At 37.9% G+C, this 72089-nt stretch overlaps 3 protein-coding genes, 1 long non-coding RNA gene and 1 pseudogene across 9 annotated transcripts in view; 2 read left to right on the top strand and 3 right to left on the bottom strand.

Moving 5' to 3' along the window:
* LOC110738436 overlaps positions 1 to 4920 on the bottom strand; it is a 15129-nt gene extending 10209 nt beyond the window's left edge. For both annotated transcript variants that reach the window (XR_002514609.1, XR_002514610.1), the window contains exons 1-2: positions 4736 to 4920; positions 3662 to 3742 (exon numbers count right to left, since the gene is read on the bottom strand). This is a non-coding gene — a long non-coding RNA (uncharacterized LOC110738436). The remainder of the gene's footprint in view (positions 1 to 3661; positions 3743 to 4735) is intronic.
* Positions 4921 to 23242: 18322 nt separating this feature from the next.
* On the top strand, positions 23243 to 34955 carry LOC110738434 (FAD synthase-like). 3 transcript variants are annotated; one of them, XM_021918845.1, is made up of 18 exons: positions 23243 to 23341; positions 23454 to 23496; positions 23620 to 23727; positions 23845 to 23890; positions 23972 to 24141; positions 24231 to 24348; positions 24509 to 24591; positions 24785 to 24844; positions 25037 to 25288; positions 27812 to 27908; positions 29754 to 29804; positions 29930 to 30010; positions 30091 to 30162; positions 31333 to 31395; positions 32810 to 32962; positions 34139 to 34196; positions 34276 to 34328; positions 34425 to 34955. In XM_021918845.1, the coding sequence occupies exons 3-18, from the start codon at positions 23627 to 23629 to the stop codon at positions 34500 to 34502; spliced, it is 1536 nt and encodes a 511-aa protein (XP_021774537.1). In that variant the 5' UTR covers positions 23243 to 23341; positions 23454 to 23496; positions 23620 to 23626; the 3' UTR covers positions 34503 to 34955. The 3 variants fall into 3 exon arrangements, with proteins under 3 accessions (XP_021774537.1, XP_021774538.1, XP_021774535.1); XM_021918846.1 differs by lacking the exon at positions 23243 to 23341 and having other exon boundaries at positions 23348 to 23496; positions 34425 to 34533; positions 34629 to 34955; XM_021918843.1 differs by lacking the exon at positions 23243 to 23341 and having other exon boundaries at positions 23348 to 23496.
* A 274-nt stretch (positions 34956 to 35229) lies between these two features.
* On the bottom strand, positions 35230 to 38334 carry LOC110738435 (annotated as a pseudogene).
* A 520-nt stretch (positions 38335 to 38854) lies between these two features.
* LOC110738497 (mediator of RNA polymerase II transcription subunit 1.1-like) lies at positions 38855 to 41475 on the top strand. The gene is made up of 3 exons (XM_021918908.1): positions 38855 to 39124; positions 40432 to 40603; positions 41102 to 41475. The coding sequence occupies exons 1-3, from the start codon at positions 38855 to 38857 to the stop codon at positions 41473 to 41475; spliced, it is 816 nt and encodes a 271-aa protein (XP_021774600.1).
* A 9123-nt stretch (positions 41476 to 50598) lies between these two features.
* On the bottom strand, positions 50599 to 59417 carry LOC110738433. 3 transcript variants are annotated; one of them, XM_021918841.1, is made up of 12 exons: positions 58865 to 59417; positions 58656 to 58775; positions 55905 to 56053; positions 55607 to 55816; positions 55047 to 55224; positions 53543 to 53606; positions 53393 to 53443; positions 53168 to 53221; positions 52793 to 52912; positions 52381 to 52505; positions 51116 to 51167; positions 50599 to 50989 (listed from the first exon to the last, which is right to left on the bottom strand). In XM_021918841.1, exons 1-12 carry the CDS (start codon positions 59059 to 59061, stop codon positions 50891 to 50893), a joined length of 1419 nt encoding a protein of 472 aa, XP_021774533.1. In that variant the 5' UTR covers positions 59062 to 59417; the 3' UTR covers positions 50599 to 50890. The 3 variants fall into 3 exon arrangements, with proteins under 3 accessions (XP_021774533.1, XP_021774532.1, XP_021774534.1); XM_021918840.1 differs by having other exon boundaries at positions 55047 to 55248; positions 58865 to 59415; XM_021918842.1 differs by lacking the exons at positions 58656 to 58775; positions 58865 to 59417 and adding an exon at positions 56186 to 56319 and having other exon boundaries at positions 55047 to 55248.
* Between the last annotated feature and the right edge of the window lie 12672 nt (positions 59418 to 72089).

Raw genomic sequence — 72089 nt, 5'->3', positions numbered from 1 at the left:
TATTACATATGCTCCATTCTGTTACCTATCTATAGGTACTTAGATTTTGATTATATTTGTAGGTTAGCATTAGTTTGAGACTGATGGTGTTGGTGATTTGGTTGTATTTTTAGGCTAGGAGAGTTGTATAATAGAAAATGGAACTAGATAAGGGTGCTTCAGTGGATGATATACGAAAGAAGATTGCCAAAGGAGAGATAAAAACTAAGGTTGCAAAACAGCTGGAGAAAAAAAGCTATGTTTCTGCTGAAAGGATTCGGTGTCAGAATAGGGATCTGATGCAGATTACTAATAAATATGCTGCTGAACCATTGAAAAAAGTATCCACAAAAGCGACAGAACCGAAAACCTTATCTACAGTTGAGCTTTTTGTTGAGGCAAAGGAAGCTCAAGATGGTAGTCTTAATATAAAAAAAAAAAAATTAAAAAAAAAAAAACAAGCGAGTGAATGGTTTTATCTCCAAAATTTCCAAGGAACTTACTTCTGTGGGAAATTAATGACACTGACAAATTCTTTTTCATTCTAAGGTACTTGTGACTAAACTTGTGATAAGACAAATATGTCTAGTGAAATATTTCAGGGAGCCCGAACTACGAACTGGTATCGGAGTCTGAATCAACCCCATCGGAGTTACACAGCTAGCTAGCAGTAAGGTCAGTAACACCAGGGAGATCACCTTTTTAGGCACTAAAAAATAGATACTGAAAAGGTGGAAATTATGCTTCTCTGAAAAAAATTGTGTGCTTCTCTGATTGTAGTGTTTGAGATTTTTGCTTAAAAGAAAACACTGAACAAAAGTAGGTGTAACTATAGCTTTGTGTTTAAGGTTATGTGCTGTTGTGCTAGTAATCTTATCAATCATTGTTAAAAACCAAAAGAAATTTTGATCTATTTCCAGTTCCAGAATATACACAATAGTAAATTAAATTGGCCATGAATAAGCAAACAAAATTTCTTTTTAAAGTAAACTATATATCCTCAAGAGTAAACGAAATTTCTCCCAAAGTAGATAATTTTTTTTACTGGAAGCTTAGAAATTGCCAACTAGAGTTCAGGGGATGTAGCGCTGTATAATACATAGGTTTGACAGGGGTAGTTGCTGGTTATGCTGTTGATTGTGCAATTGTAGCCATTTGCATGTGTGGAAAATTTGTGCTCGTAGCCGCTTTTTGAATGTGTGTTTGTGCCAAATACTTTCTGAATGTAGTGGGTATAGCGGTATAGCCATATAAAACCTATAAGCTCAAGTGATAGAAAACTATGCGAATGCATAGAGGTGTAAGTTCAAGTCCTTATAGGTTGTATCTTAAAGTAAATAGGAAACACTCTAAAGTAAATAGAAAAATCTTTAAAGTAGTTGAACAAATTTATAATGTAGTATGAACATTTGTGACAGCTTTTAAGATGTTTTTGTTTATTTTATGATTTTTGTTTTACTTTTGAGATGTTTTACTTCTGTTTACTTTAAGTATTTTTTATTTACTTTTGTCAAAAATGATCATACTACATTATAAAATAAAAATAAAAATAAAATTAAAAAAAACCTTAATGTAAACCTATTAACTCAAGTGGTAGAGCACTATACATGTGCATAGAGGTGTAGGTTCGACTCCAACATAGGTTAACTCTACATTCGAATGTTCTTCAAAATTCCTTAAAAGTAAATCAAAATTACACAAAAAGTAAATCAAATTAGCTCTAAGGTATAACCGTATAAGAACAATTAATTGGCTTTAATGATTAATGAATAATGACTATGAAAATTTTGTTATAACATAAGAACTTTGAGTCATTGATGTTTTATATCCTACAAGATGGGTCAAGTTATGAGATAGAAGTACATGTAGCTCAATGTAAAGGTTTTCATGCTAAAAGTAACTAAAAAACAACACCAAAAGTAAATAAAAAAGGAAGTTAAAAAATTCAAGAGTATGTATAATGAGATCATTAAAAGTTATAAATGAGCATAGAAATAGAAGTAAATGAAGCAAACCAAATAACAAAGAAGTATATAGGTTGAGGTTAAACTATTAAAGAATTTCAAATTAAAAGTAAATAGCATTGTATAAAAAGTAAATAGCATTGTACGAAAAGTAAATAGTTTCAGCTAATAAGAGTATATTTTTTCTTGTCTTAGCACTCTAATAAACGATACATATATACTTTGCTAGTTGCATTATCCAATTTTATTTCTCACACGCGTGGGACAGCTGACCAAGATAGTGGCAGCATGCTTTCTTTAATTTGAGGGAGTTTTGCATTGCCTTATATACATTTGAGGGAAATCTAAGTTTCTAACACTCTTCTGTGGCAGCATGCTATCAGCAAGAGGCCTATCTCCACTTAGTGAAAAATCACGCGTAAGAAGACACCCATACAAGTAGGGGTGAACACCGGTCCAGATCCGGACCGGAACCGGGTTGGACCTGAATCGGATTGGACCGGTTTACGCGGACCGGCAATGGACCTGTATCTTCCGGTCCGGTCCGGGTATTTTATGTACACACCTAGCTAGGAGTGACCACCGGTCTAGATCCGGACCGGACCTGAACCGGATTGGATCGTTTTATGCGGACCGGTAATGGACCTAAATCTTCCGGTCCGGTTATTTTATGTACACCTCTACATACAAGTAACAAAGTTAGAACTTGTCAACTTTGCATATTCGAATGATCTCTTAGATGTCAATTAGACCAAGAACAACAGATATGATTATAGAAGCAAGTATGGAATTTGGGATATACTTGAACAAAGGTGTAATCACCATAAGAGTGAATAGTACTACGAAGCACATCACAATGTTGGAGGCTGATGTCTGACAACCAGCCATGTAATTAAAAGCAGAGCTGACAAATCCTTCTTCATATGAGCAAATCTAGCTAGGTGCTATTAAAAGAGGGGATAAATAGCAACAAGTGATAATAAACATGACATTTTGTAGTTAATAATGTTGATATATCCAAAACCTTCACCTGTTCATTTTGATGAACTGGCGTGATGTTTGTTGATCAAAACTCATTTTGAACTGAAAATTACGAAGAATTTCACTAAATCAATTTTGACCTATGTCAAGGAGTCATCTACATTTGTGGCTCTTAGCTACCATTTCTTGGTTTCCATCCACCTCATAGCCTCTTATATCTGCAAATTTCTCCCAAATGCTAGTGCTTCCTAAAAAGGCTGGAAGACATGCTAACTATACAAAAATTAATTTGTATTATGAAAACTCTTCTACTTTTATAGGACCTAAGATATAGTATATATGGGTATAGGCTAATTGGAGAAGCTTACTGCTAGTGCAGTTACACATATAATAGCACCAACTTTGAACCTTTATGTACCTTCAACATGTGGGTAAATCAAAATATCTGTAAAGTAAATCAAAATAACTCAAATCGAAATGAACCTACGTGGGATTCGAACCCACATCTTTGTGTATTTGCCCAATGCTCTACCTATTGAGCTAGTAGGCTATCATGATAAGACTAATTAGCCAACACAATTGATCATTTTCAGTTTCTTTATAAAATTAAATAAAATATTTTAAAGTAAAGAAAGAAAATACCAAAGTAAACAATAAATACTCAAAAGTAAACTAATCTATAGCATTTGTTAAAGCATTCAAATTCTTTTGCAGTTGAAGAAGTTTAGAAGCCATACCCCCACTTTGACAAGTAAGACTAAGACCTGATAATTTCTTCTTCTGAAGCATCTCCGCAAGCTCTCCTTTATATTCACTACCTGTCCCATGGAGTAAGAACCAATAAAAAAAAATGTATGCTCATTCTAATAATGCACCATCGCATAGTTGAGAGTCTTGAGACACAACAGAAAATATCAAAATAAATCTTTGGAATATTGTTGCTGCAGTATACCTCATACCTGTGTGATAAGCACAATATTTCGGCCAAGTAAAGGCCTAACATTGCTATCATAGAATGACAAACACACCACTGGCACACCACTTATCTTCTTTCATACACACGCAACTACAACCAATTCAATGGCACACAACAGCACTCTTGCTCCCAGACTGCAGATAGTCACACCAATCACACAACGCTCAAGCCATAACAAAACTTCGTAATACCCCAACTACTTTTGATCAACCCAAAAACAGCCCCACATAGTTACTCCCCACGCAGCTTAAACAAAACCAAATCACCCTCACCTCAATACCTCATTACAACCTCACACACCCCCAACCCTTTAAACCCTCTACTCTTCTAACCCACGGCAACCCAACAATAAAACAACAACACATATTCACATATTAAGTAAAAAAAACAAAACAAAACATAGAAAAAAAAAAAACAAGAACAAAAAACCAAGACAAAACTAGAAAAGAGAAATGGCTAATCAAGTAAAAACCGCAATTAAAATTAAAGCACATGCAACAATCAAAATTCACAAATCAATCAAACAAAACATAGCAAAAAAAACCCCAATTTTTCGACTATTTAATCTGTTTAAAAAATGCAAAAACACAAATTAATCAAACAAAAAATAGCAAAAAACCCTAAATTCAAACTCGAATTAATTGTAACCAAATCGAGCAAACTTAAACTGAATTGAGAAAATTCAACATACTAATAAATTGAAATTTTCATACCTTAACAGAAAAACGCGAGAAATTGATGAACAAAAGAGAAGAAATCGAACAGCGAAGAAAAAATATCAAAACTTAAAAACGCACAACTAATTAAATCAAAAAGAAAAAAATCCATAACTTACTTGTTCAGATTTAATAGAAGACGAAGATCCAAGAACAAATCAAGGGAATTTGATTTGCGAAGAACAAGAAAAAAATTTGCATCAGAGAATTCAAAGGAAGAGAGAGAAAGCATGAACAAGAGAGAGAAAGCGAAAAAGACACGGTAAAAATGTCTGGGTAGTCATTCGAAGAGACTAATTTCCTATTATTTACCAAAATGTCATTACTAAGTTAAAAACGCGGACAACATCTCGATCGTTGGATCAAATGAATCAAGGGCTCAAATTAGTTTCTAGTTCTTATTAGGAAAAATTGGTAAAAATAATCTCAACTTTCACATATTCGCTTTAAATAATCTCAACTTTAGATTATTACTAGACGGAAGCACGATTTTTTCATCTATTTTTAATTATTTGATTTATTGTATTTAATAATTTAGAAAACAAAAGTTTAATATTTTTTTTTACTATAATTTATAATGAATTTATTAAAAATAAATAAATTGTAAATATGATATTTTTTTCCGTTATATAAAATCTTTAATGTGAAATGATAAATTATTAATAATTTAAATCCTAAATCATTATTCAGTGTTGTACCATATCTTTTATTTCGATAGAATCATCAACCTCGTCCACAACCAACCTACTACATCAATGTATAAAAATGTTAGCCAAACTGAAATTAATATAAATTAAATCTTCACATTTATATAAAATAAATCAATATATTTACTAATAAATGAAAAATTGTTGCGATATAAAATCAAATCTATGCATTGGAATTTTTTCATCATCTTTAAAAATAACCAAAGTCATACATATATTAAGTATATAACATATAATTGTATGCCGTTACATAAACAAATAATTTTTCAGTATCCTAAATAAATACAATGTAACTAATAATAACAAATATAAATTTAAACATAAAAATTTAAAAATTACCCGGACATTGATGACCTAAAACTAACACAAAATTCGCTTGATGGGGTTTTTTATTGATACAAAATTTTGTTTGTGTCGTATGATGTGTCAATTTATAATGGTAGGTGATTAGGGGATTTTTATCCACCAATCACCGTCTGACAAGTGGACCAACCAGGTTCCGCCACGTGTCCTTCACGTAGGCCAATAGGAGCATGCCACGTGTCAATCACAGATACGTCCTCTACGGACCAATCGAGGCACGCCACGTGTCCACCCATGCCAAATGGGAAAACCGGCCAACAAGGCCCAATCCTGTCTAGAGGCCCGGTCAGCCCTAGGTTTACCCTAAACCTAGAGAGTGGCACGCTTCTCAAGACTATAAATACTTAATTAATCCTCATTAAAGAGGAGGGCAAGCAATTAAGAGAGCAATTGATCAAGCAACTAATCTCACCTGAAGAACGGAACAGAACAGAAACATTACGGAACACTAATAACCGGCTAATCTCGCTAACCAAGCAGATTATCTACATTAAACACTCTCACCTAGAGAGATCTTATTACTTTAATTTCCGTATTAATTACTCCTTAATCAGGTACTAACTTGACCGTTGGAGGCGGAGCTCTCAGGAGTCTCCGTTATTTTGCAGGTACAGGCGTCCGGTTCCAGTCTCGGAATTGTAACTCTCCCGCAGGACATCAGAAAACCCCGAAACATTTGGCGCCGTCTGTGGGGAGAGTACTTCAGAGATGGCATCCAAGTCTGTACCGACTCCTGAAGAGAGGCGTCCCCTAAACGACCCTCAAGTTCAGTCGGACCATGACACCGAAAGTGAATTTGAAGTTGAAACTCATACAGCTCCAGACGGGACCATAAGGGCCCGACGTACCCGTCATACCGAAAGGAGGGAACGGGAGCATCTTCAAACAGGAAGCGAGCCAGCAGGCGCACCGCCTGCTCGGCAACAGCCGACTGATGGGTCTGCTCCCATCACAAGGAACGAACTCATGACCTTCATGAGGAACTTCAAGGGAGAGATCCAAGAGTTGATCAACAAGAAGTCGCCTGCTTCAGTCAAGGAGCAGTCGGCCAAGAAGCCTTCCACTTCACAGAAGAGGAAGCCAGTTCAAGGGCGAGAGGCGACTCCTCATCCTAAATCTAGGAAGCGGGAGCCACCTGCCCTTGATTTCACAAAATTCCGTTATCCTACGGGAAATAGGAAACCGGTCCGTCATATTCAGGCGGACGGGTCAAAGCAAACGTTCACAGATGCTCGGCTACTGCTAGAGCAGAAGAAGAGTGACCGATTGTCAGAGTCGGCTTCTACTTCAAATTTTCAAGACAGTTTGCAAAATGCCTCGATGAGGCATACTCAGTCGTACCATGAGAGTCAGTCAGGCGGCACCTCCCGTCAGTCCGGCTTTCATAGTGCCCAGGCGGTACCAAACTTACCGTTTGTGCCGCAACAACAGTATTTTATGCAGCCACCTCCATTTGGTGGACCTGCAGCAAAAAACGTCCAACCTATGGACTGGCAGCTACGGTTGCTTAGACTTGGTGAACAGCCGTCGGCCTTCTCCAAGGAAATTACTGAAGCCGCTCAGCCGGCCAAAGTAAAAAATGTACTAGTAGGCGCCTATGACGGCACTACTAACCCAGAAGACCATCTGATGGCATTCACCAACCTGATGTACCTTCAAGGGTTGGATGATCCCACTTGGTGCAAGTGTTTCCCAGCGACTCTCAAGGGAATCGCACAGCAATGGTTTGGCAACCTGCCGACTGGTTGTGTAAACAGCTTCAGGACGCTTGCTTACTTATTTGCCTCCAACTTCGCCATGAACATCCCTGCGAAGAAAACGACCCTTGATTTGGGAACAATTCAGCAGGGCGAGAAGGAGGGGCTTCGTTCTTACATCAGGCGGTTCAACCTGATGAGAATACAGATTCAAGGGTTACCGGATGAGGTAGCTTATACTGACTTTTTTAGAGGTCTCAAAGACGGGTCTACCTTCAAATTTGATTTAGTTCGAAAAAGGGTGGCGACTCTTCAAGAGGCCTTGATTGAAGCAGAAGCCTATATACAGGCGACTGATCTGTGTACAATAAAACAGTCGAATGGGAAAAGGTTCGACAAAAGAGAAGGACGACAGAAACAGTCGTCTAACAAAGATGAGAAAAGAAAAGAGGTCTGGGCGGCTGATTCCTCTAAACAGCCGGCCCAGAAAAAGAAAAAAGAATTCAAACCATACTCCCCAAAGTATGTGTTTAACAAGGATAACCAGTTTATCCTAAAAGAAATAAAGGAACGGTTCGCAATTGAGAAGCCGGTCCCCATGAAGGGTTCTGCAACAACCGGAACCAAGATAAAATCTGTGCTTATCATGATGACGTTGGTCATCACACCAATGACTGCATCAGTCTCATGCGGTACCTGGACCGCTTGGCTGAGCAAGGTGATCTTGACACTTATGTCAAGAAATCTACGGGGAACACTTCCTCAAAAAAAGCAGTCGGCCAAAAAGAATCAACAGGCCGACAATTCCGATACAGATGATGCAGTCGTCTACACCATTGCAGGCGGCTTCTCAGGAGGCGGCCCCACTATTAGGGGCAACAAAGATAATATAAGGCGGTTAGATGTAAATTCCGTTCACCAAGAACGGCCGTCCAAATATACATTTCCTGAGATTGTCATCACTGAAGAGGATCTAGGAGGGGTAAGGTGGCCGCATGACGACCCTCTCGTTATTGAATGTAAAGTGGCCAACCAGAGAGTTGGCCGAATCCTCATAGATACCGGGAGCTCCTCAGATCTCATCAGCAGCAAATGTCTGTCAAAACTGAAATATCAGACGGACTGCATACATCCGGCCTCCCACCCTTTAATAGGGTTTGGAGGAGGAGTCGTCCACCCACTGGGACGAGTAGATTTACCCATTCGCCTGGGCGAAAAAGGGGAAGGACGACACATGGTAGTCCGGTTCCTAGTAGTAGAGGAACTCTCGGCCTACAACATGATTCTGGGTCGACCAACCCTGAATAATTCCAAGGCTGTTATAATCCCGTCTCTTATGCTGCTTAAGTTTGAGAGGGATAATGGAACAGTCGGCTCCCTAAGGGGAGATCAGAGGATGGCCCGAGAGTGCTATCTCTCGGATGTCAAGCCCACTGTTATGGCCACTGGGTCAAGTGGAGAAAAAACAGACCTTGACAATGTCAAGGAGAGTGCGCCTGTTCAAGAAACAGGCGACAAAAAGAGAAAGGCGTCCCAGACAGAGTCCGCAAGAAAAGCAAGAAAATAGCAATCATTGGCAGAGGAGCGGCCGGATGAGTTCCGCCCTCATCCGGCTGGTGAGCATGCGGACCTGATCTTAGACGACTCACGTCCTGACCGAACAGTCAAAGTTGGGACGACTGCTCTGAGAAACCTTGGTGACGACTTTCACAACCTATTGAAAGAATACAAGGACATCTTTGCATTTGAAGTCCATGAAATGCCAGGCATTAGTCCTGATCTGGCAGTACATAAACTTGTTGTGGATCCGAAAAAGAAGCCGGTACGGCAAAAGAAGCGGAACCATGGCGAAGAAAGAAGTCAGGCGGCAGCCGCCGAAGTTAAAAAATTACTTGATGCAGGGTTCATTCGGCAATGTTACTTCCCAGACTGGGTTGCAAATGTGGTGCTTGTTAAAAAGCCGAATGGCACCTGGCGAATGTGTGTAGACTACACAGACTTAAACAAGGCGTGCCCCAAAGACAGTTACCCTCTGCCTAAAATTGATAACCTGGTCGACTCAACAGCCGGCCATGCCTTGATGAGTTTTATGGACGCCTATTCTGGTTTCCATCAAATTCCCTTATGGAAGAAAGATCAGGAGAAGACGGCCTTCGTCACTGATCAGGGGTTATACTGTTACACGGTCATGCCGTTTGGTCTTAAGAATGCCCCGGCTACCTTCCAACGAATGATAAACACTGTGTTCTTTGATCAGATTGGGAGAAACGTCGAGGCATATATTGATGATATGATTGTCAAGACTAAACTTCAGAAAGATCATCTGACGGACCTCCGAGAAACTTTCGCCACACTCAGGCGGCACCATGTCATGCTCAATCCCAAGAAATGTGTATTTGGAGTTGAGTCTGGGAAATTTCTCGGATGAACTACCACATGTTCTCTGGGCCATTAGGACGACTGAAAAAGGGGCGACTGGAGAAACTCCATTCCTCCTAACTTATGGTGCGGAAGCTGTTCTTCCAATAGAACACTACGAGCCGACTCTTCGAGTAATGCTATATGACGAAGAGGCAAACTGGGAAGCCATGCGCCTGGCATTAGACTCACTTCCTGAAAAGAGGGGCAATGCTGTTTTGCGCCATGAGATCTATCGCCTGAGAATGACTAGATCATACAACAAAAAAGTACACAGGCGTCCACTAAAAGTAGGGGACTTTGTACTTAGAAAAATGGAAGCAGTTGGTAGGGCTAATGAGTCTGGCAAACTAACTCCCAACTGGGAAGGACCCTACCGAATCTATGAGGAAGTCAGGGACGGTACCTACCGTCTGGAAACACTAGACGGACAACCGTTGCCTCGAACTTGGAATGTAGATAACCTTAAAAAATATTTCTTCTGAATGATGTAAAGTAAAGAGCTACTTAATAAAGTTTGCACTTACTATTCAATTTTGTATTACGAGGGGCATGCCGTCTGTACCTTTACAGTCGGCTACTCTCCATTGAGTTTTTTTCACTCTTCAGAGGGGCATGCCGTCTGTACCTTTACAGTCGGCTACTCTCCATTGAGTTTTTCACTCTATCTTCAGAGGGGCATGCCGTCTGTTCCTTTACAGTCGGCTACTCTCCATTGAGTATTTTACTCACAATACTTAGCTAAAAAGATTAGGGCCTGGCCGACCCTGTGCCTAACAGGCGGCTACCCTTCTTTTACTTAGCACCTACGTTCACCAAGAACTTACCAAGGCCACCGGCCGAATGATCAGACCAGGCGCCAAGCCACCTGATCAAATCTACAAAACTAATACGACCTGTCCCAACATCATAGCAGGCGTCCGACGGCATCCCTCCGGATGAAATTCGTCGCAGAGAGCAGCTCCCTTTTGGGTGGAACATTGTTATATAAACTAATTACACGGCACCTATACGACTGTCCCCAAGGGCAACCACGTAGCCGTTTTTGAGACAAGGATAACTCTATCACTAACCAAACCAGTGGTAGCAGTTGACATCTGAGTCAGATGACCGCCTGTATTACTTGGGATAAATGCAGGGGGTACCTATTGAGTTAATAGCCAACAAACATTGGCGAATCAAGGGGTCTAGCCGGCCTACGCCGCCTGGTACCTCTACTTCTCAAACAAAAGTGACGGCGACTGCGTAACTCCAACGTTAACTCATAGTCACTCCTTCAAATTTGGTATGGAACCTAAAAGGTTTGAGTCGTCCGCCTGTTTTAAACAAACAAGGGCACTCAAACCCCTATTCCTACTAGGTAACCTATTGAGTTAATAGCCAACAAACATTGGCAAATCAAGAGGATCAGCCGGCCTCCGCCGCCTGGTACCTCTACTATTTAATCTAGAGTGTGACGAAGACTAAGTAACTCCTATGTTAACTTAATAGTCACTCAAACTTAGTATGGAGCCTAAAAGGTATGAGTCGTCCGCCTGTTTTTAACAAACAGGGACTCTCAACCACTACTCTTGCTAGGTTAACAAATTACGAGTTAAAAGCCAACATTGGCAATAAAGGGAAACAACCAGTACCCGCCGCTTGTTATCCTACTTAATTCCTTGGCGACTAGGTAATACTATTTACTTGGTCAGACCGATTGAATAAATAGTTCGAATACCGATTGAATAAATGGCCGACTGATCGTCTAACCTGGAAACAGACAACCAGTCGTCCAGGGGCATAGGCGGCGTACTTACTATTTGTACCTGTCTGCAACGTTCGGCCATGTACAACAGTCGGTCTAGTGAACAATGGGATATTCGATATGGAATACTTAGACAAATTTGAATCAAAACAAAAATTTGATTAAAAATAAGCCGGTCATTAAAGACCAGCAAAATATTCAAAACCCCGGCCCCCTGGCCGGGTAAATACAAAGCAAACGGCACGCAGGCCGTGGAAAAAATACTTTAAGCTTAAGAAGGGGGCAGTTCAGTATTAGCAGCTGCCGCCTGGTCAGCACTCTTCTTGCTGGACTCGGCTTCAGCTGCACCCTCTTTTGATGCCTTACCCCCAAGTGGCACAAGCGCCACAACCGGCTCTTCCTCCTCCTCCAACGTATCTCCCAACGCCTCTTCTTCAGCAGCCACCAGGATCTCTTGATTATATGTTTCCGAACACTGGCGGTACGTTCTTTCCCACGAGGCAAAGTCGGCATTGGGGAACAGGCGGCCCCAGGTCATGCGCTGGATTTGAGCGGAGTCTTCCACCATATCCCGGACGAGCTCTTTCTTCTCTTGCTCGGCCTTTTCCGAGAGCTCTTGGGTAAGACTCTTCTCTTGGCTCACCAGGCGTTCTTTTACGTTGGCCAAAGATTTCTCCATGGCTTCGTAAGAGTGCATTTTTTGGCGAAGAGGTTTCAGCTCGGCCTTAAGATTTGTGACGGTCGCCTCCAGCTCGTCATTCTTCTTCTGGGCCGCCTCTAACTGAGCCCGAACAGCGGCGGTAGCCTGCGCCTGATAATAAAGAATATCAATGGTCAGTACTTCATTTTGGGCAATTTGAAACATTGCCTTATCACAGTTGGAGGCGGCCATAGCTTTTGCGGCCTTTACCTCTTTGTTTTTCCGATCAATCGGCTTGCGAAGGCTGTTAACTCGGAGCAGGGCCTAAGTATAAAAAGAAAACAGGCGTCAGTTTCCAAAAAAAAAAAAGATAACAGGCGTCCTGGAATTCAAATACTCAAAAAAGTATACCTCAGCAAGGACCCCTGCAATCCCATCAAGGTCAAGGGTGCCGGCACCCCTGACCGCCTCCCTTTCAGATGGAGGAACTACTTTGATCATGGACTTGGCTACCTCAACCAAGTCAAGCCCCTGAGGGCCGGCTGCATCAAGCGTAAAAAAGTAAGTTAGATCTAGTCAAGAAGGAAGCAAGTGTAAAAGTTTTTACAAGTAATTGTCCATACTTCTAGGCGGCCCCGCCGGGGTTTTAGAAGAAGTGGCCGGCTGCTTCTCAGCCGCCACTGTTTTCCTGGAAGACCCAGGAGAGCTTGCAACAGTCGTCCTCCGGGCCTTGGGGTCCGGCTGTTGCGAGGAAGAAGCTCTTGGAGTGCCCGACTGAAAATAAAAAGAGTTAGTATATGCATAAGACAACTCCTAAAAGAAGAAGAGTTTTCGAAGCCTACCAAGGGTGCCCCCTTGTTGGGGGAGTCGGTACAAGACTGTTGCATGAGAGAGGCCCGCAACATGGCCGCCGCAGTCTTGGATGCTGTTATTTTACTCATGGCGTCAGCTGCAAAAAATAAACAGCAAAGTTAGTAAAATCCCAAGTAAACAAAGCGTGAAAAAACAGAGTATTTTTCAGGCCGGCTACCTCTAGAGCACCGACTGCTGAGGCCACAGGCGGCCAAAAAGTACTCGTCATAGAGCCACTTGAAGCTCGGGACGCAGTTTAGGGGTACTTGCTCTCGTACCCCTGAAGTAGAGTTCACCCTAGTCTCTACTTTGAAGAGTCCTTTGTCTAGGATCTCTCTTTTAGCCTTTGGGGGAACAGGCGGCATGCTGCGGCCGCCTGCGAGAAGAGGCGGATCCCTATTCCACTTGTTAAAACGTTGGTTCAGCTCCGTGTCTGAACCCTCAATGATAAGGAAGGTGTTCCGCCAATCCTTCCATTTGTTCGCCTTACCTCTCGTCATGAGGTAACCCCTATGGCTTGTTAATTGATACCAGCCGGTACCTCCCGACTTAGGGGTCCGGCTGAGATAGTTCATGTGGGCGAAAGCCTCAAAGCTTGGCTCCACCCCGTACATTTCGCACCCGGCCACATAGCCGAGTACGTTTACCCAAGAGTTGGGGGCTAACTTCCATAACCCCAAATCATACCCATCTAAAATCCGCTAAACAGCCGGATGTAATGGGAAGCGCAGTCCAGCTTTGATGGCCGCCACATAGCAGCCAAAGCAGCCGTCATCATAGCTGGTACCAGCCGGCCAGACGACAATGTCTTCTGGATCCGGCACGAACAGTAAAAATTCCGGGCCCATTCTGTGGTTAGCAATAAAGCTCTCCACTTTGTCTTGCATGGTTGCGATCCGGCCCCGGGGTACCATGCAGTAGTAGGGGGCGTTTTCCTCTCTGTAAGAGGCGGACGGCTCCGCCCAATTGTCCCCCTTCTCAACTGCATGAGAAAGTCTCGCCTCTTGTAGGCGGCTGTTTCTTTCTTCTGAGCCTGGAGAACTGTGGCCAGAAGAGCTGGACTCGGACTCGTCCTCTGACGAGTCCGAAGAGGACGACTTCTCCCCTCTCCCAGAGGGGCCCGCCTCCTCTCCCTTAGAAGGAGCAGGAGGAAAATTAGACATATCAACGGTCAAATGGGAAGGGACCACCTTGACCCCTCTCTCAGAACTGTCGGCTTGGCAGTCGCCTCGTTTCACTTCTACATCTGGCGCCTGGTCAGATGTTTCACTAATGAGCACCCTTTGGGAGGAGCCGTCCGAGTTTGAGATCATAGCAGTCTTTTTTGTTCTGGCCATCACGTTCTGCATAGACACAGATACAGTCGGACTTTGTATAAAGGGCAAAGATGGGTCCAGAAAAGGGCAGGCGGCACTCCTAGTCCTAGATTCAGCCGTCCCCGGTGACCGGCTGATCACTAACTTAGGTCGTGTCGTGTGCTTCCGTGGTGCCATTTCAAAAAATAAAAAGAAAATTAAGAGTAAGAGAACTGAGTTACCTGAACGAGTGACGGTTGATGAAGTTCTTGAAATCCGGTGCAGTCGGCTTGTCAGAACAGGCGGTAGGCAGAAAAGGTCCGAAATGTCAGAGCAAGTTCAGGGGTCCGAATGTTCTCGCAAAGTTCTCAAATGTGAAAATGACCGAAGTCAGCACTTCCTTATATAGGCAAAGTGAGAAGGCGAAGGGTCGCTTCCAAATTCAAAATTTGGGCGGGAAAATCTCTCGGCCGTTTGCAAGGTGACACCTGTAGCAGGCCGTCGCCTGTCACCGTGCGACACCTGTCACAGGCGACACGTGACCAGTCACGTGCCACCTGTGAGGGGCAAATGATTAGGGGATTTTTATCCACCAATCACCGTCTGACAAGTGGACCAACCAGGTTCCGCCACGTGTCCTTCACGTAGGCCAATAGGAGCCTGCCACGTGTCAATCACAGATACGTCCTCTACGGACCAATCGAGGCACGCCACGTGTCCACCCATGCCAAATGGGAAAACCGGCCAACAAGGCCCAATCCTGTCTAGAGGCCCGGTCAGCCCTAGGTTTACCCTAAACCTAGAGAGTGGCACGCTTCTCAAGACTATAAATACTTAATTAATCCTCATTAAAGAGGAGGGCAAGCAATTAAGAGAGCAATTGATCAAGCAACTAATCTCACCTGAAGAACGGAACAGAACAGAAACATTACGGAACACTAATAACCGGCTAATCTCGCTAACCAAGCAGATTATCTACATTAAACACTCTCACCTAGAGAGATCTTATTACTTTAATTTCCGTATTAATTACTCCTTAATCAGGTACTAACTTGACCGTTGGAGGCGGAGCTCTCAGGAGTCTCCGTTATTTTGCAGGTACAGGCGTCCGGTTCCAGTCTCGGAATTGTAACTCTCCCGCAGGACATCAGAAAACCCCGAAACATTTGGCGCCGTCTGTGGGGAGAGTACTTCAGAGATGGCATCCAAGTCTGTACCGACTCCTGAAGAGAGGCGTCCCCTAAACGACCCTCAAGTTCAGTCGGACCATGACACCGAAAGTGAATTTGAAGTTGAAACTCATACAGCTCCAGACGGGACCCTAAGGGCCCGACGTACCCGCCATACCGAAAGGAGGGAACGGGAGCATCTTCAAACAGGAAGCGAGCCAGCAGGCGCACCGCCTGCTCGGCAACAGCCGACTGATGGGTCTGCTCCCATCACAAGGAACGAACTCATGAAATTGATCAATATATTTACCAGGAAGTGAAAAATTGTTGTGAAATTGATCTAAAAATTGTAATTGTACAAAATCAAATCTGTGCATTGGAATTTTTTCATCGTCCCTAATCACCCGAACAATAGTATTTTGGAAAATTGAATCATTATTTGTTGTCACTGACAATGCGTGCAATATTGCTTCTTATTTGTAATGAATGGAAAGTATTTAATTGAGTAAACTTTTCTTTTAATTAATTTTGGACGAATTGTACAAAGTTGGCTTTAATTGAGGTATGAACGTAATCAAAATTAAGTTAATTTGATGACTTGATTAAGCTACCTAAATCACAAAAAATTTGTTCTCATCAAAAAATTAATTAATATTAACTACAAAGGTTTACAAAAAAATTTAATAAATGTTAACAATTTATAAAGATATAATACCTTCTCATCCAATAGGACCATTAGGCGAGAAACTCGTACTTTGATTTTCCAATCATTTTTGCTCGAATCTAATCCTCTGATTAAATCAGATCTGCGTGTAAAAACAAAATTTAGTAAACAAAACATAAACATATAATCGTTAAGTATTCCAATTAAATACAATGTAAGCAATAATCACAAATATACGTTTAAACATGGATTTTAAAAATTAAGCTAAGAATTACTCAGCCATTGATGACTAAAACTGACACAAAATTCGCTTGATTTGGTTTTGTATTGATACGAAATTTTGTTGGTGTTGTAGGATGTGTCTATTATAATGGTATGCATCACAAATTTTAATTTATTTATTAGTAAGGAATAATTTTTATTTCTTATCATAAACACTATCAAGATTTATCTTAGATATACGGTTTTTTCATCTAAGATTTTTAATTATTTGATTTATTGTATTTAATAATTTCAGACAAAATTACAAAAGTTTAATATTTTTTTTTACTATAATTTATAATGAATTTATTAAATATAAATAAATTGTAAATATGATATTTTTTCTGTTATATATAATCTTTAATTTGAAATGATAAATTTTTGATAATTTAAATCCTAAATCATTGTTCATTGTTTTACCATATCTTTTATTTCGATAGAATCACCAACCTCGTCCACAACCAACCAACTACATCAATGGATAAATTGAACCGTGAAATGTTAGCCAAACTGAAATTGATATAAATTAAATCTTTACATTTATATAAAATAAATCAATATATTTACCAATAAATGAAAATTATTGCGATATAAAATCAAATCTATGCATTGGAATTTTTTCATCATCTCCAAAAATAACCAAAGCCATCCATATATTAAGAATACAACATCTAATCGTATGCCATTACATAAACAAATAATCGTTAAGTATCCTAAATAAATACAATGTAACTAATAATTACAAATACATATTTAAACATAAATTTTAAAAATTACCCGGACATTGATGACCTAAAACTAACACAAAATTACTAACACAAAATTCGCTTGATGAGGTTTTGTATTGATACGAAATTTTATTTGTGTCGTATGATGTGTTAGATCTGCATGTAAAAAAACATTTAGTAAATAAAACATAAACATATGATCGTTGAGTATCCCAAATTAATACAATGTAAGTAATAATTAGAAATACTAATTTAAACATAGGATTTTAAAAATTAAGCTAAAAATTACCCAGCCATTGATGACCAAAAATTAACACAAAATTCGCTTGATGGGGTTTTTATTTTAGATATATCAAATCTAATTCGTTATTTTTATCTAGGTGGCGACATAATTTTTTAATTCAAAAATAAAATACAAATCTTTCTTCTTATTGGTCGAAATAAGTATATTTCTTACGTGGCGCTCCGCATGCTCTCGAAAAATGCCTACTTTATTTATATATATTAGATTATTAAATAATCCCAACTTTGGGGTGTATTCGCTTTCTTTGATCCCTAACCGGTAACTAACTTGTTATAATAGGTTAAGTTCACACGTGTCACGTGTCACCATGTGATTTGTTGAAAATTTTAAAAAAAAATTTAAAAAAAACTTACAAAAATTAAAAAAAAAAAAAAAGAAAAACTTAAAAAAATAAAAAATAAAAAAAATTCTCAACCTCCACCCACGAACAACCACCTTCTCTACCTCCAACAAACCACCTTCCCCACCACCATCGCGCCGGCCAAAACCCTCTTCCTCATCCACGCGCCGACCATAACTCCCTCCCCCCGTCCCCCACGTCGATCAGCTACCCTTCCCGGCGCCACTTCCCCCCAAAACCGCCAATCCCGCATCCCAAAACCCCCTTGAAATTTCTAAATTACCTCTTCCACCGCATAAACCCCCAAACGGCCTTCCCCCATCATCGGAACCCTAGCGCTAGGGTTTTGATGGTGGGGGGAAGGCCGTTTGGGGGTTTTTTGCGGCAGGGAGGTTGTTTCAGGGGTTACGGAGGTTTTAGGGTGGGCGGGTTTGGTGGTTTTTGGGGAAGGGGCACCAGGAAGGTGGTGCCGATGCGGGAGAGGGGATCTGGTGGTGGCCGGCGACCTGGCTGGGTTGGGTTGTGGGAGGTGTTGTTGGAACCTGCTGGTGGTTGGGGTTTTGTTATTGGTGGCAGTTGGTTTTTTTCTTTAAGTTTTTTTTTTTACTATTTTTTTATTTTTCAACCAATCACGTGGTGCCACGTGTTAGTTAAACCAAAAAAAAAAATCTACCTATTTAACAGATAACCGGTCACTAGGGACCAAAGAAAGCGAATACACCCCAAAGTTGGGATTATTTAATAATAATCCAAAGTTAGGATTATTTAAAGCGAATACGTAAAAGTTGGGATTATTTTCACCAATTTTTCCTTCTTATTATTCACCTTGGTTCTCACATGATCTCAATTCTATGTGTATATATATATATGTGTATATATATATATATATATGTGTATATATATATATATGTATATATATACATATATATACATATATATATATATACATATACATACATACATTATATATATATATGTATATATACATATACATATACATATACATATACATATACATACATAAATACATACATACATACATACATACATATATATATATATATATATATATATATATATATATATATATATATATATACATGAGAATATTTGCCAACTAAGAGGAATATGTGGTTGTGATATTTAGGAGATCAGATAAATTATTTCGCGTATATACTAGGATGTTATTCTAATTCTATTTATGAAAATTGAAAAATATAGAAAATGTTTCTCATTATCCGAATAATGCATTGTGAAAAGTATATTCGATCACCTAAAATATGATCTTCTAGTTAACGGAATAATTTATTTTCCAAGGACTACAAAACAAAAATACATTTTTAGTTTTGAGTTTGAAGCTTTTTATGCGCATTATGAGAGATTATTTGAAAAGGCTCAAAACAATCCTAGAAACAGCTCATCAATTTATTAACTATTTATTATTATGAGTAACCGTACATTTATGCAAATAAGTCATGATAATTGCATTTGAATAAAAAAAAAAAAAAAAAAAAAAGCAAAACAATAACAGCAGCAGCAACAACAACAATAATATTAAACATTAATGATTAATAATAACAACAAAACAACATAAAAACAAAAATAAACTAATATTCTACCAAAAGACAAAAATAAACGAGAGCTTCACTTGTTTATAATGATCGAAATTATTATTGTCATCAATAAAACTATGAGTGTCATAATTAAAATAAAATATTGTTTTATTTTCCTTAAATCTTCCTCAAAAGTGAAGGAGTGGGTGTGTCGGTTGCCCGCGGGAACCATATTGATTGGGGGGGTGGTAAAGTAGTTAGTGTGGTTTTTTTTTTTTTATAAAAGGTAAGGAGAAGATAAAAGCGAGATTTGTGGTAAATCGGGAGAAAAATCCGCCTTTCATAGAGGTTTATCCGTAACTATTTTGTACAACTGTAAAATATTATATAATATTCTATATACTGGAAAAACTTGTAAGGTTGTAACTGAAATATAATATTTAAAATCCTAAAAATGTACCATACTAAGAATGCAAGTCGTAGTAGTCCGAGAGCCCTTATATCTTATAAAGATTTTGGGGTCGAAAATAGAAAAAAAAATATAAAAAGTACGTAAAAGAAAGAAAAAATAATAAAGGCTACATCTTTTGTTTCAATTGTAATCTACATGCATATAAGGCACATATTGAAACAAATTTATGCAAGTACTAATAATTATAAGTATGTAGCCTGAAATTTATGCATGATATCAATACAAATAGGAAAAAATAAGGGGAATAGCATCAATTTTCCATTATTAAACAAACAAACAAACAAACAAAAAAACTTGTCACCGATATTCTTGTTACCGAATGATATTTGCACAATTTATGTAATTTCTTTTGTAAAATAAGTGTTTGAGTTTCTGGTATAAAGGATCCCAAATATGGACAAGTATAGAGCATACTACTCAAAACATTTTATTAATAGTTGATACTTTCATTTCTAAATTTTGCTATGAGTATAATTGAGTAGGAATTTGGTGCTGATAATGTGTTGAAAAATATGAGAAATTCAACTGCTGAATTGAGAATTTACTTTTACATCGGCTACATATATATAGCCATAAGCAAAAACTATAATAGAACGATTTTCTTATACATATGTACATGCAAGAGCCACAAGGCTTTGTACGCATTTAAGCATAGTGTTATCAGATCAAAGTGGCTACTGGACATTCATATTGGACTTATCGTTTTAGGTGTTTTTGGTCCCTCGGAGAGTTACAATACGGAGTATGCGCACCTGACTTCTGTACCTGCAAAACCACGAAACTCCGGTTGGGTGGAGTTCCGCCTCCGAAGATCAAGTTAGTATGATTCCGGATGGGAAAGCGTGCGGAAAGGAAACAGGTATTTCTCACTGATTCAGAGAGATTGCGCAATTAATATTGCTCGGGTTTTGTGTATGTATTTATGAATAGATCATAAATGAGGATTTTCCCCCTATTTATAGTGGGGGAGGCATGTTCCCTGATTAGGGTTTTGATGACACGTGTCAGCATTCGATTGGATCCCATTAGGCCTCTGGTGGGCTGCCACGTGTCATGATACTACTGGGCCACGTGGCATAGGGTATTTTTACCCTAAACACTTATCTCTCAACAAAAACTTTATTTCCTCACGAGTGGGGGACTAATTTTTGTTCTCTATTATTTCTCCTCATGGGCATTAATTAGTGATAGTGCTCTTAGAGGCGGCAATCAGGTCATTCAGTTTTGTTCAGATTTGAGCCAATTCATCGTACGCTAGATAAATTTTCGATTTATTGCTAATTAACTTATGATCAGAACTAAATCAATCTTAACCATATTTTTTAACGTCACCTTAATTACTTTTCAATCCATCAATAATAACATAACATAATAGTAAAACAGACACCAGGAATGACACGTGTCACTTTTTGGTGCTGTTTCTTCTCTCCAAAACTCCCCCTCCCTGTTTAGAAAAAATATTTTGTTTTTGGAATATTTTATATTTGTATATTAAAACTATAATAATATTATTCCTAATCTTATATATTATCTTTATAATGATTGTATTTCTTTTTATTTCGTGTTCTATTTACTTAAAGTAGTTACATAAGATTTTGAGACCTTTTAATTAAGGGAGAATAAGCTATAATTTAGAAGGTTGAAATATGGTGGAGAATATAAAATAACGGAGCCAAAAATACAATATTAACATTTAAATTACCATTATATATAGTTGTACAATAGTGGGGTTTAATGGAGGGAAAAAAAAGAATAAAAAGAATTTTTTTTTTTTCTATTCATGATGTTAATTTGAAATCTTATGAACCAATCATAATTGAATTAGTTTTCTATTAAATATTTGGACTAATACAGTCTTTTAATCCCAACTTTCACCAATTTACTTTCATTAATCTCAACTTTGGATTATTCCTCAATCCCAACTTTAAGGTGGTCTATCTTTCTTCATACCCAAACCAGTCAACAAAAGTCAATGACCTAATTTTCTAGGTCACATGACACGGTCAAGCTGTAAGTGGTCCAAAAAATAAAAGAAATTAAAGAAAAAATCAATTAACAAAAAAAGGAAAAAAAAAAATATCAAAACCAGCCACCACCAGCCCACAACCACTGGCGGTGGCCCCTTCCTCCACAACCAACCCCGAACCACTGCCTCCCTAGCCTCAACCCCCAAAATCTCCCTAGAAGCCGCCCTAAACCCGCGAAACCGGCCCCCTCTACCTCCCCTCACCCCCTAAACCAGCCATAACCAAATCCTTGCGCTGAAATCGCCACCCACAAAACCCGAAACCACCCTTAACCAAAGCCCACGTCTCTGAAACCGTCCGCGTCCCCTCCCCCCTCCCCCCACCCCTGAAACCACCTGTAAACCCTCGAAATCACCTCCCCACCCTCGAAACCACCTAAAAAAACGCAGCCCGCTTCCTTTCTCTCTCCTCTAATTGCCGGATAACGCAATCAACGAGAGTGATGGGAGGGTTTCCGGTGCAAGGAGGGTTTTCGGCACGTCAGAAAAGTGGGGTTGGGGGATCATAGAGGGTAACGGGTGTGGGTCTTGGCTCGAGGAAGTGCGGCCACCAGTGTTGGGTGGCTGGTGGTCTTAGGTTTTTTTTTTTCCTTGTTTTTTGTTTTTTTAACTTAAATTAATTTTTTTTTATATTTTTGAACCAATTAGAGTGCAACAAGTGTCATATAATTTGTTTTAAAAAAAATTGACCTTTTCTTCAGGTAACCAGTAAACCGGATTGAAGAAAGAAAACGCTAGTGAAAGTTGGGATTATTGCAGAATAATCAAAAGTTGGGATAATTCAAAATAAATCGGCCAAAGTTGGGATTATAAAAGTGTATTTCCTAAATATTTTCGTGATAACTTACCAACTTACAACTTTTTTTTTCCTTCAAAAAATTTATTAACTATTACTAAAACAGGTCATGCTTACATCGATCATTTTGGACATATGTCAAGCTATCATTAAAGAATTCCCGAATACAATATATGACGTCAAAAGTTTTTTTTTTTTTTTTTCCTTAAAAAAATATTGTACTTATCTTATTTTTTAGAAGTATATTGTATAACTTTTTTTCTGAACTAAATTAATTCTTAAAAAGTCATACGACATCCACATTGTATAATTTATTGGGAATAACATGCATCATTAATGTAATATAATATATACTATTTTTAAATATTTTTAACACAACTTATTAACTAATCAACAATTTTTTTTTTCTCAATTGTAGTTTTATAATTTTTACCTTATTATTTCATTTTTCTTATATGCGAAAAAAAATTATTACCGTGCATTACCGTGCATCGTACGTTCATTAATCTAATTTCAAATAATAGCTTAGTTATGCAACAAATTTTTTAAAAAAAAAGAGAGAGAGAGAGAGAAAACGGCCAAAGGTGAATCCCAAAATGCAAATCCAAATGCATTGCAAAAGATAAACAATTTGTGGATTCTGAATGACACATCTTCCATTCCCTTAACCCATTTTGTCCGTTTTTAACCCAGGTTTGCACCCTTTTCTTGGAAATTCTCTTAACTACGAAGTATTATAATACTCTTACATTTTCTTATTCTTTAATCTTTTTCCACCCCTTTGGTTATCTCTGCTTAACATCAGACTTTGAATCTGCTTCTGCTGTGAAATTAGACTCTTCTGTTCTGTGAGTTCTACTAAACTTTTCCAATCCCAATAACTTTTTTTATTGAAATTGAAATTTTTAGTCAAACCCCATTTGATATATCCATTGTTATAATCTAATCTTTCTGGGTTTTTGTTTTTGCAGTGTTTGAATGGAGATCGATAAAGCAATTGGAGATTGCAATGATCAAAGGTTGAAAACTAAGTATAACAACGCTGTCTATGTTATTCAGAGAGCTCTTGCTCTTTACAAGTATGTCCTTTTTTTGATTTCATTTTAGAACTTTTGATTTCTGATTTCATGAAATTATAAATGGTATTTTGTTATGATTTTCTTGTTGTATGAATTCTTAACTTCCCTCCATTACAGCATTGAAGAGGTTGCTTTCAGCTTCAATGGAGGAAAAGATTCAATTGTAGGTTCTGCTCTCATAAACCAGAGAAAAGCACTTATCTCACCTTTCCTTTATTGATGTTAACAATGCTATAAATTGCAGGTTTTGTTGCATCTTCTAAGAGCTGGGTATTATCTCCATAAATTGGAGCAAGTAAAGCATGATGAAGATCTTGGATGTAATCAATCCAAATTTCCAATTAGGACAATATATTTTGAGAGCCCTTGTGCTTTCCCTGAAATAAATTCATTCACATATGAAACAGCTGCTATGTAAGAATACTTTTATCAGTTTATTTTTCTTTCTTTGTAATAATATTGGTGACAAATCTTATTAGTTTTACTACTGATGTTTTGAGCAGCTATAATTTGCAATTGGACATCCTTCGTCAGGATTTTAAATCTGGTCTGGAAGGTTTGTTGAGGACTAAGCCTATAAGAGCCATTTTTCTCGGTGTCCGTATAGGTGATCCTACCGCGGTATGGCATAATAGATTGCTGTTTCTGTAAATAATGTTTGTAATTACGAGAAATAACAATTGCTTCTTTATTGATATTGCTATTTGATACTGAATTTCTACTTAGTAGTTCACATTGAGATGTGAAAATTGATGTTTTATTATGGTATATCATGTTGCAGGTAGGCCAAGAGCAGTTCTCTCCTAGCTCTCCAGGATGGCCACCATTTATGAGAGTGAACCCCATCTTAGATTGGTCTTATAGGTCTGAAAATACTCTATTGTTGTCTTTATATCGAAAGATCGTTTCTTGGATCTTCTGTGAATTTAATGGGAATTAATTTCCACATGCTATTGTCTTGTTGTCAATTTGGAAGAATGTCTTTGGCATGTTTACAATGTCTTTTTTGTTTCATTGGAGTTCTTTTAATCTAATGTTTCTGATAAACCTTTGACAGAGATGTATGGGCGTTCCTACTAACATCCAAGGTACCTTACTGCAGCCTTTATGATCAAGGGTAATATTTCCATCTTATACTGAGCTTTATGCATTTTAGTTGATGCTGTTTGTCAAATATCTATATCTTGATTTTTATTGTAGTTGGAATGTAGGATAAGCATCATCCTGCTTATTTTTGCTATGCCTATGCCTTATTCAGTATGAGTTCTAACGTGCATATATTTACTGTTTCATAAATTTCCTCTGGCAGCTATACTTCCATTGGAAGTGTATATGACACAGTTCCAAATAGTCTTCTGTCTGTTAGTAATCCCACTAGCGGTAAAGTGGAATATAGGCCAGCGTACATGCTTGCAGATGGAAGATCAGAAAGAGCTGGGAGGACAAGGAAATCTAAAGTAGCTGACAGTAGTATTTCTCTTAGCAATGGAACAACTGATGTGGAATCACAACAAACTTGTATTCCAACAGCATCAGTTATTGGTGTCGGGGATGAGATTCTGTGAGTCCTTTGTTTTACGTTGTAAAATTGTAGGTGCTGATTCTGGACTGGTATTTTGCTTGTTTCTATTTTCTTAATATCCTGATTTACTTGCTTACGCTTTGGCAGTGTCTTTTTGTACATTGCTTCTTACTAAGAGATCACCTTTATATTTAATTTTATCTGCTAGTATTTATTTTAAAGCTTAACCTTTGTTAGACTTATTATAACCTTTTGTTTACTTCCTTCTGTGAATTGTTGATTGTTTGTTTTATTTTCTGTTTGCATATCTGGTGTGTTTGTATGTGCCTTTTTATTTTCTGTCATCTTTACGGTCCACTACTATCTGTAATAAGGTTGCTTGGACATAGAAAAGAATACACACTCTCACACATTCGTGCACACGCACAATCATTTGATGAGAATATCATTGTTAAAATGGAACTATTTTACGAAGTTCTTCCATAACAATATTTTCTGGTGATTTTTCAGCATTTAGTTCCTTTGCGTGTAGGATTTTTTAGTTGCACCCTTTCTATCATCCCACTTGCCACCAAATTACTTCTACCATTAATACTTTAAATATCATTAAGTAAAAATAATATAAAAAGTTGATATTTTTGAAAGTATATGCGGAGATGCATCCAACAAGATCTCACATGACTAATATTATTTTTAACTGTAAATTATTAAAGATAGTCAAAGTAGAATGTGTTAATAGCTATGTATGAAGATGTGCACAGGCTATGATGCACTCAGTGCATGGGGTGGAGTGCTAGAGAGGTGCATTCGAATTGACAAACTTGAGGCGCACAATTCACACACTCGTGTATTACTTGAGGTGCACAACTTTCAATATGTAAATTTTTTTCATATGGCCCTAGAGGGCAAGCTAGTTATCAACCAAAAACATCTATTACAAATTAATCCAATTCTTATTAATCCCAAAATTGTGTAAAACTGTTATATATTCTAGCCCCTTAGCCCTAAAGGAAGCCAGTCAAGCTACCATATCAAACATAAAATATTTCATGTTAAGGTGGCTAGCAAAGAGATATGCGAAGTATGTTTTGGCCAACTACACCAAACACCATAAATTCGTGGCACCATAGCAAACCTGTTTTCCTTGCCTCCTCTCCTCCATCCCATATTGCGTATTTGCAAGTAATACAGAAGAACAAGGAGGAAATCTCAAAGAGCCATCTGATAGGGAAGGACGTGTGAACTAGATTCCCTACTGTCTCCTTGTGAATACTAGTATCTCCCAATGGAGCATAATCCTTATCTTAATCCTATTTATTGTGACATGTGCTTAGCGCTCACACAAAAGCTCCCTCCTGAAGGGGGACCTTAGCTTTCCAGATGAAATTGGCAACAAGATGAGCCCAATATGGGGTTTACTCATAGTTGTGTTGCCAAGGCAAGATTAAATAACTCAGAGAATATCTTTTGGAAAGTCCTTCATGAATCACACTCATTTATTTATTGGAGTCTCCTTCCTTCTCATATGATCTGAGAATTAGCACCTTAAGTTGCATATTAAACTTGCTTTTTTTCTTTTTTCTGTCATGGTAAGCTTTCATTCTTAAGTATGTAATCTAGTGTTGAGCAAGATAAAAATGATTGGATTTCATTTTTCTTAAGTACCGAATGCTTTTACTCTAGCAAACTATTTAGCCAACCCAAAGTAGTTGGAATATGGGCTTGATTGGTAAGTTTACTTGCAGTATGATAAATTTAAGTAGGTTTTGTAATTGACCTATCTGTGTTTTATCATAAATTATTGGTTTCTTCTTTCTTTCTTTTTTTTTTTTTTTTTCTCTCTCTCATGTCCTTTCATATTGTTTTGTTGTTTATTGGGACCAGAGAATTGTATGTATGTGATCCTATTTTGTTTGTTCGGCGAAAATTGAGTACTCCCTTTATTTTACCTAGACTTTTCTTGTTGACAAATCATGCATGTTAGGAAATGCTAAATTTAATCAGTTATATCATGTTTGATTGAGTTACACATTGATTGCAAAGAGTAATGGCACCTATCTAGGACAGTCTATTTGAAGCATCCCCAGACAAAAAGGAAATTGTCAAGGCGAAGTGAAAAAGCTGTAGCTCAACTTTTGGACGGATGTTTCTTAGTAAATTTATCCCCCCCTTTCCCCTCACCTGATTTTTACTGATATAACTGATTTTATATAGATAAACCTATGTTTCCTGATTGAAACTGAATTTGTCAATTGAAACTGATTTTCTCTGGTTAGATTAATTTATATTTTTATACTGATACAATTTGTTGTATGCGGTTACTAATATTTTTACTTGATAAAACCGAGATTTACTTAATAGGCCTAATATATTAAAACGGTATGAGGGTGTGACCAGTAGCAGGTAAGCAGAGAGTAAACTTATGACTCAAGCAAGCTGCTATTAAGTGACTTGGCTGTCAATAAAAAAGTGACACTGTAATATATTTCTTATTAACCTCTATGTTCGGGCATCAAAATTTTGTATATTTGAGATTCCAATGTCAATAATTTGATAGTGCAGGCTTGGCAAGGTTGAGGATCTCGTGGGACCATCATTGTGCAAAAAACTTCATTCCATTGGTTGGACAGTGACACAATTCGATGTCCTCCGAAGTGATGTAAGTGACCAATCCCTAATTTATATTTTAATTGGCAAGAACAGATTTCTTGATTTTGGATCTAGAGATTAAGGCCCTGTGTTCTCACCTTATTTCCACTTTTTCAAAGGGAAAATAAGTTCAAATAAGGTTAATAAGTTTAGCTTAGATAAGTTTAAGAAAAATATGTTCAAATAAAGGAACACAAAATAAGCTTTTATAAAGGTTATCCAAGTTCAATTGACAACCGAAATAAGTTTTAAGAAAACATTTTCCCAACATTTTCCTTCCTTTTTGGCGCCTAGTTCCCCCTTCTTTATATTCCTTTCCACTTCCCTCTTTAGATTTGACTTCTCCTCATCTCTCTCCTTTGAGCCCAATTCCTCCATTTTCCTTCTTATTTTGTACAAAGTTTGTGCTTTGAACAATGATTAAATCTTTGGCTGAATCCCAACGCTATGTTTACTTAATTGAACTGTAATTTCCAATTTGCTCACTCTAGCAATTTGTCTTTCCTCTGAAGCCACCTTCCTTTCTCACTCCTTATTCAAATAATGAATGAATGTTCCTCTCCCTCACAAACAAGCCTCAAATATTGGGATTTGAATTTGCAGATCATTACAGTTTGCAAAGAATGAAGTTTAAAGCAAAACCAACAAACAATTCCTCCCAATCTCCAGAAATTTCTACGTTTAGCTTTAGCCCTTAAACAACCCCTGTATACCCAACCCTAGAATCAACCCTTAAGGAGAAGATTTATGAAAAAACCTATGTCAGTAAAAATTAGTGATTGAAGGTCTTTCCATGCTGAAGTCCACCTGATCAAAACCCGATGGTTAAATTAGGTAAAGATGGAGCATTTCGGCAGCATATGAATAAATTATGAAAATTTATCTCTGATAAGAAATAGGGTAATTTTTATTAGAAGGAAAAGAAGAAAGTTTTTTATTTTTTATTTTTTTATTTTTTTAACTCAAGGGGAAAAGGAAGAAAGACCACTTGGGTGAAAATGAATCTTAGATAATTAAGGAATGAATTTCACGATGAATTCAAATTTTGGGTAAAAAAGGAGGGTAAAAAGGCAAAAAAAAAAAAGACCAATTTTGTATATTCTAATCAACGCAGGAAATCTTCTTACAACATAAAGTGTTACATAAGAAAATTTCTTTTGACATTTTGTATGAATATCCTGCTGCTGCTTTTTTTTTCCTTTCTGTACATGGAATGGAGTTTTTTCAGATTTCATAAGAAGAATTGAGTGGGAAGGAGTGGGAGAGAAAAAAGGAAAGGGGAGGAAACCGGGTTATTGACATTTATTTTGGGTGGGAAATGGTGATGATAAAAAATAAAGCATTTCAAAATATATCTGGCAATAAAAACCTTGATAACTTATTAACTTTAACTTCTCATTTAAAGAAAAGGTCTTTTGGAAGAAATTTTTCCTGTCACTTGTTAAAAGTTTGACAAGTGACATAGCAAGGAGGGTATGTATTAATCTGGACGTGCAACGTAAACCATAAACGTTTAAAAATGGTTAATTTGAACGTCTTATGTGCTTTTTTGATGGATAAAAATAGCGCCATTGTGGGCTAAAGCGGCCAGGGCATTCAAGAATTGCTTGAGTGAGGAAATTGATAGGAATCAGGTTCGTTTGTAGTTATGTTTTCAAGTGAGGACTACAAGTCCTCACAAAAAAGTTGAATGGTTGATAGATTTCATCTAGTTCTAATGTTGTTTATAAGCTACAAAGCAATGGTTGCTAATCCTTCATTTTAAATGTTAGTCTGGCTTTTACTTTAATTCTTTTTTGTGTTTCATGTTCACGTAATTGATTTTTTTCAATCTTATTTTTAAATTGACATGCAGATAGATTCTGTTGCTGAAAGTGTTGAACGACAAAAATCTACCAGTGATATGGTAAATATTTTTTGACCTTGGAGTTTTCTAGTGTTGCCCAGTACTGCTACAATTAAATGTGGGTATTGACATCTACTTTAAGAGCCTTATATTGTGTACTAAAAGAAACTGAAAATTTCTTCTAGGTATTTATCTATGGTGGAATTGGTCCGTTACACTCAGATGCTACTCTTTCCGGCATCGCAAAATCATTTGGTGTCCGTTTGGTGAGTTGTGTCACTTGAGTTTAACTTTTGTTGATTGGCAGCTTATTTATCAAACTCTCATTCATTTGTCTTTAATTTAGGCACCTGATGAAGAATTTGAAGAATACCTGACAAGCATAGCGGGCTATCAGTCAACTGGTGACAAGAATGAGGTTAATAATTATGAACATCCTCTCTCTATTTATCTACTCTTGCACACAAACGCATATGTTTGTGTACATACACTTTCAAGGGGGTGTAGACTTTTTAGAAGTTATCATCTATTTTCTATACTATAGCTAAAAGAGTAAGATCTAATATTGGGATTTGAATCTTATTAGAGGCATGGTTTAGGTAAATGTCAGATGGTGTAGAAAGATGGAAGCCTGATAGCTTTCACTTTTGGCGGCACTGATATAACAAGATGAGGTTGCTCTGGTTTGAGCAAGGATCAATATCATTCTAATATATTGCACAATATCATTGTTCTTTAGTAGATGTTAGTCATCAGATAGCTTAGATGAGATGCTCTGTTGTTGGTACCTAATATTCAAGTTTCTTCATTATTCTTTGTAGCTTCCTTAATTTACATATACTACCTCCGTTTCATGTTTTTTGCAACTTTGAGGTATTATTTTTGAGATATAAAATATTCCAAAGTTGCAAAAAATATGAAACGGAGGTAGTACTATGTAGCATTTAAAAGAAGCCATTGGTTAAAACAATTTGTTATAGGTTTACAGAGAGAACAACAGTTTTGAAATGTAAAAATTCTTGCAAATCTCTGTTTTTTTTCAGTGGCTATTTGCACTTCGATGTTTGACTAATTTTGACTATTGCAAACCCTATTTTTCCACCTTAGCTTGTTTTGATTTTATCGCAGAGCACTTGGGGATGGTGGTGCTAATTTGGAGACATAGAGCCTTAATGAATAAGCAGAAATCTTAAAAATAAGTTGGGAATGGAGTTAGTTGATCCAATGACTAAGGTGTATTGCGTAGATCTATTCTAGAAATAAGAATAACTGGTATGAGGGTGGTTGAAGAATTTAAGTCAGGTATCTTTCTGGTTGGTGGCCTGAAAATAGGTCACTCAACAAGATATTATCTGTAGGTCTTTGCTTACAATTGTCTTTTACTGCTGTCTATGGAGAGCTTTTTGCTTTTCGTTACCTGAGATGTTTGAGGGAGGATATCTAGTTTCTATTTCCATTTTTTAAATAGCAGGGGTAGGATGTAGGGGTGTTCAGCGGTTCTGTATGTGCTGCCTTATTAGAAACATATAATATGTGCTGGTTCTGTATGCTTTCGCATCATCTCACATGCATAATTTTATTTCTTCAGATGGCACAACTACCAGAGGGCATCACCGAACTGTTGCATCATGAGAAACTTCCTGTGCCATTGGTATGTGACTGAACACAGTGTTTATTTTCTCACACAGTCCCACAAAGATCCCCAATCTTGCATTCTGCAACAATGAATGATATAATACTCCCTCCGTCCCATAATATAGTTCCTGTTTTCCTATTTTGGAGATCCAAAGTGTTGTTCTTGTTTCTATTTTTGGATGGTATGTAAAGACCATTATACCATCATTTTTTTTTACTTTATTAATTGTACTTCCTAAATTACCCTTGAATTTTCCCCACGCCTTGTACTTTTTTCCAGATCCTCTCTCTAACTTTTGTCTATAATTGTACTTTCCACCTTTTTTTTTATGTACTTCATTCACTTTCTCCTCTCTAACTTTTGTCTATAATTGTACTTTTCACCTTTTTTATGTACTTCATCCACTTTTGCCTCCCGTTTCTTAAATACCATAAAAAAACACAAATAGGAACTATATATTGGGACGGAGGGAGTATTAAATAATAAAAAAAAAAGACTTTCTTCCATTTTCATTTCTTGTCAAATTTGACTGATTGGGAAAAGAATTTCTTGGCATGTCCACAAAAACAAACTTGGATATTCTGAAGTTCTGTACTGATTTTCTAGCTGTTTACGTTTTAATTTGTAGTTGAACTTAGTAATTGTCTAAAGATGGTAAGGATGACGTACCAGACACTACGATCCAACTTGAATTTAACCTAGTGTGTCTGAAATAGGTAACTTGATTTTGTCACAATTCAAGGTTGACTTGATATGAACCAAACCTGACTAAAATGATGATGAATATAATTGCATTTTCACAATAAGCTATTCCATCTGACCCAAATCAGCTGCAACAAATACTAATTACCTAATTGCACTTTGATCCACCATAAAAAGGCTGCCATTTGCTACTTAAATATTACCTGAATTGTGTATAACACTCAGAGAATCTAGTTGCACTGCCTTGTGAATTCGGAAGCTACACTTTGAGCCCTGTCAATTCGAACCTGGGTTCTGCAAGTAAACAAACTTTCATTGGGACTGAGGGAATATTTGACAATGAACTGAAATTTGATACTATCCAGTATATGAATATAATGTACATGAACCAATGCATATAAGCTAGTCAGATTCTTGCCCATATATGATCCTTTTAATCCTCAACCAAAGCTAAGTAATAATCATTGCTAATAAGATACCTTGTGTTTTCCAATTGACATGCAAGTTTCAAATCACCAGAGAGAAGTTAAGGATCCATGGAATTCACTTTTTTTAGCTGAATTCTATCTAGTAATCTCTGTTGGTAATATGTCACTATGTCCTGTGAATATCCTTTTTGGTGTTTCCTGTTGAACTATGTTGTCTGTTTATTTCTTGTTTGCCAAGCTAAAGGTGAGTTAAGGGGGTGTGAACTGTGAAATAAACTTCTGGTGGATTTTATTTGCAGATGAAGTGTCAGAATGTTATAATTCTCATGGCAACAAATCTAGCAGAGCTGGACAAAGAATGGGATTGCTTGATTGAGCTTGCAGCCTCTAGTGGGCTCCTAATGTTGACAAAGCCTTTTTCTTCAAAGTATCTTTCAACTACTCTTTCAGATGTATGTGTAAAGAATTTCTCATTTCCTCTTTACTTTTTGGGAGTAATTTCCTGTGCTAGAAATCTCTTTGCTCTCTGTAGTCAACTTCTTCTGTCCGCACACGCACTACCTCATTTTTTCTTCTTGCTTGTCAGCACCTGCCATTTTAGAAATTATCATAGCTTACCTTAATATTACCCCTCCCTCCCTCATGGGCCTCCCGGCATGGGGCTTGTGTGTGTGTGTGGGGGGGGGGGGGTTTGTGTTGATTTGCATGGTGTTGGTCCTGCAACATATGGAGATTGTTTATGTATTATTGGAAGTGTAGATTGATGTTCCACTGTTTGACTAATAAGAAGCAAATGCACATAATATTGGCCCTGCACTGGAACCACTTTAAGAGAGTGGGATAAGATAACTTAAGCTTCTTTGTGGGCTCAGGTAGCAGGTTTTTTCAAAATTAGTAGGGGAAATTCAGTGGAATTGGGCTTATATTTAATCTTTTTTGCTGTTACAAGGAGCACTTCACTCTGTTAAATTTGTGCTTGCTGCTCATTTAAAAAAATATATTCTTTGTTGAAAAAAAAGGATATTGGCCCTGCAATCCCAAAAACATAAACTGATTTCTCTTCTGTTTGAGAAATGAGTAATAGATGCTCCAGATTTATGTTCTTTTTTTATTACACTTGCATGTCCTTTTATCATATACTTCCATGTTCATGTATGTTGAACTCTAGTCGTTTTGGTATGAACTGTATGCTCTTCCTCTTATATAAACTCTATGGATTTATATGAATGAAGCTGAATACATTCTCTTCTAACTTTATATGCTTTTACTTCTAAGTGTATGTTGAGGGTGCATGATGTGCGTCATGCTCCTGGGTGCATATAATAATTGTTGCGTAGGTTTGAGAATGATATCATTTCTAAATGTTTTACCCGTGCAAAGGATTATTAGATACATATGTGAGGCCTTATGTTAATATGGATAATTGGATTAGTAAATTAGCTTGGCGTCTCAAGCTCTCAAAGTAAAATACTATCAGAAAACAATTTTGACAAGTATGATTAGCACTGATGTTAACTATTTAAGACTGAAGCTGAAGTAAATAGCTCTTCAGAGTTTAACTAGATCCCATTATCTTCAGAAAGTACTTTGAGCTTTGATTCTGACTATTTGCCAAAAAATATATGCAGGTAGAAGTTGCTCAGCCATTATCAGCAATGCGTATTGATTTTCCCGATTTGTTTATTGGTAAAAACTCTATTTTACTATATTGGGAAATCATTGTTTTCTATAACTATCTGAACATTCTTTGTATATTATGTAAAAGGGTGTTATCGGAAGTCCAGGCGTGGGCCTCTTGTGATTACGCTGGAAGGAAAGGTATTTGTATAAGAAACTTTATGATTTTTAGACTTCTGATGAACCATAAAAGTGAAGTGGTTGTATTTGCTATTAACACGCTTTCATTTATGTTAGGACCAAGGGAAAGTGCAATTGGCAACTGAGGCACTCGTGAAGAAGTTTCCTGCAGGGACAATATCTGAAACTATTTAGAGTTAGGATACAAATTATCAAATTCCTCAGGGTCAGAATTCTTTCATTGTTGTTTGCTGTCCGAATATCAAATTTTGGCAGCCGAATTAGCTTCTCATCTTCTAACTACAGTGATTGTGGTAGCAGAATCAATGTTGAGAAAAGCTGAATCCTCTTTCATGACAAGAATAGGGATCAAAGTAGAAGGGCTAAGAAGGTGAAAAGGCTTAAATTATGTTGGGGAAGCCACAAGTATAGAAAATAATGTACCTTACTATATAGTTTTTCAATATTATAATTGTTTTGGGCAGCCAGAAAGGCCCAGAAAGCAGCATCTGATTGATTATTGTGCTATGACGATTATGGGACTGGTAAATTAATTATTCAGTGATTAGAATGCCAACTATAGTGCAGAAACTTTAACTTACATATTTTCAACTGAGAAAGTGGCTTTAATATGAAATTCTTGCAATATTTGTTTGGCGTGGTTTTACTCAAATTACTTCCTCTTTTTCCTTTTCCTTGAATTGTATCATTTATCATGCTTACTAAAGCATAACTTTAACCTTTAACAAATAATACGTACAGAGTAGCATCTTTTATTTCTCAATAGTATAAATCATGAAAAAAGAAGATAAAGTATTATAATATTATTATTTTGTGAGACGATTAAAATGAGATTTCTGATTTTGGCCCTTTTTTTTTTGTTTTTTGGGGGTGGGGGGGGGGGGGGGGAAGGAGATAAGTGTTTTTTTTTTTTTTTTTTTTTTGTAAGTTTAGTCATAGTATAGTTTGTAAATTTTCAATATGATGAATCAAGAAAAAAAGAAGTTACAGTAATATAAATAAGGTCGGAATTGTTCTCTTCAACTTATTTCAGATACTTATTTTAGATTTCGTTTAGATCATAACTAATCAGACCATATTAGAAATATTCAGATTCATTCTCATTTTGGGCGGAACAGATAGACTTGTTAAACAATGACAAGAAGAATTAGACTAGACCTAACCAAATCAGACAATTTTAGATTAGACCAAAAATTTTCAGACTAGACTAGACCAGACCAAATCTTAAAATATTACCTGATCACTTTATTTTAGGTGAAGCGAACAAGTTTAAAGTCCTACTTTATCATATTGAGTGTCAAAATTGTAAATAAATCAAACAAAATGCCCAATTAACATGGTATGTTCGTAATTATATCAACAATTATATGGCCAAATATTTGATAAACTTGTAATTTTTCAATATAAATCACTCCAAGTTTCTTTAAAAAACAAAAAAAAAATAAAAAAAACAAAAAAATTACCCCCAAGAAAATAAGACAAATACATGATGAAATGTTAAATTACCCGTAGTACTTTCTCTAATGTTTGAATTTCAAATTTTGTGACATTATGAGTTTGAATTACACTAAAAATGTGACTATAAGCTCTAGATAGAGAATATTTGTTTAGTAGCTCAAGCCGAGTTGGAGTCCTAAGGCAGCATGGACAAGAAAGAGTGTCATGATCCCACTGCCTAAGATGCCATGAACATTCCTCAGCCCAGGATTTCCCTAACAAAACATTCAAGTGCAGGTATTAATTACATTCGAAAATAAGATGCATTGTACTATCTCATATGATAAATTTCACATCTTCATGGGAGCATAGCACGTGAATTATTAAGTAAATTCAACGCTAGGTGTATACCATAGAAAAAGGTACACCCGAGTGCACAATATATGTGATGAGCAACGAGTACCAATGTATATATTCTATCCGGGTAGCTGAATTAAGACTACATACTAACCTCAAATAGTGTTGGTAAGATAGTTTGTATGGTCAAAAGGGCTAGACCTATAACACCAGTAACAGCATGAGGGCTGCAACAAACCAAACATAGAACAATATTCAGTAACCATTAATCAACAAGACATAAAACAAACAATGGCAAATTGGCAAGCCTTTGATTTGCAAACATTGCTGCAAATGCAAATGACAATGAACACGGACAAAGATGGATGTACCTCTCAAAGATGGGTCTATCTGAGGTTAGCAAAGACGTGACGCCTCCAGTAGCCCCAAGAGCAAAGAAAAAAAAACATTCCTGCCAATAGCTTTGGGTGCAAGTCTTTGGCTTTAGCCTTCTCCTCCTGCAGTAGTGCTTATTACATTATATCTCATCACAGTTATAGAGATCGAGTCAGCTGAGTTACAATATTGATACATAGTATGTTATACTTCAGACATGATATATCAGACAACATTCGGACTAAAAACTTTCCGTAAGAAATAGTGATTGACATACCACATCATCTGAGAAGCGTATGCGGAAACCAAGGTAAGTACCATACCCACCCATTGCGAAAAGCACCACTGCCTATAATTACATCAGTCCACACAACAAATTGATGTGAAATGAAGTTACAAATAAAGGTATCACAATACAGAAGGACAATATTAGTTACCATGTTACCAGGATGACCCCAGTGAACAAGCCAATCTGGAAGGTTCAATGACTTTACAATCTCCACAAATGGTGCAAATGCTGACCTCACTGTTTCAGCTGTGATTCATGGAATAAGTTGTACAAACATCAGACACTAGATTAATGCAAACGACTTTCAATCAATGTGTTACATACTCTTTTTCGGTTCGTATCCATAGCGAGGTACAAAGGGTAAAAAATTTGTCGTAGATGTGATTTAATTCCAAGTCTTAATATCATGCGAATGCGATGCTAATTGGAATCTACAGACAATATATCTAGATTTACATGGTAAACAATGGCTAGCCTTTAGACAGGATTTGATACAGGTCTTGAGTACCACCCCTTAGTCCTTTAACCGGTAAGGTAGTTGATCATTCACTCTTTAAAAATAGTTAAACATTGAATAATTCATTTGAAGTTGGTGACATATCAATATTGATATGAGGTGGGACATAAGACGAGACATACAATCCTACCTATTAAAATAACCCTTTTATCATAAGCAATTCTATTGAAAATGAAGACTTGGAAAAAGAAGTTCACCGTCATCAACATATTACCTCCAGGAAGGGCAGCCAATAGCATCAATGACATAGGATTGAAGGAATAAAGCATAGTTTCATTCTTCAAATCCAATTCTTCGGATTCATAATCTTCAACATCATCAGTACTCATAATTTCTTCATTGTTCCTCTTCTTAACACCAGAGCACATAATGCAATATCTTCTTCTAGTATTAGTAGACAATTTCGACGACATCGAATCCGACGAGCAATGGGTATTGGTATTGGTAGTAACAATAGCAGTAGGAAAGAATGAAGGGTAAGGAGATTTACATGTGTTAGCAACACTTTTCAATGGCAATGTTGCAACGGTATTCAGCATTGCTGCCATTTTTGGTTATTGTTAGTTGTTATTGAAGTTGATTATAATCTTCGTCAAAAAAAAAAGAAGTTGATTATACTCTACTGATATTGTTAGTTAGTGTACACTGATATAATGAGATAGAGAAGAAAGAACGAGAAAATGTGAAAGAATGGCGAAGAAGTGGACACGCCACACGCCCTTTTTGGCCTACCAAAAGTTCTGACAACTATACAACATCACCATATGACATATCATATTGTATTATATTCCTTTGTTATTTTTCTATTGGACAAGATATATACAAAGTATTTAACTTCTGTCTATGTTTTACTGCCTCATTTAACTTTTTATGGTCTTTAAAAAAATTCATTTAAAACATATGTAATTCTATTTCTATACGCGTAAAAAATATATACAAAATAAAAAAAAAAAAAAAACTCATTTTTGAAAAAATATGCAATAAGACAAATTTAACAAGATTCAATAACTGACCCAAATAATGGCAAATTGGCAATGGGCGATGTTTGGGGTCCAAATAACTTGTATTTGGGCCTAGTCCATAAATGAAAACAAACTAAATCCCAAAAGGCAAGGTTCAACCTTCAAGCCCATGTGCCAAGTCAAGTCAACAAGGCCCAGTCAAATGGCAGCTCATTTGACTCCTCAAGCCCACTCCATTCAATTGGAGCAAGGTATAAAAGCTCACACTTATGCAAACTTACATTCATTCGCAAATATTGCCTCAAGCAACAAACTCTCTTGCATAGCCTTTTCTCTCATTATTTGACAATTGTACTACTTCGGCATTGGAGGGGTCTTCCTCGGCACAACCCCCGAGGCCAGTTTACGTTTGCTCCGCTGTGCAGGAAATCCCTAATTCGGTCATCATTCGAATTGGGCTTCATCTCCACTCATCCGAAGGACCTGCCGAAGGTCCCACTGTTTTTACTGAAACAATTTGGCGCCGTCTGTGGGGATACTTACAAAAATTCAGCTAAAAATCTCATACCAATCTTAGCCAACGCAAAAAATGGCTAAGAGTGGCAAAAACTCCAAAAAAGCGAAAAAGATGGGCCTAATCACGGTGAGAACCGGTAGGACACCCTCACCGTCGCCTGAACCATATGCCTCTAACTCTCCGATGAGAGAAAATCTACACGAGGGATCATCCTTCCGACGGGTTCACCAAACGGGGAACTCGCCGAAAGATAGCGGCGCTCATGAAGATAGCTCGCCGCAGAGCATGCATTCAACCCCTCCCACCGTTCCTTCAACGGAAGAGGTGGCGAGGGCAGTGGCTGTCTGCATGGAATTTATGAAGGCCCTGGGCGGACGCTTCCTATCCGTGCATACTACTCCTCCTTCACCCCCGCCGAAGCCGGAAAGTCGAAAAAGGAAATTGGCCTCGGGAGGGTAAGGATGGATTCCACTCTCTAAGGGAGAGGGAAGCGGAGGAGCTGAAAGCCTGGCCAAGACAGGACGGGAACGACGAGGAGACTCCGGTCACTTTGAAAATTCCCAAGTCCGAAACTCAAAGGACGTCCCAAGCAGCCACAACGCTTCTCGCCGAAGCGTTTAAGAGCGCCTAGGGGAAAGGGAGAAGGACATTCACAGTCGTTTCACCTATCCCGAAGGCTCTCGCCCAGAACTGTCACGCGAAGGGACACCCCTCATTTCCACCTCTCTAAGAGGGAGAAGTGAGGTTCCTTCGGAAAGGCAGAAGGGAAAAGCTGTGATGGTTCCTACCAGTTCACCTTTCTAGAGGTGGATATTGGAGGAACACGTGCCGACGGTCAAAATTCCGGCACACATCACTTACGACGGTACTTCGGATCCGAAGGATCACATAGCCTCTTACGAGGGGCATATGTACCTTAACCCCAGGTCCGAAGCTACCTGGTACAAATACTTCCCCACAACCCTTAAAGGTGTTGCACAGTCGTGCATCATTAAAGGGCTGAAGGAAGGCTCCGTAACGGGTTGGAATGATCTCTCCAACAAATTCAAAAGCAAGTTTTCTACGGCTAACCGCCGAGAGAAAACAACTGCAGAACTTATGAGTCTGCAATAAGTGGAAGACGAAAGTCTCCGAGATTACTTGACTCGCTTCAGCAACGAGTCGTCCAGAATCACAAGTCTAGACCGGAGCCTAGCCGTATTCGCACTACGGAATGACTTGCAAGCTGGAAAATTTCTGGATTTCATGGTCATGCATCCCCTGCAGACCTTGGAAGAAGCCCTCGATGCTTCGTATAAATTCATCCGAGCCGAGTAATGGAACAAGGCAAAGTCGCAGTCCCAATTAGGGGCTGCGAAGTCAAAAGGCCAACCAGCCGAAGTTCCAGGGTCGAGGAAAGGGAAGGGAAAAGCCTTAGAACCTCCCTCGACCAGAGAGCCGAAGAAGGACAAGGCTCCCTATCTGGGAAAGTTTGAATCTTACACCCCTCTCACCTTACCACGTACTAAGATCTTTAGTGCGACGAGGGAGGAGGGAAGATTCAAAAAACCGAAGCCGCCTCCTTCTCGGCATTAGAAGAAAGGGAAGGATCATTGGTGCGAGTTCCGATCCATGAATCTTGTGGACATTGCACTGAGGATTGCCTTCAGCTGAAGGACCAGATTGAAGAACTGGTCCAGAAAGGGTACTTAAAGAAATATGTCGCGAAGCGCCGCGAAGAAAAGAAAGCTGAAAGAGATTCTCGGCAGGATCTGGATTACCACCGGAAAAGGGACAAACCTCCCGAGGGAGGAAATCATGACATCCTAACCATTTCCGGGGGTATTTCTCGGAATGCGCTGAAGCGCCATCTGAGGGGGCTGACCCATCAGATTCATCTCGCCGAATTCTGAAAGTCACAGTCTTCGGTGCCGAACATGATGTTCACATCCGAGGACTGTAAGGGGGTGGTGTACCCCCATGATGACCCATTGGTTATCATGACGAGCATCGCAAACCACAACGTCTATCGGACACTGGTAGACGGTGGCAGCGGGGCGAACATACTTTTCCGAAAGGCGTTTGACTAACTGAAGTTGGAAAGCAGACACCTAACTCCAGTTCCCTACCCGGTAACTGGATTCAACGGCTCTTCTTCATATCCAGATGGGAAATTTTTTCTTCCCATTAGCCTCGGCTAAGACCGAGCAAGGCGGAGCATCATGGCTGAGTTCTTGGTCATTGATGCCCCATCAGTATACGTCATTATGGGGAGACCCCTCATCCATGAAGTTCAAGGAGTTGTCTCGACATATCATTAAGCAATGATTTACGTTTCAGACGAAGGACGCTCCGAAAAAATCTTGGGCAGCCAAAGGGAGGCCCGAGAATGCAATTTCCTTAAACCATCCAAGAGTCGCCGCAATGACAAGGATGATGAGGAAGAAAAAGAGAAAGAAAAAGAGCGAGGTACCAAAAGACCAAAGGGCCTAAGTGCCTCGGCTCAGGGATCCCCATCCAAAAGAACATCTATGGGGACCGGAAAGTCTAGTTATTCGGCTGGTCCGAAAGACTCAGAGGAAGATCAGCCGAAGTTAGTAAAGTTTGCTGACATCGACAGTAGGCCCGAATCTGAAGAATCTGGCTTCAAGTCTATGGAGCTAGATGAACAAACTGAATCAATATCATTGACTGAAGAAGATACTGAAAAATGAGTTAGTATCAGACAAGGACTCGATCCGAGTTTTCGGGTTGAACTAATCCAACTCCTTCGGGACAACCGAGATGTGTTCGCATTCTCAGCAGCTGACATGCCTGGGATTGATCCGAACCTCATCTCTCACAAGCTTAATGTCGACCCCACATGTCGGCCGGTTAAGCAAAAGAAGCGGAATTACTCTGCTCAAAAGAACCAAGACATCGCAGCCGAAGTCAAAAAACTTCTGGACGCAGGGTTCATCGAGCCTTGCCAATATCCTGAATGGCTGGCGAATGTGGTGATGGTTCAGAAGGCTAATGGCACCTGGAGAATGTGCGTTGACTTCACGGACCTATATAGGGCCTGTCCGAAGGACTTCTATCCCTTGTCGAGAATCGATCAGTTAGTCGACTCGACAAGTGGCCATATGCTCTGCTTAGTTTCATGGACGCATTTTCTGGGTACCATCAAATCTTCATGCACCCCAATGACAGAGCAAAAACGGCATTCATTACAAGTGCCGGGGGTGTATAACTACAAGATGATTCCCTTCGGCTTGAAAAATGCCGGAGCGACGTATCAGAGGTTGGTGGACCAAGTGTTCGCCGAGCAAAAAGGTCGCAATATGGAAGTCTATGTTGACGATTCCATCGTCAAAAGCAAAGAAGCAAAAGACCATGTTGCGGATCTAGCCGAAACGTTCGCCACTCTGAGAAAGCATCAAATGAAGTTGAATCCGAAAAAGTGTGTCTTCGACGTGAAGTCGGGAAAATTCCTCGGCTTCATGGTCAGCAAAAGGGGGATTGATGTCAATCCCGCCAAAGTTCAAGCAGCCCTGGATCTTCCCGAGCCGAAGACAAAGAGGGACGTTCAGCGTCTAGCGGGGAGGATGGCTGCCCTGTCCAGGTTCATCTCAAAAGCCTCAGACAAAGGGTTTCCCTTCTTCAAAGCCCTCAAACTTCCAAAATCTAAAGAGCTCGTATGGGAAGAAGAGCAAAAGATAGCCTTTCAGCAGCTCCGAGAGCACTTGGCTAACCTCCCAACGCTGGCAAGACCAGCCGAAGGAGAAGCTTTGTATTTGTACGTGGCAGTTAGCCCCGCCACAGTAAGTGCGGTGATGATGAGGGAAGCAGAAAAAGGTTCAGCAACCTATCTACTTCGTCAGTCATACTTTGACCGACGCCGAAACACGCTACCCCTTGCTCGAAAAAGTTGCATATGCAGTGGTAGTAGCGGTTCGGAAGTTAAGGCCCTATTTTGACTCACATCAGATAGTGGTCTTGACAGATCAACCGCTGGAAAAAGTCCTCGGCAAGGTGGAAAAGTCAGGAGGACTAACAAAGTGGGCCTTCGAGCTCACTGAGTTCAGTATAAGCTTCCAGCCGAGGGCAGTCATCAAGGCCCAAGCCTTGGCAGATTTCCTAGCCGAGTGCTCCTATCAAGAGACACTCGACGAGGAAAAGAAAATTTGGACCGTTTTCACGGATGGCTCAGCAACCGTGAATGGTTCGGGGGCAGGGGTAGTGATTATCTCTCCCGAAGGTAAAAACTTCGAGTATGCACTAAAATTCTCATTCAAGGTCTCCAACAACGAAGCCGAATATGAAGCAGCAATTGCTGGCTTAGAGTTGTGCATAGCCCTCGAAGCCGAACATGTCCATTTAAAGACTGACTCTCAGCTAGTCGCCAATCAAATCCGAGGCGAATATGAGGCTAAGGAACCCTCCATGATCTCCTATCTCGCCAAAATCAAAAACGTCATGGCGAAGCTGAGAACTTTTGAAGTTGAGCTAATCCCAAGGGGTCAAAATGCTCAAGCCGATGCACTCTCCAAACTTGCAAGTTCATCTCTCACAGAGTTGAACCGATCTGTATTTGTGGAAGTGCGCCGAAATAGAAGCATCGACCAAGAAGCTGAGGTCCTATGTGTCGAGGCTGAACCAAGCTGGATGGACACCATCCTCGCTTATAAACTTCAGGGAGAACTTCCCGAAGACAGAATCTTGGCCGCGAAACTGAAAAGAATCGGCTCAAGGTTCATCGTCTATAATGGGGAACTCCTGAAGAAATCCTTCTCAGCCCCACTGCTGAAATGTGTGGGTCCTACAGATGCAGATTATATCCTTCGGGAGATTCACTTCGGCATATGCGGAAACCACATAGGGGGAAGGACCCTAGCCAACAAAGCATTAAGGGCAGGATACTATTGGCCAACCATGATTTCGGACGCCAAGGAGCTGGTGAGAAAATGTGAAAAATGCCAAAAATTCGCACCAGTCATCCATCGGCCGTCGGGAGACCTTCAGCCGATCTTGAACCCTCTTCCTTTTGCCCAATGGGGATTGGATATTTTGGGACCTTTTCCTGAAGCTCCTTACCAGAAAAAGTGGCTGATAGTCGGCATTGACTATTTCAGCAAATGGATTGAGGCCGAAGCAGCTTCAAACATAACTGAGCAAACTGTCAGGAAATTTATCTGGAAAAATATCATCTCTCGCTTTGGCATCCCGAAAGTATTTGTCTTTGATCATGGAAGACAATTCGACAATCTACCGCTGAAGCGGTACACTGATCAGTTCGAAATAAAATTGGCATATTCGGCAGTCTGTCATACTCAAAGTAATGGCCAAGCCGAAGCCGCAAATAAGAAAATACTCAACGCTCTCAAAAAGAGAGTTGAGGATCAAAAGTCCAAGTGGATAGAGGAACTTCCCGGAACTCTATGGTCACTTCGGACAACCGAGAAAGAGGCGACGGGGCATTCACCTTTCGAATTGGTGTATGGATCTGAAGCTGTCTTACCAGTGGAAATAGGTTCAGAAAGTCTTCGAGTCAACCAGTTCTCAGCCGATGAAAATGGGCATCTCCTGAAAGAGTCCCTTGATTTCCTAGACGAAATCCGAGATTCGGCCAGAGACAGAATGACAGCATACAAAGAATCAGCAAGTTCTATAACCGAAGAGTCCAGGCAAGGCTTCTCAAAGTTGGGGACCTTGTTCTTCGGAATGCTGCTGCTGTCCGGAAAGGCCGCATCCATGGAAAGCTCTCGGCAAACTAGGAAGGGCCTTATGAGATATACGATGAGCTCCAACCAGGAACTTATCGACTTCGGCAATTAGATGGAACTGAACTGAAAAATCACTGGAATGCTGATGTACTTAAGAGATATCATGTGTAAAACCCGTTGTGGGAGAAAAATCTATGTAAGTGCATTTTCTTCAATCAATGAAAGGCCTTTGAGCCACAATTAGTCACAATTTTATTATGTCTTCATTATTTCTGTCTTCATCGTTTTTGAAAAATTCAAGGTTTACACCCGGCGCTGCCCGAAATATTGCATAATGATGCACTGTACTTCGGTAAGCCGAAGAACCTGCCGAAATAGGGGTAACGAATAGAACCTCGAGGTATTGCATAATGATGTACCGTACCTCGGACGGATTTGTTACTCTCGGCAAAGAGGTCATAGGCTCATCTAAGGCATAGCCGAAAATAGGAATTGATAAAAGGTCCGAAGCACTGCATAATGATGCCCTGTGCTTCGACAAGTCAATTTCGGGTGATGATTACACCTTCAAAGTATTGCACAATGATGCCTTGTACTTAGGAAATCATCGCCCTGGCACTGTGTCCCAGATAGTCGTTCCCTCGGATGAATTAAAACCAGGCAGCAGATAAAGAGACAAACATAAGTGTTCAAACTATTAAGTTTCAAAAATGTCGCTAAGTCAAAACCTTCGGCTACGTCGAAAGAATGAGAACAATAAACTCATAACTCTGAAGACCTTATCTTCAAAGTTCTTGGGGGGGGCAAGAGGTACTCACATATCAAGCTCCAAGCCGAAGCTCAATACTCGGGATTTCAAGCAAAAGGAATGAGGAATTAAGGCATTTGAATGAAGGGAAATTCTCAGCCAAACATTTTCAAGCTGAAGCTTTATACTTAGCCAAATTTTGAGGAAAATCAGAAAAAATAGCTAAGTTAAAAGCTATTCAAATAGGCAAAACAAGAAGGAAGAGCTGAAATTCTACTTCATCATTCAAATAAGCATGCAAACAACAGCGTTGATCAGCAGAAACGCTGAGAAAACATTCAAGATCAAAGTTTCAGGAGAAATTTAAAGATCGGCAGCCGCCCACAAAGCGGAAAACACAGCTGCCGAAAGTACACAAAAACTAATTGAAAGTTTGTACAAGGCAGACTGAAGCAAAAACAAAGGCAAAGCAGAAGCGGAGATCATCAATTAGGCGCATGTAGATCCGCAAGACTCAGAAGACGGCTGCCCGAGTTCCTATGCTTCAACATCGTCCTGGGCGCCAGAAGGACCAACTTCTGCTGAAGAAGAAGCAGGACAAATAGCGTCCACTTCCTTAGAAGCCTTCTCAGCCTGACGAACCAGGAAGTCAATTTCAGCCTAACTAGCCTCGTTGATGTAAGGGTTGTTAGGATCCATTGACCAGGCTTCAACCTGATCCTAGTTGAGGTCCGGAGCAGCATGCAGGGCTAAGCGACGAGCTGATTTCCAGCCATTCTCGAACCCTTCGGCATATTCTTCCTCTGTGTAAATGCGGGTCTTGAGAAGCTTCTTCGCATCTTCAAGCTCAGACTTCTGAGCCTCCAGAGCTTCCTTCAGCTTTTGATTGGCAGCGGCCAAGTCACTCTACTTCTTCTCAGCCTCTTCCCGAACCTGAGCAAGCTGGCTCTCGTGGTCAGAAATCAGAAGCCGCTGAGACTCAGCATCCTCTTTCAGCTTCGCCTCAATACGGGCCTTGAATTCGACAATGCTTTCGGCCTCGTACTCCTGGATGAGGGAATGACCCTCCTCCAGCCAAGGGAAGATGGTCTTCTCCAAATTCTAGCAGACTGAGAAGAAGTTAGCTCTCATGTCCTGCATGTTCAGTCTCAGCCCAGACGCCTCCTCTTCGGCCCTAACTTGCTTCAGCTCAGCAAGTTGAGCTCGGGCTTCAGCCGCTTCTGCCTTATTTGCTTTGCTCTGAATCTCGTCATACATTTCCACGGCAAGGAAATGATTGTGCACAGCCTGCAAGACAACAATTGCAGTTTAGCAGCTAGCCGAAGTCCAACACTGAGAAAAAATTTCTCAAAAACAAAATAAAACAGAGAAAAAGAGTAAAGGTTAGATGGTTACCCGCATCAACACCCGCTGGTTCTCCAGAAAGGGGTTCAGCACCCTCTCTAAGGGCTCTACCGCCCCTGCAGCAGCACCCAGCATCCAAGCTCTGTCCCTGTCCAGAGCGAAGAGATTGCTTAGGTTGCCGAAGTAGGCGAGGGCTGAGCCATGCCTGTCCTCAAAAACTGCTCGGGCATGAGCCGGAACAGGAATCATAGGCACTGAGCCGAATCCCATCTCAGCTGACAAAAAAGTTTTGAAAGAGTCCGCAGCTGAGCTGGAAGGGACATCTTTAGGTTTGAGCACTTCAGCTTCAGCTAGCTGAGACTCGTCCTCGTTAGCAGCAAGGCCAGGATCTTCAACCTGGACAACCAACACATCCGCCTCATGCTGAACCTCCTTAAAAAATGGCTCGGCGACATGACGAGGAGGTGAAGAACTAGTTTGCAGCTCGACCACCTCAACTACAACTTCCCGAGACGGGGAAGTGACTTCTGTGGTCGCCTCTTCCTGGACCTCCTCAAGCCGAGGCCTCTTAGCAGGTATCTCAGGCGCCTTGAACTGGCCAGGACAAACCAAGGGTCTCCTTCTCCCACCAGCCATCGGTTCTTTAGGAGCAGGCTCGGGGACAGGGAAGGCTTCGGCTAAATCCTCTCTCTCTACTTCCTCTTCGTCGGACTGAAGCAGAAGAGATAGAAGGGGGCAAATACATGTGTGAGTCAAAAGATTGATAAAATTTCTACAATCGTTCAAGTCCTAACATGCTGAACAAATAAAAGGAGACATGCATCCGAAGATTTATACTCGGCAAAAATTCTTACAAGATAAGAAATTTGGGTATAACATGCATACTTAAGCTGAAGCTACACACTCAGAAAAATTGTAGAATTTCTTATGAAATAAAGTAGCTAAAGATTTGCACTTAAAGCAATTTCTTGCAAATTGAAAGAGCAGCAGAAAACTAACCAAAGTATCTAACAAATACTCGTCGTTGTGGGCTTCTTCCTTATTTTCCTCTCTTTCTGGCTCAGCAGCTGAGACAGAGGGCTCTGCTTCGGGTGGCGGAGCAGAAGCAGCTTCAGCAGCAGCAACTTCTTCAGCCAAGTGAAGGAAGAAGGGGTCAATCTTCTGGTGCCAGGCCTTCTGCCTCTGATACTCTAAGGTGCTGACAATTTGAAGTTTCCTCGGCTGGAGGGCAGGGGGCCGATCTTTAATCTCTGTGATCTTCGGCGTATTGGTGAGTGGTTCCCTTTCGTCACTTATCCCGAGTACTTCGTAATCAATGCTCGAGTTCGCTTCGTACAACTCTGAAAAGTTAAAGAAAACGAAGATGACTTCAGCTGAAAAAAGTTAAGTTCATAAGTCAGCAAGCAACAAAAAGGATAAAAGCATAAAAAGACTTCGGCCCCAGCCGAATTCCCCTTACCGCCTCGGTATCTTCGGCTGAGGCCGACGACAACGAGCATCTTCTCCTAGAAGATGTAATGAAAACAGGGCAGCTAGGTGCTTGGCACGTTGGCCATTCGTCCAGTAACAGTCATCTTATTTCGGCCAAACAACTCCATTTGGCGATGATCAAGGTCATTGAATTCATCGGGGCCGATGCTGGACATTTCGGGGTCTGGTTTTCTCAGATATTGGGGAGCCCCGAAATAGTTCGGATGAGCTTCATCCGAGGGTGCTCGGATCCAGATCCATTGCCCTCTCCAATTTTTATCCGAAGTATCGTTCGGATAAGACGTGAGAAATCCCTTCTCATCCTCTATCTGCCACCACCCGGGGCCATGCCATCGGCTAGATTGGGTGTTCGACGCAAGTTTGTGAATGCACCGAAAACATTGAACACTCGACTCAAATCCACAAAATAAACAGACCCAAAAATAGGTCATGATCCTTCTGACACTCAAAGGGGTCAGCTGAGATAAGGATATGTTGTATCCGTTCAGCAATTTGATGACGAAAGAGTGGACAGGAAATCGAAGCCCATTTTGCAATTGCCGGGTGTAGACCCTGATATACCCAGGTGGGGGCCGATGAATCCTGTCATCGGCACCAGGCATTCTGCACCAGTACCCATCCTCTTCCATGATGCCGTAATATATCTCGAGTTGTTCGGCAAAATGGTACTGGGCATCATTCTCGATCCACCAAGAATAGGGCGCAGCATTCATAATGCCCTTGTTATCCTTGATCGAGGTCCAATCCCGTTCTTTAGGAGTCAACGACCTGGATGCCGAAGCCACGTTTCGGCCAGAGGTACTGGCCTCAGCAGAATCTCTGGGTGGACGACTGGACAAAGGCACTACCCTCAAGCCAGCGCCACTCGAGGTACCGGCTGGCGCAACCCTAGCGTTAGGGTTCTGGCCGCTGAGAGGTGGCATCATCGCTATAGGGCGTTTCTGCCTCAGAATTAGCTGCAACACCTCTTCATCTTCCTCCTCGGCACTCGACTCGGGCCTGACGGGTTCTTTCCCACGGTCGCCGGCCATTTTTCAGTTGGAGGGAAGTTCGAAATGTGCGAAAAAAGGGAAAAGGAAAGATATTTCAAAAGCAAAGAAATCCGAAGCAAATTGCTAGAAAATTACCTTCTTCAAACTCGGAATTCGCCGATCTTCAAACTCGGAGAATCGGATTTTGAGTTTGGGGCTTCGGATTGCAAGAAAACAGTGAAAGAAAAGTTAAGGCGCTGCGCGTATCTGGGAGACAATTGAATTTTGAGTGGCGAAGTGAAGATTGGAATTCGAAGCACTCTTAAAAATGTTCTGGGATTTAGCTTCTGGAATTAAAGAGGCATTAACCACCCACTAAACACTATTTCAATTCGTGGCTACTCAAATTCTTCCCACTTAATTGCAACCGCCAAATTAACTTCCCATTAAATTCTTTCCACTTCCCCATTACTCTTAATTAACTGTCATTAAGGTTAGTTAAAGTGTAATTAACGGTTATAAACCATACAAATTCCTCAAACAAAATTCAAATTATTTTCATTTATTTCCCTCCAAATCTCTCGGCAGCTGAAAACCCGACCCGTGATCCTCACGAATCGGGTGTGGGGGGGCAAGTTGTTTGGGGTCCAAATAACTTGTATTTGGGCCCAGTCCATAAATGAAAACTAAGTAAAGCCTAAAAGGCAAGATTCAACCCTCAAGCCCATGTGCCAAGTCAAGTCAACGAGGCCCAGTCAAATGGCAGCCCATTTGACTCCTCAAGCCCACTCCATTCAATTAGAGCAAGGTATAAAAGCTCACACTTATCAACTTATGCAAACTTACATTCATTCACAAATATTGCCTCAAGCAACAAACTCTCTTGCATAGCTTTTCTCTCATTACTTGACAATCGTACTGACTTCGGCATCGGAGGAGCCTTTTTCGACACAACCCCCGAGGCCAGTTTACGTTTGCTCCGCTGTGCAGGAAATCCCCAATTCGGTCATCATTCGAATTGGGCTTCATCTCCACTCATCCGAAAGACCTGCCGAAGGTCCCATTGTTTTTACCGAAACAGGCGAAAAAATAACAGAGAGACTAGTTCTTTGTATGGAGTTAATGAAAAAATCATATGTTTCCAAGAAGTCAAAATTGTGTTTTTCTATGTAATCTGTTCTGTGTGTAATCTGCCATAGGTTCTTCTGCTACGTCCAATGTACAGTACTCATTTAAACTTTACAAAAAAAAAAAAAAAAAAAAAAAAAAAAAAAACAAAAAACAAATTTAAGCACTTTGGAGTTTGGACACAAGTACAGTACTTCTCTTCGAGATGGAACTTGATTTGTTTCCTGAAATAACAGATATGAAATACTGTAGATCCCTCCAAGCAGATACCGAGTATGTTATAGACATTAAAGAATTTAATATTTTTTTTTTTTTTAAAAAAAAAAGGTTCTGATACTCAATAACACTATTTAACCCGTACATATAATTCTGTATAATAAATTAATTTTGCTTCAAATACACTGAAAATAAAAGACCCTAATAAGCTAATATAAATAAAAACCAATCCCATAATCAAAGATTAAAAATCCTTATTACCCATCATATGTAATCATAATGGACCAATTCGGAAGATGGATGCTCCATCTGCTAGTATTTAATCATAATGGACCAGTTTGGAAGATGGATTCTCCATCTGATGCATGAGCGCAAGGTCATGCCTCGAAGGTCCATAACTGAATTACATTACACTCCCTAATGCAGTAGTTTACTATGGATAACAATTCTATACTAATGTGTAGCCATAATTTATCCATCTATTTCAGTAGGGTCTTGATATGTACCAAACCCAATCAAAGCCATTCTATCGATCAACTCGGAGAATGTTGTTCTGGACACCGCCTTTAATGGTCGATTCTCTTTCAGGATCGATTTTCCAATGCCCATCAACAATAAATTTCATCTGCAAATTGTTATGGAGTCACAAAACCTAGCTCAGTAAGCTCATATGAGGGACAGGGTGGGTTTGATGCAATCGTGTGTTCTTGTTGCACTAGAAAAATTACAAGATGGTAGAATGTCTTATTACCTCGTACACTCCAGGATATAGCCACAAGGATGTTGACCAGTACCTAGATTTCCTGTCAACATTTATCGTCATGGTTAGCTTTTTGATGGTTCACATTGAGAAGAAAAAAAACAAGTTCAACGGCATGGTTTATAGTTAAGAAATATACAAGTAAAAAGGACCGAAAATAGCTAGAAAGCATCAACCTATACTAGTGGACTAATTCACAATAAGAAGCATTGGCGAATAACAGTATAATACTTGCAGACAAAAAACCTCAAAATGTTTCAAGTTTCGTCAGAGCATGATAATATAACCATTGCAAAGGCAATAGCCAGGTCCAAAAACCTCAGTAAGCTGAGCACATAAAGAGTTGCAAAATATCAATTAATTACCAGTTGTAACAGTGCACATTAAACAATAATCCCTCTTTTTTAGGTTTTTCCACTTTGACTAGCACATTTGCCAACACATAACTCTTATTCTCTCAATTAATAAATTATAAACAAGTTTTGAAAACAAATCCAAATCATTTTACATGTTACTCCATAATATATATTTTTTTAATTTATTGGTAAGAAATATGATCAAAGTGAGTTTTGTGATAAGTGTCAAATCATCAATAGTAGTGGAACTAAAAAAAACGAATTGATTATAATAATAGCATCATCAAAACCTAGTAACAGAGACATCTAGTCCAAGTCCTAACATCAAAATAGCTTCTTCCAAATTAAGAAAACATAGTTCTATTTTTCTACCAATAAAAATTATACTTTGTACTTACGAAAGTTGTTCAGCCAACACCAATTTACACTTGACAGATAAAACTTGTCTTCACAATCCAATATTATTTCTATGATATAGGCTAACTATTGATGGGTCTGTCAGATCACAACCTAATTCCAACAAGAGCACCACCCAAAGAAGCCACACCTTGCAAGTTCTTGGCAGCGGGGAAGTATGATGTTGGTGGTCTTCTCTTAATCGGTTAAAATATAAACCATTAGACTCACTTTAGCCAATATAGCAATTTCACTACGGTGCAACTCCAAATCTCCAACTAAAAAGGTCATTCCAACAGTTGCCACAGTAGCTCTCAAATATAATATATCTTCAGAAATTGAAGAATATTGAGACTTACTACGTACATGCACAAGATAAGAATAATTCCCATGGCAAAAAGGACTAGGAACCATGCCCCCAGCCAGCTAAGAACATAAAACAAGAAAAAGAAAAAGAGGATTTCAAATTATTGCAAAAAAGACTCATCATGGTTATATTAAGACCTTGATCCAACAGGGTCCTCTATAGCAGATGATGGTTGTGGATCCATTTTAATTCTTTGATGCCACCCATTGAAACTACCAGCTACCTCTACCACTTGCCCTTCTCCTGAGTACTCAATCTTTGCCTGATACATCAAATAGTACCAATTTATCAAACTGACATTAAATTTAGATTAAAACAAACCATATCATCAAAAGAAAATGAAAAGGCAAATTATATTCAATCTATGCTTCTGAATGAACAATTTGACAAATCAGAATAAAGTTTTACAATGACAGTAATTAAGTAAGGGAACACATTAAAAAGTAAGGGAACACATCAAACTGTTATTATTAAAAAAAATACCCCAACTGAAAGGACATTGCTAATTTAAGGTCAATGTGGAAGAAAATTGTATCAGAAATGGGTCACCTCCATAAGACCAGAAAGGCTCTCTTCTGCAGCATTGAGCTCTGCATCCTTGTCTGATAAAAGCTTTTGAGCTTTGATAATCTCATTTTCAGCTTTTGTTTGCAAAATTGACAGCGCTTGCTGAAAAAGTTCCAAATGAGAAGTTAAATGGGGAAGGAAGATAGTATAAATTAGAATAGACATCTATCAGTAGCCGATCAAAGAAAGGAGAAAGGATATATAAATGCAAAATACCACTTGACAGCTTAGGCTTTTGGCAACTAAAGCAGTTTCCAAACTTTGAAAATGAAAAAAGAAGAAAAAGAACAAATAAAAAAAGTGTATACTATATACTGATTGAGTAGATATGGTGAGGCTTCATTTGGAGGACACTACCTTTTCCTTCTCAATCTCTTCTTTCAGCTGAGATAACTCCAACTCTTTTTGATGCTGCGTATAACACAGGTAGAATAAGGAATAGCAAGTGGAGTGGGGGGGGGGGGGGGGGGGGGGTTGGGAATAAAGGAACAATTTAAATAATTGACAAATACATGGATGTAATTTTCAACATTAGAAACACAAATGAGTATTTCCAAAAGGTAAAATCAGGCTAATAATTACCAGCATGTGTTTGAGACGACTGATCTCAACTTCATTATCCTTTTTGCCAGCCTGTATGGTGCATAGCGGAAAAAAACGGTAACTATTACAACAAAAACAAAATAAAATTAAAACCAGTAGAATGATTCCAAAAAAGAAAATGGAATTAACCTCAATGTGTACATCGTCATCCAAATCAGTGTTTTGTGGCCCTTGGACAGATGAATAAAAATCCCTACAAAGTCAAAGGGAATATTCTAGATGAGTCATTAGTGTCCATTAAAAGACCATAAAAGTGCGATGGGCATTCAGTAGAGACAAAGACACAGTAGAGAAAAACATGCTTTAGTTTCTCTTCTGGATCTTAGTTTTGCATTACAAAGTAGGATGGGAACATCATAAATTTGTCATTGGCATTTCTTAACAACCCTAACAGAGCACTAGCCATTTAGTAGAGATGAAGGCAACCTGTAATCCAAAGCATTGTTTCACTTTCTACGTCTTAGTTTAACATTAAAAGAGGGTAGGAAGGAGAAATCATAAACATTTCATTGTTGTCCCCTTAAAAATAACATTTTAAGTTCAAAAGAAACTTCGTACAGATACACATCGAAATGCAATAACCTAGGCTATACCACTTGTTTCCAATATTAGCATGATGCATGAATCACATTTTCACTTTGTCAAAAGTGAATCAAGGAAACAGATCACATGCTTAAGAAAGTCAGCTAGTATATGAGATTCTAGAATCATCAAACCCCTAGTCCAGAACATAGTTGTGTAATCCTAATTAGCTCACTATGGAAACAATATTATCGCCTTAAGTCCTTCACACCCACAGTATGGATCATCTATATCAATCAAGATGTCACCTCAAAGAATCCTTCTCTACTCAATCTGTCCAATATGAATGGATTATGAATTTATGATCCAGGAGACCCAATCTTTTATGCCCTTTTCTATCCTAATCATTGGCTTACCTCGAAAAATGTTACCAGATATTACCTCCTAGTCTGCTTATATATAATCATCTACAAAAAAACCTACACCATGGCACCTCACCTTTTATAAACTTTGCAAAGTTTTTCATAACCTGTAAAGAGAGAAAATATCTGATGCAGATCCTTGATGTAACCCAATTACCCAATATCAACGGAAAATACTCTAACATTTGCAATTTATTCTTGCTTCATTACACCTTGGAAACCATATCTCACAATTATAAGATATTATCTACAGCATTTATAAACTCTAACCTAAAACTAAAATTTGTTGTGGGTGGGTGGGGGGCAGACCCTTAATTTATACTAAAAGCCAGTTGAATGCGATAGATATGCCTAGATGCATTCAAAGAACCTCGTATGTTCAAATGGAAGTACAAGGACGTTAGACACCACTAGTTAAATTCATTAAGAGATATTAATAGGCTCTACAGTAGTTCACTATTCAAGCTTTTCATACTAGTCCCAGAAAATTTTCAAAATCTATTCTAAAAGCCAGTTGAATGCGATAGCTACAAATATACATGCTAAGCAACAATACAACTACAATAGTTAACAGAAACAAAAATTCTCAAAAAGACTCTATGGCAACAACATTTAAAAAAAAAATGCAAAATCTAGTGACCCAATAACAAATAGAATAGGAGAGGGAGACATTAGAGAAACAAGAGCACCTTTTATTTTTGTCCTCCAATGATGGAAAAGTCAATTTTTTTAGCAATAGGGTGCCATTTTGTCCAACATTACTGTTGCTTACATGGTCCAAATGTCTCATATCCCCTTCACTATGGTTCACCAGTTCACCTTCAACTAAACTCTGACCATGATATGAATTGCTGCTGCCATCATTCACTTTTAAATTGACATACATATCATCTGATCAGAAATAATGGGGATATAGGTTAAATGTTAATATTTAAATGAAGCAAAAACATCAAGATGATGACTGGTGTAGAATATACCCTTTATAGATAAGGCCTTGCTTTTAAAGAAATTAAATTCAAGAAATGATATTTAGTGAAGTATGCTTTACAAAATTATAGCCTAATGTAAAATTTAGTATTTTACACGTGCCTGTGTGTAACCCATATGGTCAAACATACTTTGAAGGAGCGTTATTTTAGTTTTCATTGGAAACGAATTACTGGAAAATAAGTGGGGATTAAAAATCTGTGATGATATTAAAGTTTCATCTGATAGTACAGGCTATACAATTACATGTATCTGGCTTTACCTTCAACTGCATCTAATTGTCCATATTTCATAAAATTTTCCACCTTATCCTGCAAGGACATTAGGTGTTTTTCGGATACAGAACTTTCATCATTAGAAATGAAAGATGATTCCCAATGTGTCACCAAGCTAGTTCCAGTAGTAGAATCATCATCCACCAAAGGAATATCTTTAGGCTCTTCAGCTGTATCATCCAGCTTCTCCTCCTGACCTTTTAAATGGGATAAAGCAATCAATAAAGAATTTGGATGGTATGCATTGTAAAAATCAGACTCAATAAACGAAGCTACCAAATTGACCTGTTTTCTCATGGTCACTATTTTCATTGGAATCAATATTTATGTCTTTGAAAGAATCAAATCCATCGGTTGCTATATTGGGAGAGTTAGTGAGAAGCTCTTTAACAAGTTTGTGCCCTCTCCTTCGAACGATGTTTGCAAGATCTTTCCTGCAAATTTAAAGATGTAGACAAAAATAAATATCACCATCTAAGTATACACAATTGCATACATTCTCTCTTACAAATAAAATGTAGAATGCACAGTGGAGCATGGGGAACATAATGGAAAATGTGATTTACATCTCACAAGGCTTTAAATAGGCAGCTAAGCACGTGGAGAGGTGAAGCCAACTTGGATGGGAGGAGCTCCCCAAGATGTGAATCATGTGATTATTGAGCCAGCACGTGGCCAACCCTAGTCTCTACATTCAAAAAACAAAAGACTTGGCTGTGAATTTCAACTAAGTGTCATGAACAAGCCAAGAGACTTCTGAAATTAAGGAAGAAGTACACTAATCAATTAAATTTGGGGATACAATCCACTAATCAATTGAATTTGGGCATACAATCTAAGGATAAATGCTACTCGTAAATTGAAGAATATTCTTATTATCCTCCCAATTGATTAAATGCTTTTGGACAAATATTTCAATGGATAACCATGCATCTGTAAGAAGTAACGAGACAACCCAGCTTTCAACAACAAAAACTTCTATACTGAAATCATTAACTAGCACATAACAATAACATACTAATACATTCTAGAGTAGAAGTGGTCAAAAATCTGATCCGGTAGAGATCTGATTGATCCATTAAGAAATTTAGGAGATCTAATTTGGTTTTTTGTGTTTAAGATGCTATGAATTTGATCAGAATTTTGATATTCAGTTATTTTGGATTGGATATCCAATTATTTTCGATGTATTTTCCTTAATCCGAAAATTTTGATTGTCCAATACTCCATTTTTTTAAGTGCATTGGTTTAACCGGCACGTAGTTTTTGGAAGGTGAGTTGAACTGAGTAAAATATTGTGAAGTGTGGTTTGTTAGGGAATTAAAAATTATAGAAAAGAGATAGTAGGGTAATAGATTATTAAAGAGTAAGGGATGTGAGGAGATAAATGATAAAAATTATAAAAAAGAGATAGTAGGGTAAGAGGGATGTGAGGAAAATAACAATAAAGAGGGGGGGGGGGGTAAGAGGCCATTTGAGGAGATAGATATAATTAAAAAAAAATAAAAAGGTAATGCCCTTAAAAATCGACTGATTTAGGAAAGTTGTGCACCTTTTTTTTTAAAAAAATAAAACAAGTATTTCGGATCAAATTGGATTGGATATCCCATCACTAAATCTATAATATTACATTCCATTGAAGGTTTATTATCATTATTAGTAATACGTCATCACTCAATAGGAAGTAGATCTTATCAAATGAATAAGAACATATGCAAGTCAACTTTTGTAAACTTTTAGGTTAGGCCTTGCTCCTATCATTGCAATAGGATACTCCTTAAATGGCAAAGTGGCAATATCATATTGTTGCCAAAAAACCCCTAAATATTAAAAGAAATAACTTCGAGATATTTGTTACCTTTCATTCAACTGTATAGGATGTACTTTCTAATTTAATCCTTATCACTAAAAAAAAAATCTTGGCTTGTGGTAGAAGAAGATGAAAGATGGTGAAAAAAAAGAAATTAGAGATCCCCTTACAAGCATTCTTACTATCATTCTTGGATCATGTTGTATGAAGTGATTTAGGGATAGAGATAAAGCCTATAAAGGGGTGCCCATGTCTGCTACGGGTACGTGCCCAATTCTACTTTGTGAAAATTTAGAAAATTTTGAACTAGAATGAAGTGTCTAAGTGTCCTACCCATGCCCAAGTGTCCAAAGTCCGACACGTGTACTTGAGAATGAATGATGAGCTAAAGTAACACAGTTGTAAATTACTCCACAGGTTGTTTGGTTTGAGGATAATGGTAAATATTTCCCATATTTGAGGGTTATTAATTCCATACTACCCTTTCCAACGATATTAAATCAGGTCACCCTCGCTAATCTCTCCTCCTCTATCTCTCTGTCTCATTTGATTCCATTCCATTCTATTCTATCGTATACCAAACAATCACATAAAAGTGATAATTTTCATTACCCTTTCCCTCTCTAATTGATTCAATTTCCTCAAACCATACCAAATGCACCCTAAACCTCAACTTACTCATCAGCTTCATCAAATCAGTACCATCTCATCTAAGCATGCACTATGGAAATATAACATTCAAACACTGACAAAGCATTTCCAACCCCAAAAGATGAATACAAGCAACACTAAAGTTGTTCATCGAATGCTCCAACACAATTGAACCTAGATAAGTAATTAACTACACTTAACTCATTAAGCATTCAATTTTCAGAAAATGTGAATTACGGAGTAACATCTATCCACTGTATTCCCCCATTACCCCCCCCCCCACCACACACACACACAGGCCCCCTAGCTCGCGCAAGTGAAATATTGCCTTAATTTCAAAAATTGATACACTGAAAAACAACATAACAATTCAGCTTAATAATTCTCAGCAAAAATTCCATCTTCAAAAGATCAATATCATTCCATGTCATAATTTACATTCAATTATCACACAATTAAATCACAGAATTTAACCCATTTCAATAAATTGAACACAATCCAAAAACACAATTAAATATTCTTCAAAAAAATAAAAATACAATTAAATATCAGAAATTCAATGAAAATTCCAGAACCTTCCATGATGCGAAAGCTCCTTAACAGAAGGAACATGACCCTCAGGCAATCCAACAGAAGCAACGAATTCCCGAAGAACATTGCGGAGTTCATCATCACTCATAAGCTTCCTACTCGGCCTGCAACTCAATTCAAATTTTCATAAAAACCTCCACAAAAATTTTACAAATAAATTAAAAATTGATGATTGAAAGACGAAGAATTATACCTAGATTTCTTGGTAGATGGGATGGAAGCAAGACAAGCGACAGAAAATTGGGAATTGCAGGAGCGTCGATTTGAATGGAAGCAAGAATGATGATGGTAGAAGAAGGAAAAGGAAGTGGAAGCAGTAGTAGTAGTTTGGGAGTGATAGTGAGAGGGTAGAGAGAGAAAGTGAGGCGGGAAGCCGGAGATGGCTGCCATTTCCAGGAGTAGGAGAGAGAAAGTTTGTCCACCTCTTCGATTTCAACTACACCTTTGCACCTAATCAAGGTACGGCAATTCTGTTCACCTTATTTTTCGTTTGTCTCGTAAAATAGGTAGCGGTATGTGTTTTTTCTAACGAAAATTTAACGTAAATAATTCGACCTTTTTACATTCTCTTCTGTGCTTGTTTAGTTAGATGTATAAAGTAGAAACTATCATGGAAAATCTTAATGGCTATGGCGGTTCGATGCTATGCAGTTGTCTAGAAAGGAGGCTTGGTTACAACCATGTTGAGGCGGAGAGTGATGCACTGAATGTCAATTCATGTTGTGAAGAAGGGCGAGAGTGGTTTGACTGTTACGCATTTAGTTTATGATGATAATAGAAATGATAGCTTGCTTTTTGATTATTGTACGTTTGCTCATATTTAGAGATCTTGTAATATGGTCGCTCACCTAGTGGCAAGGTAGGAAACTAATGTAAACTCTGAGCTTGTACGTTTAGGTCCGTTCCCCCAAAGCACTATTGATTTGGCGGATATGGATATTTCTTAATTGCTTAATAATATGACTGCTATCATTTCTTTAAAAAAAAAAGAAAAAAATTCTTAATACCCATGAAATTGTAATTTCTAGGAATTGCCAAAACTTGTTTGATTATATGTAGAGGTTAGTTCCACTTACCTAGAAGGAATTAGGTAAATTAATTTCTCCATTTTGTAGGAAGTAGAATTAGGAAGTCTCACTTCCTACATTATTGTCAACCAAACAAATACACATATATTCAATTTCTAGCAAAATAAATTTCCCATGAATTTGTTTGTCGACCAAACAACCATTTAATAAACCAACATTTAAATTATTTTTTAATAAACCAACCTTAACCTCCCCCCATCCCATTTAATTCTATTAAACCTTTTTCACTTGAACCGGCTAAATGGGTGAATATTGTTGACGTGAAAAACATTATTAAATTGTTTATGATTTACTCCTAAATTTTTTTAGTTAATGTTGACTGGGATTAAATTTCCCTTCCTAAGATAAAATCGCCTCATTTAATGCTAAACTACTTATGTGGAATCACGAAAATATGCCCACATTTCATTCTTCTTTCCTGCATGGCCGTTTGTTCTTCTTCCTATTTCTCCATTACTAACCATAACTTCCAGCAATTAAAGGAAAGTAATTAGGCTATTTGACTTTATTAGATTCAGAGGAGCTGAGGGAGACAACATCGGAGCAATCAACTCTAAGTCCTTGATATGAATGCCAACATGCATTTGCATGCAAATATCTAAGTCCTTGAACAACTCTCTTAATGCCACAATTACTACATCACAAAAGAAAAATTCATTCAAACAACATAAAATGCTTCATACAAGCCTTGAAAAAATTAGATTACACTTGCAAGAAATACAAATTAAAAAAAAAAACCTGAATGGGGCATTATAGCCAACAACTATTTGATTCTCGAACAATCAACTCCGCTATATGTGGTTGGAGTCACAAATTGACAATATTTAAAGGTAGCATGAGATTGTAATAGAGGATACACTTATCAAAGCGTCTCTAGCAAATGAATTATATCATTAGTAGTATTTGGGGTATATCCCTCACAGCTAGAATTAGATTCATCTTTAGTGGAATTAGGGGCATATCCCTCCACATTTTCCCCCTCATTTCCCTCACAAAATAGAGCATATGCGCAATGTTACTTATGCATGAAAAACAAGGTAAATGACACAAATTATCCCATAAAAATAGACAAACTACCATACCTTATCAGATACAAGTCTAAATATTTCTCGGGCGGATGGATGCAAGTGAAGCTCCACCCAATCCGAATCAGGTGAAGCTTCCCTTACTAAGAGGCATGTTCCCTATTGTTAATAGGGGGACATTCCCAGTCTTGCATTGTCAACTTCCCTTACTAAGAGGCCCTAGCCGCCCGAGTGTTGCCTTTATAATCTCCTTGTACGGCAGACGTTTGACAACATCAAAGCGGACTAGTACTCAAACAAGAGAACTAACAATGCTCATGGTCGAGGAAAGAGGTTCTGATAGCCATAATGAGTAATATACTTATGACGATTGTTAAATATCTTAAAGTATTCTCATAGGTCGATCCGATATAGTTCCAAAACAATACATGTGACAATGATTTATGACATTCTTGTCCTTGTAGCGATAGAAACGGTGCTATAAATCATACTACACACTAATCTCATGCAGTCATTAGTCGTCCAACTTTCGAATGACCTTGATCAGGGATAAGTTTCTATATGACATTCAATGTTCACTTAATAGGTATTTCTTTATCCAAGACTTGTCTTGATACCCTATTTTGAATGTCGTCAAATCGAATGGACTCATTATTTATTTCTAACTACAATTAAATAGTTTGTGGAATAATTAGTAAAATTTTATTCCACTATGAAACTTTCAAACGATTCATCTTATGATAAATGGTTATCCCAAATGTTTTAAGAGTAATACTCTTAACAAAACATTTATAGAAATCACACACATATCTAATATGCTTGATTTCTTTCATGCAATTGTGAATGTTGTGGTTCACTTATTGCATAGGTTTTAGTTACGATTACTTTGCAAATCTTAGCATCTTCATTATCGAACACTTTCATTATAAGATAATAAAATTCGAGTGTGTAATGGATTATATGTGATATAGGATTTATTGTCCAAGTGATGGCTCCCACACATTTTTCATGATTTGAGATCTTCAACTTGACAACCTACAATCATCAAAGTTCAACAACGAACTATGCATTTAACATCTTCCTTATTATTGCCTCTAAGGCAGCAATGTTCTCAACATATACTTTAGTAGATTTCCTAATGCTGCTTTGTTTCGATTTTACTCCAACTGGCTCATAATGATTTGGATACCCTAATCATTTGTGATTATGGAAATTTACCTTTCCGCACAATATACATGGACATAACTTCATGTTGCCATTCTTAAGCCACAACGTGTCTTAACCTCGTGCTTATAAATGGCTTCCTCATCAAGGATCTAATCCTTGCCGAGGTTGTGCTTGCAACATCAATACTCAAATTTTATTTGTTTCCATGCATCAAGAACTCATCCTTTTACTTAACCAAGAACTTAGGACGTTCTTGATCATAATCTAAAGATCCATTGGTTAGATTCAAGTCGATTGGTATTTTATACTTGTCATGCTCTAAGCATGCAGGTCATGTGACGATTTCATATCATAGCATACATGCTGGATCTAATTGCAAAATTATTCCAATTTGATCCCATTCATGTGACTTTTAGCTCATCCAGTTTCACTGAGTCTTGCTAAACTGTTTGCTATATGATACAGTTGAAAGTCTCTACTAGAGTCTTTCTTGTTTGACTTAGTATTTTCCTTACTTATACTTAGTTCAAACATTTACTTAGTTTTGTACATATGGGTTGAAAACTTTTCAATTCCTTCATGTTTAACACGGTAAATTCCTTTACTCGTTCAAACATTTTATTAAGTCTATCCAATAGATCTTAATTCCCACTATGTAATAAGTATCGCCTTACCTTGGTCCATTGCCGAAAATACTTTCAAATAAATCTAAGCATTTAGCATTTGATAGTCATTTCACAACAGAGTTCATAAACTTCTTGTTGGATCATTACAAAATTGACTTTTGCTCCCACTAAACTTCTTATTTATAAGAATTTCTATGTTTATCCATAAGCCAAACCTTTTTTTAACTTTATGAGAAAACACATTCTAGTTCCTACATGCAATGCTTCTCTTAATCCACCAATGGATTTCTTGAGCTTGCTTTTAAATCTAGCATTATTTAGATTTACAAAACCCTTAGACTATATCCACAGTTTTTTTCCAAAATCCCATTTTTAGGAAGGCGGTTGCGATATCTATTTTTCCATATTTCATATGCGCAATTTTGCTAGAATAATCACGAAAAGACTTAAGCATTCCGATTAGTGAATAGGTTTTATTAAATCAACGCCGTGAATTTAATTGTAATTTTTTCAACCAATCTAGCTATGTATGCATATACATTTCATATTTGTTAGTTTTCTCCTTGAAAACTTATTTGCATTTGATGGGTCTTTACCCTTCATGCAAATTAATCAAGTTTCAAACATGATTTTCAAACATGGAGTCTGTTTCGGATTTTTATGGCCTCTAACCATTATTCGGAATTTGGATTTATCGTAGCTAATTTACAAGACACTATTCCCTTAACATCCAATAGTAAATAGTATGCTTGTAAGTCTTAGGTTTATTTCTAACTTAATAGAAACTTTACAGGATTCGATCCAAGTCTTTTGGTAAATTCAATACCCATACGGGGTAATTGCAATAAACACTGAGTCTCAAGGCGCTTTTAAAGCCCTTTGATTATATTGATCTTAATCCCACAATTTTAAAGTTTTTACGAGTAATGAATTCTCTTATAAGGCACTTGTAAAGTCCTTTGAGTATTCTTGATAAATCATTCTCATGAAGCCATTCTAAGGTCTTCCGAGATTCTCATTTCTAGTTTGTTGCTAATATCGATGGTTATCGTTCATTTTCTTCCCACTTGAATGCTTACAAAGAGACATGTATATTGTCTTTGGGTAAAAGTTCGTTGTGAAACAAGCAGTTAGCTCCCACTCGAGCTACCTTAGCCCTTATTGAGCCAATTAGCTCCCACTGAGCCAATGAACTCCCACTGAGCTAAGAGCCCTAGACATATACTTGAAAGACGCTAGCCCTAGACATATACTTGAAAGACGCTAGAAATTATTTCTATCCATAACTAAATATGGTGTCCTTTCCTAGCTTCGACAATTTTGTTTAGTGTAACACTAGTCATTTGTGCAAATCTTTAAGAACTTTATAGGAAGGGATGTGATCCATCATCATTCGAGTCATTTCCAAATGGAATCAAGGTCTCCGTCAAGACATACTATATTCTTTGTGGAGCTAATTATGAATTTCCAATATCATAACCTTGATATGATCACTCTTGGCTCAAGAAAACATCGCTCGATCTAATCTAGACATTTTGATATCTTACCAAGTCGATTCTATACTTCACTGAACATTTGAGCTATTCAAGATCCAGTTTGTTTACATTTGATGAATATAGCCATATTCTTTCAAATTCTTGTGAAAATGTTGAAGTAATGGAATTCTCTTTAGCTTTCGGAGTCAATTGTCTACACCAAGCACAATAGCTCCTTTCTTTGTCGATTTCAACAAGTAAGACTTGCTTGCCTTAGAACAATTCCAAATTGATTAATTTTCAAGAGTCTATCTAATAAAGCCTTGAGTATTTTCTTGTTGATGTGACATTGCTAAAGATAGACGGAACACAAATCATGTCCATGACTTGAACCTTGTGAGTTTACGTTAGGGAAATGTTTGTTTATAATCAAGCATCCTTGACTCATGGCCTGGACAACCATGCCATTCAAATAAGACCAACAACTATTGTTCTTTTACTTTGAATGTGAGTCTTTCTGTGTGTAAACAAATCGTTTGCTGATTATGGAACACAATAACCATTATATGTTCCAGCCTTAACTTTAAAAGGTCTTTAAACAAAGCATATGACCTTACAACTAATATAGCACCTCTTGCTTCATTCCAAGCTTGTAAGTCAATAACTTAGCTTAACTTCATTTGTTTTGAGGTCACTTCGAAAGTGGAACTCTCTAGCAGTATCCAATACTTGTGAAGATAAGTTGCTAAGTTTAACTACGATAACATGAACTCTTAGGTAGAATTGGAATCTCAAATTCTTTTTCTTAGTTCCTTGTTTCCTATATTTCTTATCTACATCATCTCATAACTTTAAGAACCATTTCTTTAAGTGTTTTGACTTGTATACTTTGTTAGACATAATTAAGCATCTAATGCGCCGTAAAACAAAGATCCATTTTTTCCTTTAATTCGTACTTGAATTACTACGTCAATGAGTCCTACTCATTAGTGTATGAAGCGAAAGATATGTTGGTTGTCAACTATTGACAATTTGAGTTTTTAAACTCAATACTTCATGTTTATCAAAACTACCTAGTATTTTGAATACATGATGTCCAACCGTCCTTTCGGACTAAGCCATAAAAGTCATTTATGAGAAATTGTATTTTAGAAATGTCTTTTCTTTCCTTGAGAACCATTCTCAAAAAATTTCCTTTTACCAATCATTGGAAACATTATAATTTGATTTAGAATTCTACAAATATAAGAGGAAAGCATTACCATTTATCAAGATAACATAATAAGAATTGAAATACATGCAAACTAGCAATTTCAATTAACTTATTAACGTTCTATTCACATATTTATAAATTTGTCCCAATTAGACGAGAATAAAACGATTCTGAGACCCCAAAAATCAAAATGTGATTAAGCATGCTTTGGCTTGTCTTAGCACTTAATATTTTAAGGTAACCAATCCAATTGCTAATAGCTTTAAGCTACTCTTGGTTCGATAAAACGCGCCTCTAATGCTTTCTTGACGTTATCTCCATTGCCACGACATCTAAGGACTCCTTACTAATATCGTTGAGTTTAACTAAACCTAACGTGTATATGATGCCTTGCTTTGGCAAGCACACCAACATACCTTACTTCCCTAGGAAAGTAGTAATGCCTTGCTTTGGCATAACCCATTACTATTTTCATTAGTTCCGAAAGTGTCGTTTTGGAATGACAAATTTAAGTCAATATTCTTTGGGACTTAGGGTTTCTATGTTGTTGGTTGATTTAAGTGAACTAAACTAATCATTCAACATTCGAAATCCTAAACATGCATCTAATATCGCAATTATATATAAGCAAAATATATAGGGCATAAATAGAGATGCATTTGGCAACTAGCATGACCCCTTGAAACCTGAATCTTCAAATATTCAAGGGCCTTCATTGCATCTTCTTGGCTTCGTCTTCTTAGAAACGTCGTCTTCGAGACATCACCACCAATTATGCAACTACTGATAAGACTAGGACTAATCTAATTAAGGTACAAAAATATTTAACGGCACGTAGTCCGTATTTAGATTTACAAAAATACAATAGGGAACGCAATCCGTATTTACTATCCTAGTCGGGCCCCACTAGTTACCACTTTGTAAAACCTGCATTAGAATATCTATTTCATTCATCCATTCACTTACGTGAATGACCCATGCATTTTACAAATAATTCAAGCAACAATCCAAAACGAGCGCAAAACTAGTTACTAACTTAGGTGGTTAATCCAATTAATGCGCCTAATCAAAACTAGTCAAAGTTGTTATCCGATTATGTGAATTAACGCAATAAAAGCTCAAGCGATTAATGAAGCTCCTACTAAATTCCACATCCAACTTAATTAAAATTAATCCAATTAAAATTAGTTAAGCCGGTTAACCAAAATTATGTCAAAAATTGCAAGTACGTGTTAAACCGAGGCCTAGCCACATTTTAAACAACATCTCAAAACCGCAAGCCTAGACCAAAGCCTAGCCTCCCAAGCCGAGGGCTGGGTGCTGCTAGGCTGCTTAGCCGAGCAGCCTTGATGGCGCTCGGGCTGGGTGCTGCCTAGCATCCCTAGTGCACTGCTAGCGTGTGCTAGCCGCACATAGCCTAACAACGTAGCACTGGTTGGCCTTGGTAGCCGCACATAGCCTAACAACGTAGCACTGGTTGGCCTTGGTAGCCGCACAGCGTGCTTAGCATGCTTGCGTGCTGTTGGCTAGCTGGTGCTTGCGCGCTAGCTGGCTAGCAGGTGCTGCTTGGCAGCCCTGCCTTGCGGGCTGGGTGCTGCCTAGTAGCGCATGCCCTTGCAGCATGCACACGGCAGCCCTCACACATCTACGCTCGCACACACTTGCATACACTCGCATGCATTACCTCGGCAGCCACATGTGGGCTGTGCAAGCCCAGCTAGCCGAGTTGATGCTTTGAAGCTTGACACTTCGATTTTTATGCTCATGCTTTGGAATTAAATTCAGATTTTTGTGTGTGTCTTTAAATTAATTCTAAATTTATTTTAGAACTAATATTTGAGCAATATTGAAAATAAAACAAGTCTAACTTAATTAAATTCTATTTTAGGGCACAAACCAAAATTAATTCAAGAACCATTCTTCAAATTATTTTTGGCTCAACTTGATGCAAAAAAAATTGAGGCCTATTCTCACAATTAATTTAACAAACATAAATTAATAATGAGATTTGACAAAAATAGTTGAATAGATAATCATTAATCCAATGGAAAATTTTATCCAACACTCATGCACATTTGAATATTGTAATCTTCCAAAATGAAAAACAATAATATTTCAAGCATAAGTATATATGAACATTTAAGATTTTAATCAACTTAAAAATGATTAAAATAAAACATTAGTTCATTATGGATTTTAGAAAGTTTAGATCCAACCAAATAAACAATTAAAGATTGAATCTTTAACATTGTAGGGGCTTCAAAATATACTTTTTCACCATAAACATTCATACTCCAAGCAATTAAGTTGCAAAAATGTGAAATTGCAAGTTTATTTGAAAATAAGAGCTAACCAAATTAAGCACCAATTATGACTTCATAAACATGTTTAATGAGGGTTAAAATTGCAGAAGATCAATGGTATAATCAAACACATAATCCAACAATTGCATGTCATAATTAATCAAGGTTTTAAGATTTAAAGTTTTTCGTCAAAAACGAAAATATCCTCGAAAAACCACTTTCTAGGTGAATTTTGGCTTCTGGAAGGCCATTTTTAATCACAAAGTGGGTAAAGTTTGATTTAGAACATCGATTCCACCCAAAATTCACTATTTTTGAGTCAAAATCGGAGTTCCTAATCTAAAATTAGCATAAATACGATTTTAATCCAATTAAAAACGAGCTCCTAATATAATTAGGATGCTAAACCAGAAATTTAAATCCATTTTAAATCACCTTAATTAATTTTTAGTTGTAAAAATTAAATGCAAGAGGCTCTTATACCGCTGTTGGGTTTCACGGTGTCCGACACCGCGTGGAAACAAAACCCGATAACCGGATCGCATGCATAATAATTACAACATAAACATAAACATAAGAGAAGAGAAAGAAGAGAGAGAAAGAATGCTCACCCTAGTAGCGTGCTTCGCTCAACCGTTGAGCTCAGACTTGAAAGCTTCAAGTTCTGCAAGTGCGAGAACCTCCAATGGCTCACACCCTCGCTACCGAACCGTAATCGGTCCCTACCCCAAAATTTAGTTGGGGCTAGACCAAAAATAACTTAGAGTTTACGAACAAAGGTTTTCTTGCTTTTGGAGATCCCTTAGAGTTCACCAACTCAAGTGAAATTCCCAATACCCAATGATGGGTGTTTATAGGGAAATCTCCCCAAGAATTCCCATCATCTTCCAATGTGGGGTAGTTGGTAAAAAGCAAAAATAAGATTTAATTTAATTTCAAATTAAATTAAAAGGCTAAAACAATCATCAAACGACAAGTGGCGCAAGGAGAGCAAAGGAGTAGGTGAGGACCACAAGGGGAGGACCACCTTCCCCTTGCTCCCCAAGCCACCCCTTCACAAAACGGGTGCAATAGGGTGGCGCCAAGTGACAACCCGTGTAACACCCTTTGCCACTAAAGCCAATTAGTATGTTTAAGGCGCCTAACTAATCGATTAATGATTTTGTATTTAAAAGTCAAAAAAATGATTTTAAATTTAACTGTGTTTGAAATAATTGTTTTAAATATTTATAAAATAACTTTGAAGCTTGAATTATTTACTTGGTGAGATTTCGGTAGAATTAGAAAGGGCATGCATGCATATTGATTACCTTGCATTTATTTAATTATTTTGCAAGTTGTTATTTAATAATTGCATGATTGCGTTCTAATTAATTTTCTCTATGATGTGCTTATGGCAATTCTTTGAATGTTTGTTATGTTGGGATGACGTAGAGAGGAGATAAGTGATACAGTAATCATGTCTAAGGATGAGAGAGACACTAACAGTGAAGATACTCTAGAAACTATGGAAAGGATTCTAACTTCGAAGCTAGACCAATCTGAGGAAGGTTATTAGGACTTGCATGAGTTTATAAACTTAGAGATGGGCCGAATGTCAATTTCAGAGTACTATAATGAGTTTATGATCCTTGCTAGGTTTGCTCCTGAGGTTGTCTCGACTGAAGAACTGAAGGCTCAGAGGTTTGAACAAGGATTGACTAAACAGTTACAGAAAGACCTAGCTGGAAAAGTTGTTAAGACCCTAGATAAGGTAAAGAGCTGCACGCATGTATCATTTGAACTCTAAGGATGTGGGAGAGAGTGCTAAGGTTCGGGAGAAAAGGAAGGACTATGGGAATTCTGAAAACCAAGGTAACTTTAAGAGGTTTAGGAATGGGAACTCATCTGAGAGGGGTGACCAAAATGTTAGCAATTCTTCTAATGATAGCAATGGGGAGAGGAAATTCTTTTGCAAGTGGTGTAGTAAGAACCACTCTGGGAGAGATTGCGATGGGAATTTGGTGACTTGCAGGTTCTGTAATAAGAAAGGGCATAGGGAGTATGAGTGTTACACTAAGCTGAACCAACAAGGAAATGAAGGGAATGGTGGAAATAACCAATAGAGGTCGAGTAATTCCTATAACCAGGGAGAAAAGGGTAATGGGCAGAGTGGTCATAATGGGAAGTCTGGGATTGGTAACAATAATGGAAACAATAACACTGGTAATGTCAACAATGGTAATCAGGGAAAGAATAACACTACTGAGTGTTTGTCTGTAATGGGCAAATGAGAGGCTAAGAGGTCCTCAGATGTGATTACTGGTACTTTCTCTATTCACTTAACTCTTTTCTTAAGGTGAGTTACGGGGGCGTAACTCTTTTCTTTGAGAGGGGTAGAATGCAATATAACTTCATGCTTTTTACCTTATTTATGCCATTTATTGCTTAAGTTTGCATGATTTTGCTGATTATTGAGCAATATTGTTGTGTTTGCATGCTATTAAAGTATGTAAATTTTGGCCAAGTACGAATTTATCAAGTATAAGTTTAGTTTGTTGAGTATACATGTTGAGAAACAAGCAATTTACAGTAATACAAAATACAAAAGTTTGAATAATTTTGAGAAATTATGGACTTTGGGTTAAGTTTTGGGGACGAAACTTCTTTTAAGAGGGGTAGATTGTAATCCCCCGTATTTTTAAATATTTTATAAATGAAATTTTATTTTATTTATAATATTTATTTGTATTTTTTCAGAATTTAATTTTCAAATTATTAATTTGGGTCAAAAATTATTTTAGGCTAAATTATTTTATGAAGCTATATCCTACAATCCATTGTTATAAAAACAAAGCCTAACCCATTTGTTTATTTAATTGGCCCATTATTTTCATGAGGCCCAATTTTACCCTACATTTCTCTCCTATAAATACCCCCATGAATCCCCAAATTTTTCCCCACACAAAAAGGTTAGTCTTATTTTCTTCCCCCTCTTGTTTTCTCTTCTTTTGTTAATTCAACCTAAGTTTAAAACTTTATCAATTTTTGTTATTTAATTGTTATTATTATGGTTTGATTATGTATATGAATTATAAAAGATTATAAATTTATAAGTTTTATTATGTTTAAATTATGCATCAAAATTTCAGATTTATTTAGTTAAGAAATTAGGGTTTAAAACTTGATTTTCATGGTTTTAGGGCTTAAAAACGTGTTGCTAAAGTTATTCAATTTAAGCATGATTATATTGTGATTCTACTATGATTATGATGATGTTTAATTCAAAAGCAAGTTTTCAGTTTTTCGTAATCAATTTCTGATTTACGTTCTTAATTTCTATTAATTACGTTTTAATCACGTTTAGATTCTAATTCGTCCGATTTTTGCAAAAAAAAAAAATAGTGTTTTTCGTGTGTAAACAACGTTTTAATCAAAACCCACTACCTTTGATAGTGATCACTACCCTCTCGTGGCCAAATTCAGCCTCTAAATATGGTTTTTGGGCAGTTTTTGATTTTTAACGAAGGTTTAATGTTTAAAATAAATTTTCAGATTTTTATAAAGCTTTAAACTTGTTGTAATTTTGTGAATAAGTATGTATTTTAATGTTTTTATGTAGGAAATTTTAAGAATAATATATAAGCTTTTAATTCTAGCAAAAAGGAAGGTTTTAAAGTGTTGTTTAATTGAATTTTGAAGGGTTGATTGAGTTTTTATGAAACTAATTGAATTCTAATTATATATTTCAAGTTTAGATTGTTGCATTCATACATTCTACTATTAAAGTAAAGTTTCAGATTTTTAATTTTGGTTTTAAAGGTTTTAAATCATGGTTTTATGATGGATTTTTAGGTTTTTAACATACTAACCTACTATATAATGATTATTTCAAGTAGAGATGTTTATGAGGTTGTTTTATAATCTTAAACTAAATTTTCAGATTATAATCCTTACTTTAAAGTTGCTAGAATTTTATGTTATAAGCTATATTTTCATGATTTTAACATATAAACTTATACTTGAACTATTGAATTATTAACTTTGACTATTGTGAGTAATTTAAAAGCATTATTACAATAGTTTAAGGGGTTTTAAAGTAAGTTAGTATTGCTGTAAATTATATTGCTTGGGTATTGATTGAATTATTATTGTTTGGTTTAGGAGAGGACTTTGTAGAAGGCGATTTCTAGTTCCTAGAGTGGCCAACTAACTCGTTTACTCAAGGTACGTACAAGGATACAAAAACCTTGACTTTAGAAGCATGTTTAAGGACTTGGAAAACATTAGAATCATGTTAGGAAACTTGTAGATTGGATGAAATTGTTTGGTAGTGAGGTTGATTGATGATTAATGTGATGATTGGTTTGATTTATGTATGAGAAATCCGTATTGATTTTCCTTGTAAGTATTATTTATGCAATGACTTGCAAGATGAGCTTAGAGGCATAGGTACTGTTAGGTTTTCAGTGAATTCAAACTAGAAATCACTTAATAAAAGTGTGGGAACAAAACCTAAAGTTTATAATTACAAACAATGAA

Source organism: Chenopodium quinoa, unplaced genomic scaffold (genome assembly GCF_001683475.1).
Source record: "Chenopodium quinoa cultivar QQ74 unplaced genomic scaffold, ASM168347v1, whole genome shotgun sequence".
In the NCBI taxonomy this organism is placed as follows: domain Eukaryota; kingdom Viridiplantae; phylum Streptophyta; class Magnoliopsida; order Caryophyllales; family Amaranthaceae; genus Chenopodium; species Chenopodium quinoa.
This window is presented reverse-complemented; position numbering and strand designations above follow the sequence as displayed.

Bases quoted from the DNA above. Each gene is read 5' to 3' on its own strand.
- LOC110738433 (XM_021918840.1), bottom strand. From the start codon at position 59,061: ATGGCAGCCATCTCCGGCTTCCCGCCTCACTTTCTCTCTCTACCCTCT. The intron at 52,913-53,167 runs GTAGTGTCCTCC...GAACTTTTTCAG, and splicing joins AAGAGATTGAGAAGGAAAAG to CAAGCGCTGTCAATTTTGCA. The intron at 50,990-51,115 runs GTAATAAGACAT...AACAATTTGCAG, and splicing joins TATATCCTGGAGTGTACGAG to ATGAAATTTATTGTTGATGG.
- LOC110738434 (XM_021918845.1), top strand. From the start codon at position 23,627: ATGGAGATCGATAAAGCAATTGGAGATTGCAATGATCAAAGGTTGAAA. The intron at 27,909-29,753 runs GTAAGTGACCAA...ATTGACATGCAG, and splicing joins TCGATGTCCTCCGAAGTGAT to ATAGATTCTGTTGCTGAAAG. The intron at 34,197-34,275 runs GTAAAAACTCTA...ATTATGTAAAAG, and splicing joins TTTTCCCGATTTGTTTATTG to GGTGTTATCGGAAGTCCAGG.
- LOC110738497 (XM_021918908.1), top strand. From the start codon at position 38,855: ATGGCTAAGAGTGGCAAAAACTCCAAAAAAGCGAAAAAGATGGGCCTA. The intron at 39,125-40,431 runs GTCTGCATGGAA...GATTGCCTTCAG, and splicing joins AGGTGGCGAGGGCAGTGGCT to CTGAAGGACCAGATTGAAGA. The intron at 40,604-41,101 runs GTATTTCTCGGA...TTTACGTTTCAG, and splicing joins CATCCTAACCATTTCCGGGG to ACGAAGGACGCTCCGAAAAA.